Source organism: Lactuca saligna, chromosome 6 (assembly GCF_052625555.1).
Source record: "Lactuca saligna cultivar CGN05327 chromosome 6, ASM5262555v1, whole genome shotgun sequence".
NCBI classification, from domain to species: Eukaryota; Viridiplantae; Streptophyta; class Magnoliopsida; order Asterales; family Asteraceae; genus Lactuca; species Lactuca saligna.
Window position 1 is genome coordinate 114,914,418 of NC_136422.1, and position 72,089 is coordinate 114,986,506.

At 35.9% G+C, this 72,089-nt stretch overlaps 1 protein-coding gene across 2 annotated transcripts; it reads left to right on the forward strand.

The window, feature by feature from the left end:
• Window positions 1-22,576: 22,576 nt before the first annotated feature.
• On the forward strand, window positions 22,577-26,836 carry LOC145003323 (S-adenosyl-L-methionine-dependent methyltransferases superfamily protein). 2 transcript variants are annotated; one of them, XM_078962455.1, is made up of 9 exons: window positions 22,577-22,849; window positions 23,632-23,745; window positions 23,844-23,915; window positions 24,112-24,131; window positions 24,490-24,542; window positions 24,663-24,693; window positions 24,787-24,865; window positions 26,023-26,162; window positions 26,636-26,836. In XM_078962455.1, the coding sequence occupies exons 1-9, from the start codon at window positions 22,678-22,680 to the stop codon at window positions 26,639-26,641; spliced, it is 687 nt and encodes a 228-aa protein (XP_078818581.1). In that variant the 5' UTR covers window positions 22,577-22,677; the 3' UTR covers window positions 26,642-26,836. The 2 variants fall into 2 exon arrangements, with proteins under 2 accessions (XP_078818581.1, XP_078818582.1); XM_078962456.1 differs by having other exon boundaries at window positions 22,578-22,849; window positions 23,847-23,915.
• The last annotated feature ends 45,253 nt before the right edge of the window (window positions 26,837-72,089 follow it).

Genomic DNA, 72,089 nt, shown 5'->3' on the forward strand with positions numbered 1-72,089 from the left:
ACAACACCCCCGTAGGCTTTATTGTCAGCCAGCAGACTGTCAAGTTTGGTGTGAATTTCCTGAATCTGCTGACTTGAAACAGGGGTATCGGCATCTGTGTCTGTAGGGATCCGGTAGGGGCTATAATAGATAGAGTCGAACTCTTCATCATCGCCCCCCAAGGTAGCACCGGAGTTGGAGGATGGAGACGGAGATGGGGGAAGGTTGATGATCGGGGTTTCAACCACAGTAGCAGCCCCTGTATCAGATACATTGACCGTTACTGGTGGTTGGGAAGAGGTGATGGTAACAGATTCGGTGATAATGGGCGTGGAGATAGAGGATGAAGGTTGAGAAACAGATAAGGGAATGTTAGGTTCTGTTGTGGTTAGGGGGATTGATATAGGAACAGAAAGTGTGACCTTCTGTGTGGGTGATTGGGGTGGGGTTGGAATTTTTGGGGAAGTAGGAGGAGTGGGTGATTTGGTAAGTTGGGGAGATGTAGGTGGAGAGGGTGATTTGGGAATCTGAGGAGATACTGGTGAAGATGGTTGTTGAGGAGACTGAACGGGTGTTGTTTCGGTTTGAGGAGCAGCAGCTTCTGTTTCTGATGGTGCATTCGGTTCTGATTCAGAAGAAGGAGACCCTTTGGCTCTTTTAGCCATCTTCTTTACCTTTTTCGATTTTGACTGAGAAGGTGCCTCTGCCTCAAATTTGCGTTTGGAGGACCTTCTCTTTCTCTCCTTCTTTGGTGCGGTTTCTTTCTTCTCCGCTTTCTCCTTTTTGCTCGCCCTCTTGCCACGGTTGGCAGGTTGATCGAGGGCATCAAGAGCAGCACGTTGTTCCTCAGACAGAACCCTAGGAGGCAAGGGTGTTCTGGTGCTGTAGTCAGCCATGATTTTGCTGTGTGGCGTGACGCACCTATACATGGACTCAGGGATTAGTCCATAGTGAAGAAACTTACTTGGATCGGAGACTATGATCTTCTTGGTGTGGTAAGTGGCAATTGAAGCCTTAAGAGCATCCTTCATTACCGGGATGTCAAGGGAATCCATGGCCCTTCTGGTAATAAGCGTCCAAAACCTGCCGCACGATATCTCGGAGTACCTGGCAGTTGTGTTGAGACTCTGAACGACTTGAGCCCAGATTATGGACCCATAATCGAGATTAATGCCTTTGTAAAGACCATACATGATGGTCAGAAACCCTTTGCTTGTGGTGTCAGAACCACCACATCTCTCCGCTAAACCCTTAATTAGAAGGGTAAGCAATCCGTTCCATTGAGACGGAAGACAGGATTTCTTGACTTTGGTAATGGAGGTAAGAACATCCGTATACCCCATCTCATACATCATTGAAAAAAGTTGCGGCGTGGAGATGAAGTCCGGTGAGATGACGGAGGAGTCGACGGCAAGCCCTAGAAGAGAGCAAAACCGTGTTTTGGACACCGAGGTTTTCTTGTCGTGAATGGTGAAGAAGATGCGGTCTTTATGTTTGTCGTAGTTGGCTGTGGTGTAGACTTGGGAGAGCAGGGACATGGGAACGGCCTCCACTTGCGTAAGTGCCAACAACAATGGGGAATATTTGAGGCATTCCACCACGTGTAGCATGTATGCGTCATATAGGAATGGGGTCATCTCTATGATCAAATTCTGATTAGGTTTGATTGAGAGCAGAGAAGAGGATGCAGTTTGATCTTGTGCGGAAGAACAAGTCGCCATTGTTGAGTTGTGGAAGAAGATGAACAGTGGTAACTTTTTGAGAGAGAAAATTCTTGAGAGGTAACTGCCAAGGAACACGATCACGCCTTATTTATACCGTTCACAGGAGAGAGAAAATCATGATGATGAAGAAACCAAAACGTCGCCGTTTGACATTCCTTGTGCCCTTGTTTGGTTACAACTGAAACTTAAAACCACATACCAAACAGCAATCAGAATGTTGGAAAAAAGTAATATTCGTGCATAAGAGTGTGAAAGAAAAAGAAATAAATCAAAGGTGTTTGGGATGTGAGTGTTGTCTAGTAAGAAGACAGAAAGCGGAAGATTCCGGGCAAGAATCGCTTCCTTCAAAGCCAAGAGTGACCTGAAGTGTTTGTGTGGTTTCCCGAGAAATACGATCAGTTGTCTTTTAACAAACAATGAAAGGCATCTTTTGATAATGGCTGAAGGGTGGCTGAACTCAAACCAAGCATCAAGTCTTAACATAAAACTGAGTGTTGGTAGAGTTACCTGTGAGACCGATGAGATCTATTGAACAGGTAGGTGGGAAGTATTTCGTGACGTGAATGGTATAGACAGAAATCTTAAGGAAAAATTAAACTGGACCTCTTTGGGAAGAAATGTCTTAGGTGGAGACAATTTCATAAAAGATCACACAAAAAGAAAACGAGATTTCCAAGTAATAGCTTGAGTTTATCACTCACCATCAATTCATTTCAGGTGTTGGATTTTGGGTTTCACTTAGAACGTGGTAAACGAATCTAAGATCATAAACATAGATGTTGTGCAACCATAAGCCTCAGTGGTAAATACCGAAAGCATCAAGGGTTACTTTGGGGAATCGAAGGTAAATGAAGAAGATGAGGAGAGGGTTAAGAGACCGAACGTACCTTCTGCTACAGAAATGGGACAAAGCAGAGCAACTCATGTTTCAGATGAGTAGAGGAAGGTAGCTCTAGACCGAGTGTGAGAGAATAGCCTGATTGGGAAGAAACGATAGGTGTTGATCGAATCATTAAGGCATGCTCGAGATCATAGAGGCTTGCGACAACATACAGCAGCATGCTTCTAGGGACGTCTAACTAGTCTGATAAAGATAAAACATACCTGGGTAAACACTATAGAAGGAGATGCTTGTATTCACCTGTGCAAAACGTACACCGACTAGAAAGATAAAATGTTTTTGTAATTTTGGAATTTTCTGAAAACTAAATAAAAACAGAAAGATAAAATGTTTTTGGAATTTTGGAATTTTCTGAAAAATAAATAAAAACAGAAAGATAAAATGTTTTTGTAATTTTGGAATTTTCTGAAAAATAAATAAAAACAAAAAGATAAAATGTTTTTGTAATTTTGGAATTTTCTGAAAAATAAATAAAAACAGAAAGATAAAATTTGTACAAAAAAAAAAAATTGGAAGCAGAGATAGACCGATCGATCTGTGTATTTCGGTGATAGTTTCAGAATCGAGAAGAACCGAGTGGTCTATCTTGGTCGGTTCCGAAAATCTTTTAGAGCAGAGAGAGACCGAGCGTGTTGTTTGCTTGAGCGCCTTTAAATTACTGGGACAGAGAGGGACCGAGCGGTCTGGTTGTTTCGGTTCCTTTATTTTACCAGAGCAGAGAGTGACCGAGCGGTCTGGTTGTTTCGGTTCCTTTATTTTACCAGAGCAGAGAGAGACCGAGCGGTCTGGTTGCTTCGGTTCCGTTAAAGCGCCAGAGCAGAGAGCAACAGAGCGGTCTGTTTGCTTCGGTTCCTTTAAAGCGCCAGAGCAGAGAGCAACAGAGCGGTCTGTTTCGTTCGGTTCTTGATTCTTAAATAGAGATTTGAGGATTTGGGACCGACTCTGCAACCATCATACCTAAGCCTTGTAGAATTTTATTAAAGGTCGTTTCAGGATGAGCTTTGGTGAAGACATCGACCAGTTGATCAGTGGTTCTTACGAAGTGAACTTCGACGTTTCCATCTTCCATGTGATCTTTGATGAAGTGATACCTCAGTGCTATGTGTTTGGTTTTGGAGTGTTGCACTGGGTTATGACAGATCCTAATTGCACTTTCAGAGTCACAATATAGTGGGATCTTCTTCATATTGAGTCCATAGTCTCGAAGTTGACTTTGGATCCAAATCACTTGTGATGTGCAGGATGCAGCTGCAATGTATTCCGCTTTGGCAGTAGACAACGACACGCACGTTTGTTTCTTGGATTGCCAGCTGACTAACTTCCCGTCAAGAAATTGACAACCACCAGTTGTGCTTTTACGGTCGAGTCCACATCCTCCAAGGTCAGCATCAGAATAGGCTTGAACAAAGAATCCTGAGTTGGATGGATACCATAGACCTAAGGAGGTGGTTCGCTTGAGATAGCGTAAGATGTTCTTTACTGCAAGCATGTGAGGTTCGCGTGGGTTTGCCTGAAATCGAGCACAATAACACACAGAAAACATGATATCAGGTCTGCTAGCAGTTAGATACATCAGTGAGCCAATCATTTGACGATAGAGCGTGATATCGACAGCCGGTTTGTCTAGGGATGGGGTAAGCTTGGTGCCGAATGCCATTGGGACTTTGACTCTTGTGTCTCCCATCATACCAAACTTTGCTAGGAGAGTCTTCGTGTAAGCTTCCTGATTAATAAAGATGCCTTCGGGTCCCTGTCTTATGTTTAAACCAAGGAAAAAGTTAATAGGACCCATTGAGCTCATTTCAAACTTAGTCTCCATCAACTTTCTGAATTCAGCTGTTAAGCTGGGATTCGTGGAGCCAAAGATGATGTCATCGACATAAATTTGAACTATCATAAGGTGGTTACCTTCCTTTTTGTGAAAGAAGGTTGGGTCAACCGAACCTTGTTTAAATTTAGACATCTTTAAAAATTTTGTAAGCATTTCATACCAGGCTCTCGGAGCTTGTTTGAGGCCGTACACAGCTTTATCCAGAATATAGCAATGATTTGGATGCTTTTCGTTCACGAACCCAAGGGGTTGCTCCACATACACAGTTTCTTCGAGTTCACCATTGAGAAATGCACACTTGACGTCCATTTGGAAAACCTCAAAGTTCTTGTGAGCAGCATAAGCCAGAAATATTCTAACAGATTCTAGCCTAGCAACTGGAGCGAAAGTCTCTTCATAGTCTATCCCTTCCTCCTGACAGTATCCCTTTACCACTAGACGAGCCTTGTTCCTTATAACATTACCTTCCTTGTCCATTTTGTTCCTAAAAACCCATTTGAGACCAACAACCGAAGCATCTGGAGGAGTTGGAATGAGGCGCCAGACTTTGTTCCTTTCAAATTCGTTCAGTTCGTCTTGCATTGCTTGAACCCAATCAGAGTGATCTAGGGCAGAGTTAACTGTCTTTGGTTCAACTTTTGATATGAATGAGTTAAACATACAAAACTCAACTTTTGAAAATAAGGATGTCTGTTTTGCCTTCAGTTGTGATCGGGTCAGAACCTTTTCAGATACATCACCAACTATTTGAGAAATAGAATGATCTCTGGTCCATTTGATAAGAGGAGGGTAATTCGGATCAAAGGTTGGGTCTAGTTCAGCATTAATTATTTCTTCTGGCTCAGATTGGCTATCGTAACCGAGCGTCATATCATTATGTTCCCCCTCAATTGATGAGCTTTGAAAAACATGAGGTTCAGGTGTTTCTTGTGGTACTGAGCTTCCTGGTGTTGAGGCCTCTTCGGTTGATGAAGGAACTTCGGTTGAAGTTGTAGAATTTGGTTCCCCCTGGACTTGTGAGCTTGGCTCCCCCTCGACTTGTGAGCTTGGCTCCCCCTCGACTTGAGCGTTGTTGGAAGGCGAGTAATTAGTGGTTGATCCTTCTTCATGCATTCTTCTTGCAGCATCTTCGACAATCTGCTTCATATGATCAACTTTGTTGTCTGCTGCACCTGCTTCAGAGAGTGAAGCTTTCTCTGGTTCGTCAAAGAGTTCCAGAAATGTCTCGTATAAGTTGGCGATCGAGACTGTGACCTGGCCAGTTAAAGGAAAGATTTCCCCAGCGGTGTCATCTTTAGCATGTAGCTTCTTGACATAGCTATCGTCAAAGGTCACATAGTATGTCTCTTCAATCTTTCTCGAACGCTTTTTTAGGACCCTGTATGCCTTGGATGTGAGCGAGTAACCCAGAAAAATTCCCTCGTCGGCTTTGACATCAAACTTGTTGCGGTGTTCTTTAGAATTAAAGATGAAACACCTTGAGCCGAACACATGGAAAAATTTCACATTTGGCTTTCTGTTGTTTAGTATCTCATATGGAGTGAGCGCGAACCTCTTGTTGAGATAGGACCTGTTCTGTGTAAAACAAGCAGCCGAAATAGCGTCAGCCCAAAAATAAAGAGGTAGGGAAGCGAAACTTAGCATGGTTCGGGCAGCTTCACACAAAGATCGGTTTCGTCTTTCGACTATTCCATTCTGTTGCGATGTGTAGGGAGCTGAGAAATTGTGACTTATTCCCTTTTCTGCAAGAAACTCTTCAAACTCCCTGTTCTTGAATTCGAGACCATTGTCGCTTCTGATGTTGCGAACAACCTTCTTGAGCTGTACTTCAATTTTCTTGATAAATACTTTCAGCTTTTGAGTCGCTTCAGATTTGAGCTTTAGAAAGAACACCCATGTAAATCGTGAAAAGTCATCAACAATAACTAGAATATACTTGCTACCACCGATGCTTTTAATAGATGAAGGACCACACAAATCGATATGAAGTAATTCAAGTGGTTCAACAACTTTTGTGTTGATTATAGATGGGTGACTTTGACGACTCTGCTTCCCCATTTCGCATGCAGCACACAAATGATCTCTGTCGTACTTGAGCAATGGAAGGCCCCTAACATGACCTCCAGTGACAAGTCGGTTGATATCTTTAAAATTGAGATGAGATAATCTTCGGTGCCACAACCAGCTTTCGTCGGATTGAGCTTTTGACAACAAGCATATAGCTGGGTTTCCTTTGATGGGTTTAAGGTTTAAGGGAAACATTTCACCCTTTCGCTCTGACTTGAGAATCACTTTCTTTGTCTTTTTCTCTATGATTTCAGAACCTTCATCATCGAACGAGACTTTGAGACCTGTACCTCCAACAAGCTGAGATACACTAATGAGGTTGTGTTGGAGTCCTTCCACATAAGCCACCTTCCTTATAGTAAAATCCCCATTTGTTATCATCCCGTATCCCTTTATGGTGCCGAAAGAATTATTTCCAAACTTGACGTTGCCACCATTTGCAAGAGATCTGTATTCCCTAAGCTCCTCTTTCCTCCCTGTCATGTGACGTGAGCATCCACTATCGATGTACCATTCTTCGTCGAACTGCTCGTCACTTATAACCTGCAAAAATTAGGCAGATTTAGGAACCCAAAGTTTCTTGGGTCCACGTGAGCTTTGCATGGGAACGGGAATAGTAAGTGAGACGTCAACTAGATATGTTCGTTTTATAAGAGTTGTTTCATCTTTCCTTTTAATGGTAAAAACTTTTATTTTGTTAGGATTGGGTGTGTTCGGTTTAGACTCTGGTTTGGATTCATTGACCTTCTGCTTTCCCTTTTGTTCAGCTGATGAATGAGATTTTTGAGAACAAGAGGAATCAGTTTTAGAATAAGATGGAGATAAATCGATGGAAGTAGAAGAATTAGAAGAACGAGAAGAATTAGAATGAGAGGGTTTGTATTGAGAGGATTTCCTGGCTGGAGACTCTAGGTGACCCTTTTGCTTTTGATCGTTGGAGGGACTGACCTTAGAGTTTTGTTCTCTTTTAACTTCGAAACCGAACCTTTGCGTTCGGTTGGAGCTGTCTTTGGAACCGAACCTTTGGTTTCGGTTGAAGTCTTTTTCATAACCGAACCTTTGCCTCCGGTTGATATTTTCTCGTGACCCGAACCTTGGCTTTCGGTTGTTGTGACTTTCAGGCTTTCCTACAGGATTGTTTTCATACTTCAGATTCTTGTCTTGGTGTGAGAAATATGCATTCTGGGAATGCCAGAATTGTTTCCTTTCAGAAAGGTTCTTCCTGTATCTTTGGTTCCTTTCTCTCTTCCTATTCCTTATCTGCTTAGGTTGATGATGAACATTCGCTTTCGTTTTCGGTGTCTCCTTGGCTGGTTTCTTTTGAACTGCAGGAGTTTTATTTTGAGCTGAAGGAGCAGAGGGAATGTCTTCCTTTGCCGAACAATCATCCTTCCTCGGAATATCCTTTGTACCACTGGTATTTGGCTCATCGAAATTGTCCGGCTTATTCAAGGGTTCAGGTATGTATCTTCCTTTGCTCTTCCAGGAGGTTCTTTCAGATAAACCAATAGTTTCATTTGCATTATCTATTGGAGCTTCCCAGAAGTACTCATCGCAGCCATCAGCATTGTCTTCATTTACAATAGATGTGAGTTCAGCTGTTTGATGTTCGGTAACTCCTGTCACCTTGTATACTTGATTCGGAGTGGTCCTGACCTTTTGATACACAACCGCTTTCTCAACTAATAATGGGGACTTTTGATGGGACAACCGAGCGAACTCCACTGAATTTTCAGAAATAAGATTCTTGTGGTTTTCAGGTTCGGTTTTAATAAATTCTGAGCAGTCAACCGTGTCCTCTACAGAAATTTCACTCATGTTTTCATCCTCGTTAAGCTCAGATGCATTTTCAACATCAATTTTGTTTTCTGAGCTTACGTTGGCGTTTAAAGAGTCAAATTTTTGCTTGGTTTCAGTTCTCAGTTTAAGTCTGTCATTTTCATCCAAAAGATTTTTAAGCATGTCCTTTGTGGTCTTTGGATTTAATGAAGGACTCAATTTTGTCCAGTCCATACATGTAGGTCGGATTGACATCATCAGACGATATCACACTCTCACAATTGTAGGCTTCGGCATCGATTTCATCCTCCTTAAACTCTAGGAAGGGCAAAATCATGCGATGGATCTTTTGGCCTATTTCACAATCCAAGTGAAGCTGAGTAATATTAGAGTACAAACGTTTAGCAATTAAACAAAAAACATTCCGATGTTTTAACAATTTTAAATTGTCTCTTTGCAAATAAATGTTTTCGTCTTTAACTTTAACTAATTCAGACTCCTTTAACTCGATCCACATTCTCCGCTCCTCACTTTTCGACGTCACCCTGCTCAATTGATCAGTTAGGTTAGAATTGGTGACTCGAGTTTGAGTTAAGCTACTATCTAGATGAGAAATTCTTGTATTAACGTTTTTTAGTTCTTTCTCATATGAGGATGATGGTACTTTGGATGAAATAAAAACATATTGTACCTTCTTCATCAGTTCATCGAGCTCATTGAATTGCTGGCTGAGAGGTTTGGCCGTAAAGCACATGTCCTCCTTTACCTTCGGTCCATCGCTTCCTCCATCGGTGTTGTATCCCCGCATTTGAGATACATTAGTTACCATGAAGCATCTTCCTCCACTTCTTTCCTCCTTAGCCACATAAGCCTGTCCATGGGTAGGCTTCCTCACTTCCTCGTCTTCTGAGTCGGTAGACCAAACTTCCGTGCTACCGAACTCGTCATCATTAACAGAACCCTGCACAATGAGAGCATTAATAGAAGGGTTAGCGGTAGACTTCTTCTTTCTCAACTCGTCCAATCTTTTCTGCAACACAGCTTCCTCATCATTTCCATCATCCTTTTCAGCCATCTTCTTAAGAATACAGTCCTTAGCATAGTGGTTTTTCCCACCACAGTAGAAACAGCTTACTCCGGAATCGCCATCCACCTTTGGTTCCTTCTTGTGCTCCTCAGCCTTCGGTTTATTGTTCACCTTTTCAGAGCTGTAACTCCCCTGCCAGTTTCGGTTTTTGTTGCTGGGGAATCTATTCTTTATGAACCTCTTGGGATCGGACACCATCATGGCATAATCCTCAGACGTGAGATCATATTCCTCCAAGTTGAGATCTTCATCTTCCATCACAACTTTACGTTTAGATAGGAGGGCCATCGAACCAAGACTAGAGACGACGTTCTTTTCTTGCAGCACAATCTTCTCTTGGGACTTGAGAATACCCACCAGTTTCACCAAAGAGTATGATTTAAACTGCTCATGGGCTTTGACTGTGGAAACCACTGCTCTCCATTCAGACCTCAGACCATTCAAGAAAGTAACCTTCTGTTCGATAAGCTTCCTTTCAATATCGTGTTTGATCATCTTGCTGAGTAGATGATTAAAGCGATCAAACGTCTGGGTCATGGTTTCTTCGACCCCTTGCCTGAATTCTCCAAACTCAGATAAAAGCAAAGTTTGAATAGAATGTTCAAGATCCTCGTCTGTAGAATACAGTTCACGAAGTCTATCCCAAACTTCCTTTGCCGTTGTGCATGAGTTGACCAATCTGAATGTGTCGGACTGAAGGGCGAATCTGATCAACCTTAACGCCTTAATATTGCACTGGAATTTGTCCTTTTCATCTTGTGCAATATTCTTCACGTCCTTTAGCAGATCATTGTACTCCTTTTGTGTCTTAATGATTCTGGACGATGCAGAATGAGAGAATGGTCCATTTGATGATAGCTTCCCATATGAGGTACCCATTATCCTCCGATCCAATCACGTAGTCTTCAAAGTGATGTGCCCATACTTCATAGTCATGGGTGTATAAGATTGGAATCTTTGTCGTCGAACCGATGCTGTTGGAAATATTAATAGGATTTGATTGCGTCGCGTCCATTATGATTGTAACAACCTGTTCAAAGATCAGACTTGTAATAAAGCAGATTAGGGCAAAACAATAAATATCAAGATACGTCAATAAAGAGATGACGGCTCAATAAATATTGATAATTGCGGAAAAACCCTAATGGAAATCTTTTTCACAGAAAAGATGTGTATCGATTACACAGCCTCCTGCTCTGATACCAATTGATGAGATTAAACTTACCTTTAATCTATAAAGATCGATTAGATCTTGAACAAGTATATAAACATAAACAATATGAATGCAGTAAAAAGAATAAGTCAAGATGGAATCAAACGTGTTGAATGATTAAACAAAATCCTCAGAAGAGCTCTATTAAGAACATCAACTGTAGAGGATTGGAAGGTTACAAGAACGATTAAAGAAACCTTTTATCGTCTAGATGAATCGCTATCCTTGTTTAGATCTCTAAAAACTTTTACCTAATATGCATGCAAACGTAAACTTATATACAAAACATAAAAGGTTCACGGTTGGACAGGCCCAAACCGGAATGCAAAGAAACTTATACTATCGAGCCCAAAAAGACGCAATCTTCAAAATAATTTTCAGCCCAACAATACTATACTTCCAACTACTCACAAGCAACAAATCCTTAGCGAACCTCAGATCGTCCTTTAACAGTTGTTTAATTATTTTATTCAAACTTGGTTCTAGTCCTTTTCCCTCTTAATGCCCCAGGCACTTAGAAAATTAGAACGGTCGAATATTATGGCATATGCAATCGATCCTATACCCAAAGCGTATAAAACACGATTGATAATGTCTGACATGAAGACGTGATACTTTACAGTCTTCTGCTATAATATTTGTAATTGCCATGTTCTCACAGTTTTGATTATGAAAAGGGATGCCGTAATCATAACCAAATTTTGAGAATGCAATTATCCTTTCCATATATAGAATTTCCTCATGTTGAACCATTCCAACACAACATTCATATATATTTGACTAAATTTGATTAAAATTCCACAATCTAAGCCTTTATATTTGAAATGAAGTATAATATTCTCTCCCTTAATTATAGCAAAACAACTTTTCAACCCCTGCAACTTTGCAAAGTGAATATTTGTTTTCTATAATTAATATTGTTAACTTGCAATACTTAAAATAATAATCATGCTCCCACTAACACGATGATTATTTCCATACAAGAATAACACTTATGCTCCCACTAGCTTTGACATGTATTCATAAAACACTTGAACTTCTAGAAAACAATACTTATTGAATTCCAAAGTCCATATTTCTAATACTAGATGCTTCGATAATCCTTTATCTATGCTTCTTAAACTCATACACCTTTTCTTAGATAGCTTATATGCGTGTCTAAACAATTTTAGAACTCATGTTACTAAGTCTCAAAATGTTCAGTCTAATTGCCAAATCTCACAATTCGATCTATGAAGAGGGATGCTGTAATCATAATCGAATTTGAGAATACAATTTTCACAAATTCTATCTCCTTAAAATCTCTCTTAGCGAAAGCATTTCCTCACAATCATTTTCATTAAGGAGAGAAACCTTATGACACTTAGATTTATCTGGTGTATGTGTTCCTATCCATATGAATTTGTCATAACCACAATCATAGGATAATGTTTGTGACAAATCCAACTCTTCTGGATTGAACTTGTTCAATCTTTATTTCTTGCCTTATGGCAGCATGAATGCCCATCATTGCTTCCAGGTTGTTAAGCAGCTCACCCTTACCTATCAACGTACTTTCCACTGATTAGGGTGACTTACCTCTATGTAATCAATTTAGAACTCGTAGAACTCATATGCATAATTGACTTAAACTGGAATGGCACATAAACAAAATTATGTCAATACGATAGGTCGCCAACCTCAAGTCGTGTGCTAGTGATTAATTATTGGTTTATTCTTGATTAGCTCTTGAAATCTTCAAAACAATTGAGACTCCCAATGACTTCTTGACATATGTGATTCTCTTATCAAGGAACTTTCCTTGACAAAACAAATATTCAAGAGTTAGTGCAGTTCTTTTCAAGACAAAAACACTGCACATAATTGGTCCTACTTGGTCTTTGTCTTATCCAAGACAGCACAACTTACCAATTTCAAATGTGCAAGAATAAGAAAAAATTTCCAAGTTCTAGATTTATGAGTGTTATAAACCTTCTTAAGACTTGTCACTCAAGTCAGAATTTTGGAGTATGACTCTAAGACTTGATTTTGGAACAAAATATGATTGATTTCTTGATTTAACCATTTCCACAATTCTCGATTCCTCTTCTTAGACATACAAATGTACTAAGACTCACTTAGAGGATCAATTGAGATATGGTTCTTAATCATTAAGACTTATCATAAAACACAATAAAATGTACTCTCCCTTCTTCTTAGAATAGAGAAACTTTTATCTTTCTGCCTTCTTGATTCTTCTTATTCATTCTTCCATTTATTGAAACATTTTTAATCAACTCAGCATTACACTTAATATTATAAGTATAATCATATTTACTAAACTTTAGTAAATCATGACGAATATCTTTATCACTCTTGTGGTGGACTTGATCGACTCACAACCTAGTGTACTCGATCTCTTAGTCCTTCACTTGACACTTTGTCAAAGAATTAGTCTAATTTCCAAATATGAAGTTTCTCATTCATCACGCAACCAAGTTGCATGATTCCAAGTTTCTGTCCAATTGAAACTTGGGCGATGAGAAACATTCCCTATTTGGTAAATTCTCGACATTTCCACAAATAACCTAATTAAGAATCAAATCCATTATTGCTAATAGTAGAAACATTCAAACATCAATTTTTCATACATGCCATTGCAAGGATAAATAAATAAGACAAAATCAAATTTTATTTTATTGTGGAAAAACTTTGTCCTTACAATGCAATTCAACTGAAAAACTATGCTATTACATATTCCTAAGCAATCTATTCTAACTCCAAGTAGTAGCTCAAAAACCCAATCTTCAAATAATGCGATCGAAATCCATTTTTCTTCACGATTAGATTAAGCTCACTTCTTCCCTTAAGCTTCCTCTCTTTTCTTCGATCCTACAAAACATCAAAATGTAATTTTATCACATCATGTATTAAGAATCTAGAATAGGAACTCAAAAGAGTTGGATATTGGATTTTACTTGAAGTAGAGTCATACGTCTTGACTCTCCCATCTCTTAAATCTCTCAGGTAAACAGGGCAGCTTCGTCTCCAATGCCCCTTTTGTTGACAATAAAAGAAAATGGACTCCTTTGGCAAAGCACATGGGACAATCTCATACTTAGTCCTTTCTGGACTTCCAATGTTGCCAGTGTCCATTGAAGTTTGGGAGTTTGATTCACCAGACAAATTTGTTTGATCAGCACGCCAAATCATTGCGGATTCAGCAACTATAACTAAATAGGTAAAATTAATGAGGGTCACGTCGTGGTCCATCATATAGTACTCTCTAACAAACTCACTATATGATTCATGAAGTGACTGAAGAACCCACTCAACAGCCAACTCACCTGAAATCTCGATACCCAACATCCTTAACCTGTCAATGTGTGACTTCATCTCTAAGAAGTGTGCACACATAGGTTTCCCATCTTCATGTTTACTTGCCAAAAGGGATTGAGTGAGCTTGAACTTTTCAGGCCTTCGATCACGTGGGTTAGGGAGAACAATAGAAGGAGGTAGTGAAGCATGACTCTCATTTCCTTGATCGTATCGTGGAATGTCATCTTCATTTGGAAAACTTGTTCCATGGAATTTGGAAAGACCATTGTAAGATTCATACATCTACAAAATGGGAGAAAATTCAAGTTAGTTGAAAAGAATCCATGACGTAACACCCAAATGAAACATCAAGGCTAGGATCCAACATAATACTCTACAACCTAGAAGAGGGATGTCGTAATCTAGTTGCAGAATATTTGAAGGTAGGTGAATGACGATTCACCAGTTCCCACCATGAAAAACAAAAATGGGGTTTAAGTTTTAAATGAATTGAAACTCCTAGATCTTTTGAGATTCATTGAACTTTTCAATGGCATGTTTAATATCAATTATTCCCTTCAAGTTTGCGACTGGGATGCCGAGGATCACAAACAAGGTGTGAATAACCATACGAATCTATGTGGTGCACTCAATGCTACTATCACCTAATCAATGTGTCGGTTAGCCACACACGCTCCATTGATCTATGATAAACATCGAGCCACCCACCAATGGCAATCCCAAATTAGTGTGTCGGTTAACAACACACGCTCCACTAAGTTTGACAAGGGTATGAAGTGTAATTCCATGGATTAGCATACAATTTCACATTTTGCCTAAAGTAACTAGAATTTGGTAATTTGTAAAAGTATGTTGTTACTTTGTACTTCATTATACTTATAATGGAAGGTTTCGTTCTATCCTACCTGTTCGGCTAACGACCCTCCACTAGTCAAGAGTGCGGTGGGTAAGAGTGGATACCCATTCAATCGCCATTTTATAGGCAATTTCCTTAAACACCCCTTATAGATCAGCTTCGTGAATGAGGCCTACTAACGGTAAGACAGACTGTTTACTTATACATATATAATATTAGACTTTTAATGTCATATATAAATAGTATAGGGTGTATTTTAAACTTTTAAAATACTAGGTGGTTTAATTTTAATTAATTAATACTTTTAATTTAATTAAATGTAAATCAAAACTTTATGGATTTATTAACTTTCTTTTAATTATACACTTTAATTAATTAACAAAACCATAAGGGTGTAAGTTGAACTTTTCAAAATACTAGGGTTTTAGAATTTAACATTTCAAAATTAAACTTTTAATCAACTTTTAAATCCCAAAACTTGAGGGCAAGTTTTGAAACTATTCAAAACACACAAGATCAAATTGCAAATAATTTAAAATTAAACAATTAATTTATGATTATCTAATTTGACCTTTAATTTTATTTTCACAAGATAATTCAAATCTAAATTACAAATAATCAATCTTTATCTAATAAAACAAATGATTATCTAAATTTTGACAATTATCTTCTATTTTGGCAAGGATAATCTGCAAATATTGATAAAATTTGGATTTTATTAATAAAAAACGTTTTAGGTAACTATCCAAAGCCAAAACATGTCAAAATCCCGCAAAATTAGCCTTTTGCGCCTTAGACTCGTCGAGTTCCCAGTGGACTCGGCAAGTTCAGTCATGGACTTAACGAGTCCAACCCCCAGAAAGCATAATTTTTCGATTTTAAGGTTGAATGATCAAATATAGCATCAAATACATCAAACAAACAACCCTTGACTCTGATAGCACTATTGGGTTTTAAGCACTACATCATTCCTATGGTGTACATGCAAACCCTAATAGCTTTTGGATTTAGTTTGTCTAATGAACATGAAATTCAATATCCAAAGCTATAAACCCTAGATCTATCATAATATGAACTGAAATAAGGGTTTAGAAATTACCTTTGATTGTTATGTAGCAATAACTATCTATTCCTTCCTTCGATTGGCTTCAGAAAGCTTAGTGCCACAAGTATTGCACCTCTAATGGAGTCACAAACACCATGAGCAACAAGGATAAATAGGAGAAGAGGGGAGGCAACCAAAAACGTCTAGAAACCCTAAAGGAAGTCTTAGCTCCGTTTTTGGGGCCATAGGGGTCCTTTAAATAGGTAGGCTATTAGGGTTTTGAACTTAGGAAACCCTAATCTGACTGCTTAGGCTCTAAGCAGCCCATGGACTCCTTTACTTAGATCCATGGACAAAATCTTATGGGCTTCCCCATAAATTTCGTCCACTCCACTCTATGGAGTCCATTAACCCATTCTTGCAACTATCTTATAATTACAACATCAGTCCCCTAAGTTTAAATAATCTCTTTTAGCCACAAAATTAATTCTTAATTAATTCTTGACTAATATTAATTAGATAATATGATTTCTCCTTTAATATATTATTCTTATAATATATTAATAAATCATAATTAATCCTTTCTCTCCTTAATTGTTCCTACAAGTTGCTATGGTGAAGGCAACCCAAAAGGACCATGCTCATAATCGGGTCAAGTACATACCAAAATATTTATGGACTTAGACACTAATCAAACACTTTTGAAGCTAGCTCAAAATGGTACCATATGACAATGTCAAGAATTCTCCAAAAGAATCTTGTGTATTGATCCCTTTCAAGATATTTCCAATATATGTATAAGGACATGAAACTTTTAACATTCATTTTATCTATACCTTATAGATTTCACATTCCAAGAATGTATCTTGTCCTTCCTAACTCTTTCATTTTAGAAACCCTTTCCGAGTCAAGATGAAAACGACCTTGCTTTGTCATAATGTGATTTTAAAATGATTAAGTATGTCTCATTCATACAAGATTAGGAATTTAACTATGCTTCAACTAGTTCTTAGTAAACACACATGTTCTATTCATTTTGATATAGAAATACACCTTGTGGTTTTACATAAAATGATGATTATAACATTCAGATGTTTGCTTTATATCCACAAGTGGATCTCAAGCTCTACACATTTTCTTAGGATAACTTGGATTAAGAAAACCTCCAGGCTAATCTATATAGATATCATCCAGTAGATGTCTATTAAGAAAAGCGGTATTTCTTGAAATCTATTTACTATATCTCATATTAAGAATATGAATTTATAGCAAATAATATCCTTGTTGATCTTATCATAGCTACATGTGAAAAGGTTTTATCACAGTCGGTTTCATGAGTATGATGAGGACCATACTCTATGATATGAGTATGATAAAATCCTTTTACTAAAAGTCTTGCTTTAAATGTGTATGGTTATCCATGTAATTTATTCTTTCTAGATGAATCATTTACTCCTTCTAGCCTTGCTATAGGGATAAATTCTAATCAAGCTCGTACTTGATTCTCATACATGGATTACATCTCATGTTCATGACTCTAAGTCATTTATCAAATTCAAGATCTGAGATAGCGTCTTGGTACTTGATGGATTTTCCAAAACCATTAATAAAAGCTCATAAATGAGAGATTCCATATTTCTTAAGTCATAGATGATTTCTACCATTAATGCAAACAAATTGTGTTTGTGAATAACTATTATTCAAGTTTAACAATCCTTGTTAAAACTAGTGCCAACCATTACTACATAAGGTTATGGTTCTTGAGTTGCTTCAAGTTCCATGTACCTCCCACTTGGTTTGTTATTAGAAGCTTGTTATCTACTAACTTAGCTTTCACAAGAATAAGACAACTTATTCTTGGTAGGTTTGCATATGATAACCTAAGCCATATTTATAGTATTATACAAATATGTATTTAGTAGATTTTGGGATTAGAAGCTTTAGTCCAACATCGGCTTCAAATCCACAAAACATTAAGTAAGATAAGGATGGAGCCTTTCCATACTAAATCTTATAAAATGTTTAATCTACTTATTAGTTGGTATTTTTACTCAAGGTACAATTAATAGTGTTATATGTGTTATACCAAGGAAATAAAAGGATGATATTTCTACCGACTAGAAAATAAATCATACCAAATAAGATTTAATTCATCCTTTATTATCATTAAGGCTTTAGATGGTTCTTACCGGTTTGCATTTCAACTTTTGAAACCTTCTACAAAGATTTCACAATTATGCTTTACCATGTAAAATATAATTAAAACTACTATAGTTGTTAATAAAGTTGATGTGGTATCTTGTGCTTAATCTCAGACATTCATTAGAAAGGAAGTCATACACCAAAGTGTGTAGTTCCTTAATTATTTTCTCTATAGTTTAGTGAAAATATCACCAGGAATAATTTTTAATATAAATAAGGCTTACATATGTCAAATAAACTACATTATTTGCCTTCAAACATCCATTTCTTGAAGTTGGAATATGTGAATGCCACTTATATAATAAAGATAACAATGTCAAAGATGAATTTGATTTAAAACAACTTTAAGTCAAAAGTTTTTGTATATAGAACTTGATTTTATAAAATGTTAACATTTACTTTACAATTATATTAAGAGATCTAGTCTCCTAAATAGAAGTTAATCATTTAAGAATATGAACATTATCGTTATGAAAAAAATGAGTAAATTATCAAACATTTGAATATAACTGAGAAATAAATTTAGACATTATAAATTAAAACATACATTGTTCCAAAACAAATATTGTTTTACATTACAAATAATTTATGTTCTAAGCATAAATAATAAACTAAACTCCGAGAGTGTAGTTCCTACTTGACTGTGCTCAGCTGGTTACTCTTCAATAAATATCTACAAGGCATTTACAAATATTAGATTAACATTTAAGTACCAAGTACCTAAGTGTTATATGAAAAGTATGAGTTCTATCTAGTAGATATAAGAAGTACTTGTCTCTTCCAGACTTTGTTTCCAAATAAGAGGAGTAAATCCTCTTCCAGTGTCCAGTCTTTTCACAAAAGAAACAAGATCCATCTATTTGTACTTTAGTAGATTTCTTGGGCCTAAAGGCGTTCTGTCCATAAAACATGGGTCTTCTGGATCACACAAGGTGATTCTTTTAGCCTTGCATTATTCCAATGCTTAAACTAGCTTTAAATAAATATCAATGTATTTACTAGAATATTGTTTAACCTGTTATATCATCATATATATGTTTAAATTATCCAAAACCTCCTAGAAGTCATGAATAACTATTCCTAGCTTGATGTTAGAAGCATCTTTAGCATCATAGTGATGCCTTTACTAGGTATTATTTTCAGGTTTATTGTTCAAAGAAAATAGTTTAGGACTAGGACCTTTAAGTGTATACAATTTCATATCTCTCACGAGATTCTCTCTTAAGGCATGAACCCATTCATTGAAGTTGTATCTATTAAATGTTATTGTTTCATTAAGTTATTAAAGAAAATGACAATTCATGATAATGAGAACGGATTATTTAACTACAAAATTTTAACAAAATTCATTTATTATTTTCAATATTTAATCTTCAATAGTTAATACCCTTTTAGTTTCCAAAAACATTGATTATCAAAGTCTATGATCCAAGTTGCAAAACAAATAAATGGTTAGGTATCCTTTATGTCATCCATTTGAATCCAACCCGGTAGATATTAATTATCAATTATATCTTTCTATATAATTCATAGATTTATAGGATCTCTAATAGCAAATCTAATTAGACATGTTTGATCCTATCTATGCCTCAGAACTCTCTTGCTTAGGTATCTTTTATTACAAAAGATTTTCGATCAAATCATCCAATTTTAAAAACATGTGTAATCGGCCTATAACTTAGTTACAAAAATCGTGAAGACACCCCGGTCATCAAAATATAACACTAAGTTATTAAGTATCCTTTATCCCACTAGTGCATACAGGAGACGTGTGAGTGTTCTTCAAAAGGATTGCATAGATTTGAGGTTTGTAAAAAGCAGGGTCTTTATATGCTTTGTAATTATAGTTTAAAAACATATGATATCATGTTTATTACATACATATAATAAACCATGTATCAATTTTCAAAAGAAAATCACTTTTAAATGTTCTATATAAAAAGCTAGTTTTTATATAATTTGACATAATTCAATTTTAATAATTGGTATTAAGTTTGAGTGCATTTGAACCTTTTAAATATCTAATAAAACTTCATTTTATTACTTATATATTTGGAGTTTGTATAAGTTACAAAAATCACCATTTTAAAACTTATAATAGAGTATTTCAAAATCTGTCGTTATTAACGATTTTATAAAACCGGGTTTTATTTTTAAAATAATAACTTGTTACATCTTATGTCCAATTTTGGAAACCAAACTCCATGTGATTTTTATTTTGTCCAAAATTATTTTAGCATGTGAAAAACTAATTTATCAACCACACATAATAATTGCATAAAATATACAACACAAACATGCATAAAAAGATATGTGTATAAACATAACCAACTAATGAGATTTTTGTGAGCCAACACAAAAGATGTCATGTCCATTCCTAAAGGGACATTTAAGGGGACCAAAAAACTTCTTGTTATGTTGTTGTAGAAGCTCCCACTTGAGTAAACACTCATTGCTTGCAAAAGATTGGAAAAACTTCTTGAAAGCTAAAATTCAGCAACTATCGCTAAAGTCCAACAGCCCTTTGTAAACAACATTAGTGACATGTTTCAGAAAATGTCACTGAAAATCCCGCACACCTTTTAGACTCGAAAATTGCTCTTTTGTCTTCAAAAAATGGTTTCAACTTCATTTCTTGGTACATTTTTGTACAAATAAATTATTTCTAAGAACTACTCTATTACTTTACAAAAATAAATAAGAAAACTAATCTATTTAATTTATTACATACCATATGAATAAATAAATTATTACAACCATTTTCATAAAACAACCAACACAACAACACAATAAACACAATGGTCATTGGCTAGTTTATGCACATCATATACATCAACATACAAATAAAAAAACCTTTGTTTTTCTAAGACAACTTTTAAATGATAAAAGATGCATGAAAACTTTTGTCACATAAAATAATAAAAATAAGTTGTCATAGGAATATGTATGAGCTTATTTTTTATACAAAAACAAGTTATCCATATTCTCTAAAAACTAAGATTTCCAAAAATAAAAAAATCTAACCAAACTTGCAAGGTGGCTCTGATACCAATTGTTGGGTTTTAGTTTAAAAATAGTTTCATAAATTAGAAAAATATGGCAAACGGAACACTTTAATTTTTCAAATAACGTAAACATTTTATACCCACCAAGGATCTTCTTGCAAGTTATAAAAAGATTAAACATCAACCATAGAATTAGAAAGGATGAAGAAATAACAATCTTTGTTGTTCTTTGGGTCCTCTTGGGAGACTTGGAAGTTGATGAAGAATGTAGAACCTTTGAGACACCAATAATGATTCAACTTGATGTAGATGTTAGTCCATAAACTCTTAAACCCTTAAGCTTTTAGTTCATAACCAATATGAACTTAAAAAGGGCATGTAAATGCAAGTAATCTTCAAGAATTCTAACCAAAACTAGAGAAAGTGAAAGAGAGGATGCAAGTTTCATCCACTTCTCCAAAGGAAGAAAGATGATCACTAGCCCAAGTACAAGCCTCAAACTTATATGCATAAAGTGAAAGTATTAACCATTAGGTCTTAACACTTTAAGCACATACGTCCCCATGTCATAAACATGTCCAAGCATGCATTCTCCCATGCTTCATTTCTTTTGAATAAACAAATGGAAATCCCATAACTCTTTTCCTTTATCTAATTTTCGGAAAACCGTATATAAGAAAAAGAGTTTGTTTAAATTTTATAAACTCAAGTTTTATAAAATATAAACTTTATCTTTTGAGTAAAAGACAAAAGGGTTTCAACTAATCCAAAAGGTTGTGCATGACTTATTAATTTATACCATATGAAATAATATAATGTTACTTGCTAATGAAAATTATTATTTCCATGAAATAAATAATTTTCAATTTAATTTTAAGAGTTTTATTGAATATTTATTAAAATCAATTTCTAATAAAATAATCAATTATATCAAGTTGTTGTTAGTGTGACCCATTAGTATCATATGTTAATTAACAATACACTACGAATCTTTAAGGTTTTTAGAAATTTAGTCATGAAATCCACATTGATATGACCTCACTTGCAAATTAGGATCTTCACATAACTTCAAAATCAAAACTATGTACACTTATTAGCATCAAATTTCATTTGCGACCATCACTAATTCAACTTTAAATCATGGTACATCTTCATGCTCTTGGAATGGATATAGTATTCAAACTTATGGTCATCATCTAATAAGAAACCACATCTAATAACAAACCACATATGTTAGTTGCTTATCTTACATAATCTTCATGTCATGTTTTGTAATCCTAGAAACTACATGCTAATCCAAACATCTTACGACACCTTTTTCCCTAGGCATACTATGAAAACATCATTGTTCGGACCCCACAACATCTACGTGTCGTATTTTGGTATTTCGGACTTCTATTTCATCCAAAGAAGAAAACTTTGAACTAAATATTAATGACATTCCATGTAATTAATTTTGTTTATGGGAACTGTTGAGATTTTCAAGATTTAATATCTTATTCATGGGAAATATCGACATTTCCAAGGAAATGACAAATATACCCAGTCTTCGGATAGTGTTACTAATAACAAGAAAGGGGAAAAGTACGGACTACAATTAATTTAAAGGGATCTTACATTCTTACTCCTCTTCAATTTCGATCACCGGAGTACTTCATCGACGAAGACAAATGACTCAAGCTTATGGAGAGGCATGGTATTGGGACAAACGATACGCAAAGGAATCAACAGGAACTTTCGATTGGTACCAAAAGTATGAATCTCTGGCGCCGCTTCTACATCTCTACGTCCCTCCAACGACTATTCACCGGCGAATCCTCGTCGTCGGTTGCGGAAATTCTTGTAATTTACACCGCATCTCTCTCTCTCTCTCTCTCTCTCTCTCTCTCTCTCTCTCTCTCTTCATTTTACTGATTTTTGTTCTCATCTTATTGGATCAACGATATAATTAATCCGATACCTATATGATATATCCACTGTTACTTTTATTCATTTTTTCATCGGTTAATTATGTATCAGCCAAAATTGAGTTTTAGTTGTGCGTAATTGTATACCGACGATTTGATTTTTGTCTAGGAAAAAGTTTTGTATGAAATTCTTCTTTTTAATCCATTTATATTGTAGAGTTGTACTGTATGTAACACATAATATTTGTTTGAACGTCAAAATTCATTAGAACACTGGTTGTAATTAGGAATTGTGAACAAAATACCATGAGCTTTATGTAATTGATTGCACATGGAGATTTGATGATGAGATTGAATGTGAGTTTGACACTATATTTTGGTATTAGTTCCATTTAGCCTCATAATTGGCATCTTCATCGATTTAAGCATGATATTTCTTGCTTTTATGTTAAGGGCTATCAAAAACGTAGAGGACGCACTTTCCATGGACCTTGTTGGGTCAAAAATGTCAGATTCTAAGGTGACAAGAAATTCGACATCTTTGTTTTTGTCACACCATATAAATGGTATATACAAAATACATGCAAATCACTTTATTGCAGTAAAAAACAAACATACTTTACTGTTTTACTAATATAGGAAATGCGCTTTACTGTTTTGGGTTTTGTTTGCAATTATGGGTAACAATTACTTATATTGATATATACTTGTTTGCAGCATTTAGTGAAGGCATGAGCAACGATGGTTATACAAATATTGTGAATATTGATATATCATCAGTGGTTATTGAAGCAATGCAAAAGAAATACTCTGATTCCCCTCATCTTAAATGTACATTCTTCTCATAAATCATAATATAGCCTCTAATATGCAAAACAAATGATTTTTTCTTCCCATTTAGCTTCTTTTTTTGGATTCATTGGCTTTAGCAGATTTTGAAATGGATGTTACACATATGAAAGCTTTTGAAGATGGTTCTTTTGATGCAGTTATTGACAAAGGTGAATCTTTCTTCTCCAATGTTTTATGGAATTGTAATGTTCCAAATTTTTTATTTAATTATTAAGATATGGTACTTTGAAAAAATCTACCTAAATGCCATTACAACTGCCTTAAGTGGTTTTTTTCTTCTTTATTTTTAGCATAAAATCATCATATTTGACATCTAATGTCTTCTTTTTCATATGCTGTTTCCAGGAACCTTGGATTCTCTTCTGGTGAGTTTTTTTTTTTTTTTTTTTTTTTTTGTGTGTGTGTTTGTGTTGCAGACACTATTTTCTAATTTAACCACTTCACTATTTTTTATAGTGATTAAATCAAGTTACCCCCTTTTTTTACCATGTAAAAACCCCATTTTTCCTGATTAAGCCTCAACTTTATTTTTTCCCTAAAAAAGACCTTGTTTTTTTTTTTTTTGGGAAAAAAAAAGGTACAAGATCTTTTTCAGGAAAAAAATAAATTTGAGAAAAACCACAAAATATAAGGTTTTGATGAGATCAACCCTTTTGAATTATGTCACTTAATTATTTTTTGCATTAATCACACTAATAATGGAAAGTCTCTTACAACATACAGTGTGGTCACAATTCAAAAACAAATGCAGCCAAGATGCTTGATGAGGTGGAAAGGTATATCGAAACAAGTTTTACGTATTTTTTATTACTTAAAAAAAAATTCTACTTTTGCAAATTTATTGGTTTTCCATTTTGATATGTTGATATATTGAAGCAGTTGATGACAAACTATAGGGTCTTGAAGAAGGGAGGAGTTTATATTCTGGTAAGCTAATAATTAATTGGTGCTGAGTATTAAAGATTTTCAAATGATTCCCATGAGTGATTAAAAAAAATAAAATAAAATAAAATATTGCAGATAACATATGGAATTCCGGCTTATCGACTACGTTTGTTAAGTGAATCACATTCATGGGCTATAAAGCTTCATGTCATAGGTAGTTTTATAATTTCTGTTTGTTGTCTAAGTTTTATAATTTATAGTTTATATATTTGCTTATTATAGAATCCTACTTTCATTTTTATTACAACATTTTACGTGGTTAGATCTTGGGTTAACTACTTAAAAGACCCTATATATTGTTTTTTTTTATTAAACCTTAAATTTATATTATTTTTCTATGGAAACCCTTGTGTTTTTTCATTTTTTTCAGGGTTGATCTCATAAAAGACCTTATGTTTTGTGTTTTTTTTCGGATTAAACCTTGAATTTATTTTTTCCATGAAAAAGACCTTGCATTTTTTTTCATTTTTTCCGACCTCGCCCTTTTAGTAATTTTTCTCCAAAAAAAGTTGTAAAATGTGAGGGTTTTTTCAGGAATAACTAAAAAAGTTGAGAAAATTTTTGGAAACGTTTAGAAGGTTGAGGGTTTATTCGGAAAGAAACGACAAAGTTTAGGGTTTATTCAGAAAAATGAAAAGATATAAGGTCTTTTTTCATGAAAAAAATAAAGATGAGGTTTAATCTGGAAAAACCACAATATATATGGTCTTTTATGAGATTTACCCTTTTTTTTATTCGGCACTTACATTTTTCCTTTTTTTTTTTTTTTTTAATTTGAACGTTACATATTTTCATTTTTTAGGGCCCCTTACATTTTTCTATTTTTTTGTGATTAAACCTCAACTTATTTCAAAAAAAAAAAATTCCTTACATCATTGTGTCAAACCAGGAGATTACCAGTAAACCTTGCTAAAAAGGCCAAACCGAAAAAAAAAATGTAAAGATGTAAGGGTTTTTTTAGAAAAAAAAAGTAAAGTGGAGGTTTAATCCAGGAAAAACCCAATATACAGGGTTCTTTATATAATTAACACTAAAAACTACCTTATTATAGCAAAGTCATACCCATCCAAAGCAATTTTCACTGATGCGATTTTCAATGTATAACGTGGTAATTAGAAAAAGAATTGAAAGTACAATGCTATAATTGGGTAGAGTATTTTTTTTAAAAAAGTAGAACTTCTAATAGAAAGATATTAAAGTAGTATGATATAATAAACAAATAAATGGAACTAATTTCCTAACCAAATAAAAAGGTAACAAGTTGTTTAGTTTTGGATTATAAATCCAAGTGAAACTCTGTGTTGGACACAGATAAACTTCTCCCTGGAGAATGTTCAAAGCACGAGACGTGGGAGCTAACTTGTCCTATTCCACTAAATAGTGATGGAAGCTTTAGGGAAAGTGGGCCCCTTGAGAACATGGATGTCCACTACATCTATGTTTGTACCAAGGTTAGTCTCATCACATCACATGACACAACACAACACAACAGGTTGTACTGTGTTAGACATGCATGAGACTGCGATTACGATGTTAATATAACAAAAATTGCAATTTTTTGTGCCAAACCAAAAAAGGGAGGGACATGAAATCGATCTCATGCTTTCGTATGTACAAAAAGACGTAAATACCCTCCGCATCCCCATCCTTGAAAATAGCCCTAGAAAGCTTGTCGTGTCATGTCTTCGCCGACTGCACAAGCTTTTGAGGGTTATTTTTATGATAAGGATAAGGAGGTCATTTATGTCTTTTGCACAAACAAAAGAAAAGACCATCTGAGAGCGAATCTTTGCTTCATCTTTTTGGGTGCAATTTTTGTCTAATTGACATCGGTATCATTCCTAGTCCATTGCATGTCAAATGCAGTATAAGTTTGTTTAATGTTTTTTTATAGCATGATGATGGTTATAATTTTTGAGTGTAGGTGTAAAGGGAGAAACAAATTTAAAGAGTTTGTTGAACACAAACAGAGTTCTTGTCTGTAATGAGGTTTGCTTAATTAATAAATACCGGATTCAACAACATATGTAAGTCGTGATATGTCCGTTTTGATATTTTCGTTATGGTGAATATAGATTATATCATTATTATTTTATTATATTATCTATAGTTGGTAATTTTGACTCGTTATGTTTTATTTCTAACGGGTTATATGAGTTAAAAAGATGGGTTAAATGGGGCCAAAAAAGCGTATTGAAATGCATAAAACCTCTACGATTATTTTATTAAGAATTGTTTAATTAGCATATAATAATAGGGATAATGTCATAAAAAGCCTTAAATTTGGCAAAAAATGTCAGTTTTACCCTTCGGTAGATTTTTGGCTCGTTTATACCGCAAATTTGTCATTTTTTTTGTTGGTTTTGCCCAGGTTATTATGAATTTTTTTTGCAAAAAAACCCTTAAGTTTACAAATTTTTTGCAAAAAAACCCTTAAGATTATAAATATATAAAATATAAATATATATTCAAAATTTGATAAAACTAAATGGTTTTCTACTGAAACATATTTTTAGTTTTACATACGGTAACTTTTATATTTGTTTGATGTAAACTTTTTATATTTAAATTTTAAAAAACTTACCTAGTTTTAACAAAATTTGAATATATTTCTTAATTAATACTTCAACTTTTCAAAACAAAGTTAAAAAACATTTGTTAGTTAATAAATAATTATGCTAAAATAGTTAATATGAATAATATGGTATCATGTACATTCAATTAATTTTTTTAAAAGGTAAATAAAATATTTTATATGTTTAAAAGGTTTGTATTTCAGAAATACTAACATATCGTATTTTTTATATGTTTAAATACATAATAATATAATCATATTTTTTTATAAAAATATCATAATCATTTTAAACATCAAAAATAAATATAAACATTTTAAACATATAAAATATAAATATATATATATGTCTAATTTATGGTATAAATATATTTATTTTTATATAAAATATGATAGTTTATTATTTATGAAATTCAAACCTTTTAAACATATAAAATATTTTTATTTTTGTTTAAAAAAAATAATTGAATGTCACTAATGTCATATTATTATTAGCTAATAGATGTTTTTTAATGTTACTTTGAAAAGTTTAAGTATTAATTAATAAATATTTAAATTTTGATAAAATTGGTAACTTTTTAAAAATTTAAATATACAAACTTCATATCGAACAAATATAAAATTTACCGTATATAAAGCTAAAAATATGTTTCAGTAGAAAACTATTTAGTTTTATAAAATTTTGAATATATATTTATATTTTATATGTTTATAATCTTAAGGGTTTTTTTGCAAAATATTTGTAAACTTAAGGGTTTTTTCGCAAAAAATAATTCACAGTAACCTGGAAACCTGCTATTGCAGGTAACAAGGGCAAAACCAACAAAAAAAATATCAAGTTTGCGGTATAAATGAACCAAAAATCTGCCGAAGGGTAAAACCGACACTTTCTGTCAAACTTAAGATTTTTTATGACATTATCCCTATAATAATATAACATATATGCACATTAAGATTCATGTAAGAATATGAATGAAAAGGTATTTATTAGTAAGAGGTGACATTTTAACTCCCCTAAAATTAATTACTTGATATCATAATAAATGTTTCCTTAATAAAGATCGAACACTTTTCCATTAAAGATTTGATTTGAATAGGTGCAATGTATGAGTTCTGAATTGTGCGAAGCAAATATGCAAATAGGAATGCAGCAAGAAAGTATTGGTTGCAATTTGGATAAAAATAACTCAATTTAACCAGTTAAATACATCAAAAGATGTTAAGTATTAGTTAAGTATTAGGTTGGTTTATAAACGGGTACTATAATTTTATATCCGATCTAACTTGTGTAACCAAATGGGTTGAAAATTCACAAACCATCCCAACATTTTTAGTAAATTGATGGAAATTGGATTGATTTGTTTTTTTTTTTTTTTTTCTCCATCCCAATATGTTTAGTAAATAGGTTAAAGTCAGGTTGACACATAATATTTCAGAAAAAAAACCCCTTAAAAACTATAATCCTTCAAATAAAATTACATTAAACATAAAAACTTCAATAATTGTTCAACTTTGAAAATAGAGTAAATTACATGAATGGTCCCTATGGTTTGGGATAATTTGCGCGTTTGGTCCCTAACTTATTTTTTTAACTCGGAAGGTCCCTACTATTCGTTTTTGTTACGCGCTTGGTCCCTACTGTTTGTTTTTGTTACGCACTTGGTCCCTGTCTTACCTAAAAATATCATTATTTAAATAGGGAAAAATGGTGGGGTGCGTAAGGTAATGTGTGAGGAGTGGGGCTAAGGGTGTTTTTGTTTAAATAAATTAAAAAATCAATGAAAAAATAGTCTTTTTAGGTAAGACAGGGACCAAGTGCATAACAAAAACAAACAGTAGCGACCTTCCAAGTTAAAAAAATAAATTAGGGATCAAACGCGCAAATTACCCTAAACCATAGGGACCATTCGCGTAATTTACTCTTGAAAATAATACAATTATAAGTCTGTCTGTAAGTTCATAACACAGACATAAATCAAGTGTTTTATAAATGTTTAATTATTCTATTTTTATTTTCACAAACTAGGCTTTCAATAACAATTACTAACCCACATTCTTTGAGAAATTAAAACTAATCAAAATATAATAATCCATTAAATAATAATACTAAATAAATAAAAATATAAATTAAAAATTATTTAAAAATAATAAACGGGTTTGCGGGCTGTAAATAAGTTCAAAATTTCAACTCTAACTCAACCCATTTAATGAAACATGTTAGACTAGTTGACCACTTTAATTAAATGAGTGGATAATTTTAACCCAGTCCTAGTATATACATGGTGGAAAGGTGTTGAGAATTCCATTAGACCTTTTCCTTAAAAAAAAAAAAAAAACTAAATTTTTACCTATTATTTGTTATTTCAGCTCCAACAAGTAACTTGTTTTTTTTCTTCATAAAAGACCCTATTTTATGATTTTCCCTCTTTTTAGATCTATTTTTTTTAATCAAAATAAACCTAACTTTAACCTATTCATTGTTATTTCATTAATAAAGGTGACTTGGTAACCATATATCCCTCTAACTCACATGCCCCTAAGCATCGATCACCTAAAAAACAACTTATTTTAGTAAAAAATGTTGAAATAGAATTTTGCTATCTTGAGGATGAAACTCATCTACTTACCTCTGTTCCAAGTTTGTTTTCACAAAATTGAGTCTACTTATAAATGTTGTCCCAAGACTATTTTTATAATGTCTGATAGTATTTTATTTTAAAAGTGTATTGGAATAGTTTTTTTAAATAAATTGTTTTTTTTTTATTACCTTTAAGTCCACTTTATCTCAAATATTTATCATTGTTTTACAATGGTACTATATTTATTTGAAATTGCATATAAGGAGGGTCTATACAAAACCATTTTTTTAAACTGGTGTTTAAAAACCAAAACCACTGGGACATGAAATAAACAAACGAGCTTCATCCTCATAGTAAGAAGATAATTTCATTTTAATATTTCTTATTAAGTTTATATTCCTAACTTTAAGAAAAAATTATTTTAAGAGACCCAATATCATGTATGAGAAAAAGATATAAAAACGTGACCTAGAGTTTTAGAATAAATTATTCTTTTAGATGATCAATATTTAGGGCGCATATAAGTTAAAAATATAAGGTTATCCATTGGTAAGTGGTTTCATCAATGAAATAATAAAGAATATATTAAAATTAAGTTTATTTTGAAAAAAAAAATAGGTTTAAAACCGAAAGAAATGCAAAATGTAGTTTTTATGGGAAAATAAGTATGTTGCAAACCTGATGGAGGATGAAATAACAAATACTGTATTAGATATAAATAAATTGGTGCATTTAAAAAAAATTAAATGTTAAAGGAAAAAAATCTTTTATGGAAAATCTCTTAATATTAACTAGGTGTGAAACCCGTGTATTATACTGGTTGATAAAAAAAATATATCAAAGTTTAAATATAAATAATTTTTTAAAATAAAATTTCAAAATAAATAGAGATATTCAACTAATGAATAAATAAAATCACTATTGAGAAGATCATCCATAATATCAATGATTGTTGTGTCATATTCATTAAATTTATTATCATATTCGATGTATTTTAATATATCTTATATATATATTTTAAGATTCGTTGCATTTATTATCACATTAAATATATTTAATACCTTACATATATAAATTTAGTATTATGTGGCATATTAATGGATTTAATTCAAAAAACTACAAAATAACGTATGAATTTAAATTTAATCAAAAATTTTACAAAATTATATGTATCAAATTTAATAAGAAGATGACATTTGACAAAATGATCTTCATTTATTAAGATAGATTATTGTTAACAAATATGAACGTAGATTGCAAGTGAATGATAGTTAAAAAAATTGACTACTTTGTCTAAATCTATAAAAAAGAATAGATTATGTTATTATTTATTATAACTAGTTTATAACCCGTGAGAACTAAGGTTAAAAAATTAATTAAACTTTTATAATAAAAATTCAAAATTATTAATCAATTGATTTAAATAAATTATTAATTAAGAGATTTTTTTTAGTTATATAAAATTATATCATTGATTTAAATAAATGTGTGAAATTATATCATTTTATAATTTGTATTAATTTAATTTTAATTTTTATTCTAATGTTATTAGTTTAATATAATTAAAGTGAAAAATTTAAAATTTAAAATTTAAAATGAAGAATCAATAGGTTGACAAGTGGTATTTATTAATTAGGAAACATAATAAGGTGACATATGACAAAAGAAAAATAAAATATACATTAATTAGGAGAGCTAATAGGGTGACAAGTGTTAAAATAAAAATAAAACTATTCTTTTATTATAATAGGAAGATTTTTCCTAAATTACAACATAGAAATAACAAAATCGATCGATTTATAAAGTTGATGAAAGCTTGGTTGCATATAAGGGATGACAAAAAAATTATGATTTGCAAATGAAAAATCGAGAAACGACCTATACCTAAAATGTGATGAAGAATCCTCTAGAAAAAATATTATTGATTTTCTTTAATTTTTTAATCCCAAAAATACCTTTCATTTGGTTTGTCACGTGTTTTGATCAAAGTGCAAATTTTAGATATACGTGGAATACAAGTGGTATTTATTAATTAGGAGACATAATAAGGAGGTGACATATGACAAAAAAATATATATATACATTAATTAGGAGAGCTAATAGGGTGACAAGTGTTAAAATAAAAATAAAACTATTCTTTTATTATAATAGGAAGATTTTTCCTAAATTACAACATAGAAATAACAAAATCGATCAATTTATAAAGTTGATGAAAGCTTGGTTGCATATAAGGGATGACAAAAAAATTATGATTTGCAAATGAAAAATCGAAAAACGACCTATACCAAAAATGTGATGAAGAATCCTCTGGAAAAAATATTATTGATTTTCTTTAATTTTTTAATCCCAAAAATACCTTTCATATATATATATATATATATATATATATATATATATATATATATATATATATATATATATATATATATATATATATATATATATAGAGAGAGAGAGAGAGAGAGAGAGAGAGAGAGAAAGAGATATGATATCTATGGAAAATGAATAACTAAGACAACATACGCCCAATAAATAAATGATGCGTGTCCATTTCTTTATTCACAAGTAATGTATTGTAGAAGTTATTTATGTAGCTATTTTAAAGTGATGTGTGTCATGTTTTCATTGGTTCAATTATGTTGTCCTAATCATTCATTTTCCATATAACCCTTCCATATATATATATATATATATATATATATATATATATATATATATATATGTATGTATGTATGTATATATATATATATATATATATATATATATATATATATATATATATATATATATATATATATATATATATAAGAACATTTCTTAAATTGAGAACAATTGAGAACAAATATAAGCCACTAGTTTTAAACTTTGAATGTATTATCATAATTAATCGAAAAATAAGCCTCCTTTCACTACACCCCTCCCACCCCTATTGTAATAATATTAAATAAGACGTCTCTCAGCCTAATTAGAAGCTTGACCATTGTTGGAGTTGCCGGACCATCAGTGGAGTCACCAGAGAAATGTCGGTGGCGCCGGAAGCATCCAACCATTTCCTTTTCTCTTTCTCCCGATCCAGTAGTCATTCACAAAAAAAAAGGTTTATGGTGTATCCTTCTTTTCTTGCCTGACTGCAATGCTTCATGGTAATACTTTTGATGTTTTTGATTGTATAATTGGAATAATAGAGGAAATCAATGTTATCATAGGAACTAATATTCCTGGATTGCCCCCTGACAGACAAGTGGAGTTTAGAATAGGCTTGTTACCAGGAGCAACATTAATAGCAAAAGTCCCATATCGATTAGCACTGACAGAGATGAAGGAGCTTATGACACAACTTCAGGAGTTGTTGGACAACGGTTTCATTAGACCTAGTTCATCAGCCTGGGGAGCACTGGTGTTATTCGTAAAGAAGAAAGATAGGAGTATGAGAATGTGCATAGATTATAGAGAGCTGAACAAGGAAACAGTAAAGAACAAGTATCTGTTGCCAACGATTGATGACATGTTTGATCAGTTGCAAGGTTCGAGTTATTTCTTAAAGATCGATCTTAGGTCAGGATATCATCAGCTAAAGGTAAGAGAACATGATATTGAGAAGATTGCATTCAGAACAAGATATGGATACTACGAGTTCTTGGTTATGTCATTTGGACTAACCAATGCTCCAACAGCCTTCATGGATTTGATGAATAAAGTTTGCAAACCATTCTAATTTACTTGAAAAGCCAGGAGGAGCATGGCAGACACTTGCAAGAAGTGTTAGAAGTTCTAAAGAAGGAGAAGTTTTATGCAAAGTTCTCCAAATGTGATTTTTTGATTCAAGAAGTCCACTTTTTGGGTCATGTGGTTAACCAAGAAGGGATTATGGTTGACCCAACTATGATTGAAGCCATAACAAAGTGGGAACAACCAAATAGTCCTATAGGGATCCGAAGCTTTCTACGATTAGCCGGATAATACCGAAGATTTATCCAAGGCTTTTCTTCAATAGCTGCTCCATTGATAGCTTTGACCCACAAAGGAGCTACTTATACTTGGAGTGAAAAGCATAAAGAAGCCTTTGAGATGTTAAAGAAGAAATTATGTGAAACATTGATTCTTTCTTTACCTGAAGGAGTTGAAGACTTCGCAGTTTATAGCGATGCATCTGGAGTTGGGTTAGGTTGTGTTCTGGCCCAAAAGGATAAGGTGATATTATATGCATCGAGGCAATTAAAAGAATATGAAAAGAACTACCCCACTTATGATCTGGAGTTGGCAACGGTAGTATTTTACCTAAAGATATGGAGGCATTATCTTTATGGTAGAAAGTGAAAACATTTCACTGATCATAAGAGTCTTCAGTATCTCTTTAATCAGATGGAATTGAACATAAGACAACGATGCTGTCTAGAGTTGCATAAGGATTACGACTGTGAAATACTTTACCATCCTGGTAAAGAGAATGTTCTAGTTGATGCTTTAAGCAGAAAAGTGAGCCTTAAAAGGAAAAGGCTGAGAGCCTTAAGAATCGAAGTTGTCTCAACGATTGTAGAAAACATCAAGAAGGATCAGATAGAAGCTTTAGAGAAGTATGACCGAAAAGAAGAACGTTTGGGCAAAACGTTAGTGTTCGATACAAATGATCAAGGAATGAAGGTATTCTAAGATAGGATTTGGGTACCTAAAACGGGAGGAATAAGAGATCTTCTTGTGGAGGAAGCTCACAAGACCATGTACTCAATTCTTCCTGGCAACACATCAATATATAGGGATCTGAAACCCTACTATTGGTGGCGGACGATGAAGCTCGATGTTGCAAAGTATGTGGCCGAGTGTGTGACATGTGCGAGGGTTAAGGGAAAACATCAGAAACCCTATGGGAGTTTAGAACCTTTACCTGTCCCATGGGTAAATAGGAAGACATCACCATGGATTTTGTGACTAAATTGCCCAGAACGAAGAGCGGTCACAACATGATTTTGGTGGTCATTGATCGATTTAATAAAAGTGCACACTTCATAGCAGCCAATGAAAAATGGTCTATGTATAAACTTGCTAATGCTTACGTGAAGGAGATAGTAAGACTTCACAGTGTTCCTTTAACGATTGTATCAGATCGTGATAGTCATTTCACGTCAAGGTTTTGGAGAAGTCTACAAGAGGAATTGGGTACGAAATTGCGTTTAAGTAAAGCTTACCATCCGCAAAACGATGGTCATAGCGAACGAACGATTCAAACATTGGAGAATATGCTGAGAGCATGTACCCTGGAATTCCAAGGTAATTGGGATGAACATTTATTGAAAGATCCTGAAAATACAAGCCAAAAAAAAAAATTCGTTTTCAAAATCATTTATCAAACATAAATCTCATTGCCATAGAATAAAACCGTAAAACAAGTATCTCAAAACTCATAATATCTGATAACAAATAATAGTCTCATAATGAAATCAGAGTAAACTCTCAGGTTGATCAACGGTGGTGTATGTAATGCCATCAGCGTGAACCCTTCCCTTTACTAGCTGAAGTACCTGAAACCAAAACTGAAAATGTAAGCACGAAGCTTAGTGAGCTCCCCCAAACTACCACATACCATACAAAACACATATAACAAACAACATAACTCTAGGACTACTCCCACTGCATTAGGATGAATCCCTGCATCGGACTCCTTTCCGGAATCAGGCTCACCCCGGCATCCGACCGCATCGGGCATCGGCCTCACCCCGACATCGGGCCTACCCCGACACATACACAACATAACATATATCATAACACATAACATAATCACATAATCTGCATTGGGCTTGCCCCGACATCGGACCAAAGCCCGAAACAACAACATATAACACATAAACTAGCATACATCGGGCTTGCCCTGAACTACCTAATACATAACATAATGACTAGCTTACATCAGGATTACCCCGGAACACCTAACACATAAAACATGCATGAATCACAAAGACATCAAGCAAACATAACTACTTCTCGGGACTGCCCCGACATCGGATCGAAGTCCAGAAACATATAAACTGCGTCGGGCTAACCCCGACATCGGGCTTGCCCCGACATACTCTACTACTTAAACGGGCCGACATTGATGCCTTAGACCTATTCTTACTGGAGGAAAACTCACCTCACAAGCCGGCTGCTGAAAACTCGAGTGAGGTAATCTCCGCTTGATGCTCCCACGTCTCCCGGGCCGACTCTATACAATAATACATAGTGAGAACACTGAGGATACTACTAAGGGTAAATTAACCAAATTATCCCTGCTCTAACTTTGGACTCTCTCTTCAAGGCTCAAATCCAACTAATCCTCCTAAGTCCACCAATGGCCCACTAAAGGCACACTAATGGCCTAATTTTCTAAATTGGGTGTAACTCCTCATATGGGCCCTACATAAGCCCAAACATGCCCTTGGTCCAAAATATGAGTTTTGATGGACTTACTGTGACCCAATAGTTGACAAGTCCAACAATTGGCCCAAAATGCAAAGACCCAATTCTGATGAATACGTGGGGCGTACTTATCTGTACGCAGCGCGTACCTACTGTATGGCTTGTACGCTGCAGGTACTGGCTGGTACACCCAACGTACTACCTTGTTTAGCTCCTTTCCACATTAAATACTTAATACTCAGTCCTAGAAGCTACAACTTCAGATCCAAGTCCCTTTCATCATTCTAATCCATAAAGTCAATCACTTAGTGGCTTGCAACCCACCAAATGAGCCCAAACAAGGAGTAATGATAACTAACTCTATAGAAGTGGCTTTATCTCATGCATGGCCTCATAATGGCCTCAAAGCTTGCAACTTTACAGATAAAGGAACTCATTGAGCCTCAAGGGTGGCAACCCTAAGCTCAAATTCGAAGTTTCATGATCAAGACCCAAACTTTGGACCTAAATAGGTCCAAAACTTCCAAAACCTTAGATCTAGACTTTGAGGAAGAAAGTTAAGTGATTTATACCTCCTCTAGATGCCAAATGATGAGTTTAATCCAGATCTTTGAGCTCAAGGCACTCAAAGGCTTTTCCTCCAACCTCTCCTTTTCTTCTTCAAACCTTTCCTTTACCAAAATGAGCTCACAAAGGTCAAACACACACAACAATGGAGAATGGGGCGCAATAAGGGTTTTTTGAGGATGAGGGGACTGGTAAGAAGCCAGCGGTGAGGCTATAATGGGGTATTTATATGACTTAAACCCTAAAAATTAAGGTTTTCTATCTGCTCACATACGTTGTGCATACTCCTAGTACATTGCGCGTACGTTGGTACGTTGCACGTACGTATGTGCGTCCCCCGAATCCGATGCAGAACACTACACCCCGCGTACACCCAGGCTACGCCCAACGTACATCTTATGGGCAGCCCAAATCTTTGGCCCAAATGCTTAACTCCAATCAAATAGTTCTTTTTATCTATACTAAGCCCAACCATAAATTAAGAAGAATTAATTAATCAATACCTTGAAATTCGATCGTTACATTTACCTTTGGTAGAATTTTCCTACAATAATAGTTTCCACTCGAGCATTAAGATGACACCTTATCAAGCTTTGTATGGACAAAAGTGTCGAACATCATCATGTTGGCTTGAAGTTGGAAGAAAGCAGTTGATAGGACCTGAGATAGTTTATTAGACTGCTGAAAAGCTGAAAGTGATTAGGGAAAGGATGTTAGTAGCTCAGGATCATCAAAAGAGCTATGCTGACTAGAAAAGACAACCGATAACATTCGAAGTTGGAGATTTGGTTTTACTTAAAGTCTCGCCGTGGAAGGGACTTATAAGATTTGGTAAAAAAGGAAAGTTGAGTCCAAGGTTTATTGGACCTTTTAAAATTCTTTAGAGGATTGGGAACCAAGCTTACAAGCTAGAACTACCAGAAGAACTAGATGATATTCATAACACTTTCCATGTGTGTTATTTGACGAAATTCATGGGAGAAGTTCCCGGCATAATTCAAATTTATGAATTAAGGTTCCATGAAAGCAAGAGGTTAATTGAAGAACCTGAGGCAATTGTTGACCGTAAGACTAAGAATTTACAACCCAAGATGACCGATTTAGTGCTTGTGAGATGGAAACATACGAATGGGCCAAATCTCACCTGGGAAACAGAGAGTGATATGATAATGAGTTGCTACCTGCATTTGTTTGCTGATGTATGATTCTTGGGACAAAATCATCCTAAGAGGGAGAGAATTGTAATGCCCATGTTTCTAGGCTAGACATTATTGATGATGTAATAATCTAGGTCAACCTTTGTAACTTATTTTGAAATAATAAAGATGTATTATTTGAGTATTATGTGCTTATACTTAATTATTATGATTTAATAAATTAAGGATAAAAATAAGCATCGAAAATAAATATTAGATAGACCTGATATCTATGAAGGAAGTTGTAGTTGTTGAAACAAGGATTCTGGAGTTATAAAGAATACCGAAATACGAGTTAAAACGAAGAAATTATGACCTTTCGAAGTTTCGCGATAGAACCGACACGACGCTGTATGACGTAAAAAGTAAATTTACGATAAAGTGTTTATTAGCCTTAGCGATCTAAATAAAAGTTGTAGTATACATTAAATCGAGAGCGTGTATAAAAAGAATGTCCAAATCTGACTTCGTATGAGGAAGTTAAGAATTTTCTAAGATTTGGCATAGCAGTATGCAGCCCGAAACTCGAATTTTAGATCGGGTTGTTTTTTATCTGACACAACCTAAATGAGAATCGAAGATCTTGTCGATTGTAGTTTAATGGTAAAAAGAAAAACGAAAACAGACGTCGGATGAAGACGTTATGAAATTTTAAAGGACTTTTCATGTCTCGGCCTGTTAAAATATAACTTTAAAAATAAAATCAGAATTACCCGATGGAGTCTAAACAAAAGTTGTAGTGCATAATTTCACCTATGCGTGGATATAAAGAACATAAAAAATGGAGCACATATGCGAAAGATATGAATTTTTGAAATTCAGGCACATACTTTGAGGCTGGAAGGACGCCCAGTGTACCAAGTGGTACGCTTAGCGTATAAATATGTACGCCCAACGTACTTTTATGTTCACGGTCCATAATTGGCCACATATTTTACTCCATTGCAGGGTAGAAACGTGTTCGTAGCCTTGACGCATCCGAGATAATCCTTTAGGACGCCTCGCGTACCATGACGTACACTGGTTGAAGAAGCAGTACACCCCACATACCATAAAGTTACGCCACTATAAATAGTGATCGAAGTATTTAGCCACTATAAATAGTGATCGAAGCCATCCAAATTTTTTTTACAATTTTCACTCCTCCCACCTTATACTTTCTTGAATGTTGCACTAAATACCCCTAAATCTAAAATACTATCCTAGCATCATAAGAAAGTATCGAAGCACCCGAAGATCCTCAGAAAAAGAGTTTTCGAGTCAAAACTCTGCCCACGTGAAGCCCGGTTTTTGAGAAAACATCACAGTTTTATTGAAAACAATCATTCTAAGAGACGAAGTGTTACCCGATTATCGTTAAATCATGTGAGTGCGTGGTCACTTTCATCTTACACATAAATATGAAGTATTTTCTATAAAATGCATGCTATATGTAAAAAACATTGTTTGTTTATTTGAGATGGATGTTGAATGAAGTTTTTATACATGTTTAGAATGATTTAAACTGTATATGTATTTTGTCTACAAATATGTTGGCTATAACATGGGTAGATGAAATAGTTGATGTGTGTTAAAATGATGAGAGGCATCGATGTTATTGTTGTTCCATTCATCTAGCAGAGTATAGATGACGACCACAGACTATTCTAGACAGTCCCATGGAACGCTAGTAGGCTCGCAACCTGTAGGTGTTTTTGAACTTAGTGGTCACCACGTTTACTCCATCCCCCCATGGTTGCCTTATCTGACATGTATTGCTAAGGAATCCCCTAAGCAGTGTTGTCTCCCCGATGATCATCCTTAGACTAGGTTCCTTGTGATAGGCTTTTAGGGACGTAAAATGAGGATAACGGGAATGGGTAATCAGGGATATTGTTGATTGATGAAATTAATAAATTTATTGTTGGTTGATGAAATTAATAAATTTATTTATTGTGGGTTGAAAACCCTATATGCTCACTAGGCTCCCAAGCTTGACCCAATCAACTTTTTATATTACATGTAGTAGACCCAAAGCATAATTGGATGATTAAGAAGGATTTTAGGATTATAGGCCACTAGATGTAAATATCTATTTTAAGGTCTATAATATACTGTTTATGCTTTTGGTCTGTATCAATGTAGATATCCCAAGTTTTGTAATGAAATGAAAAATACATTTCTTTAATAAATGCTTTGATAAATTTTTATCAGATTTTGTTTTGGGACAAATTCCACATATTTTTATAAGAGAGATTAATTGGATTTTATTTTCAATGCATAAACTAAATCGGTCTTTTCTGGCCGAGAAATTAGGGATGTCACAGTTAGTATCAGAGCATTAGTTTAAGCGAACTAGGAATTTGTAGGATTTATACACTTAAACTTAGAATGCTAAGTGATGATCATGAGATGAGTGTGTAGCATATTTCAGACACGAGCACTGGTATATTTTAGGAAAGATTCCTAAAATGCTTTTATGTGCTAAATGATATATGTTTTCCATATATGCCATTAATTTTTTGGATCTATGGTCTGTTGCCGACCGAATCTGGAAACCTTATGTGTTCAGGATTCTAAGCGTACGACTACGATATTAGAACTAGCATGTAATGTTTCGAAGAGATAAAGAGAATTTAAATATTTGTCGTGAATGAAGATCTAAATTCGCCTAATGTACTGTATAGATCATAATGGTGAAAACCCAAAGTGGAGCTGGAAATGCAAACCGAAATCAGCAACCTTAACCCCAAGTGATGGAACAGGTGCCTATAGCGGAAGTTGCACTAGAACCAATCACAATGGCTGGAGTACAAGCCATGATGGCTGAACAAAGGGAGGAAATGAGACAATTGTTGCTGAAAACTATGTGATTATAGGGATATCAGGCACAAATCACATCGTACAATTTTATTCCAAGTGGTGGTAAAAATTTCATGGTGATTGTTTACTTGTATTAAGTAGACTTCCACTGTAAATCGCTTGATAGAACACTATAATTGTTAGGATAAGATATACCCTATTCAATATCACCTAACTCATTACCACTATATAGGACTTATCATCATTTTTCTCTTAAATTATTTTAGAGAAAGATGCCTCCAAAGAAGTTTAACAGGAAGAACAACAACCCTCCAACGAAGCCACCACCACCACCACCTCCCCAGTACAATCCTGCTGTATTCCAAGCAGCAGTAACCGCTGCAGTGGCGGCAATTATGACGCAAATAAATGCGAGTGGAACTAGCGGGGCCAGTAGTGGCGCCAACCCATCTAACCAAGGAGATAGTTGTGGACACCTGAGTTAGTGTTCTTACAAAGACTTCTCCAACGCAAAACCTTGGTCTTTCGATGGCACTGGAGGAGTCATTGCCTTGACTCATTAATTCTAGAAGACCAAATCAATCTTTGAGATCTGTGCATGCACAAGTCAAGCGAAGTAAAATTTGCTGCATGCACCTTCACTGATAGAGCACTAACTTGGTGGAACAACCAAGTCAAATCCTTAACTCTCCCGGTGGCTAATGTTATGGGTTGGGATGATTTGAATGAATTGATGCTGGTTGAACACTGCCCGCAGGGCGAGATGCGAAAACTAGAGTAGGAGCTCTGGAATCTGAAGATGAAGGGTTCTGATGTCGCTGCTTACACTGCTAGGTTTAGTGACCTGGCTCTTCTATGTACCGGGATGGTTACCTCGGAACGTAAGAAAGTTGAAAGATACATATAGGGATTGACACCCCAACTCAAGGGAATGTGTTAGATGCTAAACCACTCCCGTTCGATAGTGCCAAACATCTAACATAGACCTTAGTTGATCATAGGGATAGCCACGACCCTGTAGCAGCCACACCCGAACCACCGAAAGAAGGCAATGGGAAGAAAAAGTTCTGGAACAATCGCAAGGTTTAATCTTTGCAGGAACCCTCCAAGAAACAGCAAACAGTGGTAGTCCATACTGCTATTATTCCTGCTGCTGTTCCCACTACTCAAGCACCTCCTAGCAGATACACTAGAACTTTCCCTAGGTGTGAAAAATGTAACTTTCATCATCATGGGCCTTGTCGGGAGTTGCAATGAACTTGCTGTAACAAGAAGGTGCATACAACCCGCTTCTACAAGACACTTGCACAACCAAATTCCCAGACCTACGGAGCTGGAGTTGACCAATCCTATTATGGGTGCGGTGAAACTGGGCACTACAAGAGAAATTTCCCCAAGGCAAGAGATACCGGAAATACGGGGAGAGTACTAGCCATGGGTCATAAAGAGGCAGTTGGAGACCCCACCGTAGACACGGGTAGGTTCCTACTTGACAACTCTTATGCATGAATTCTCTTTGATAGTGGTGTGGAGAGGGGTTTTGTCAGTCATAAATTCAAACATTTACTCAAACACAAATCCCAACCAATAAACAAAACGTTTACGGTCAAGATGGCTAACGGAAAGAAAGACAGCACTAACGATGTATTCCTAGGATGCACCCTCACTCTAAACGACTATTCCATTTCAATCGATCTTATGCCGGTCACCATAAAGAGCTTTGATGTAATCATCAACATAGATTGGCTAAGTTCTAATCGTGTCGATATCCTTTGGTACAAAAAATGCATCCGCCTCAATCTGCGAAATGGCGTAGCTCTCATTATGTGACATCCCCAATTTCACAGCCAGAGAAGACCGATTTTTTTTGTTTATGCTTTATAAAAATAAGAGTACCTCTTTTAATTAAAATGTTGCGGAATTTGTTCCTAGTAAAACATGATAAATACGTTATCAAGGCATTTCCGAAGAAAAAGTATTTTTATTCAATTTAAAACATTTGGGATGTCATCGTCAATACAGAAACATAAGCATAAACAAAAGTTACATTCATTATCACTAGTGATTTATATCTCCTTAATCTCTCAGTGTAATGTGACTTCATATCAACACCTGTGATATAAATAAACTGAGCGGGCCAGGTTGGGAAACCTGGTAAGTACATAGGGTTTTCAACCCACAATAAAATAATTATTATGTTTAAACATCAAACAATCAACCCAATTACCCATCCCCATTATCTTCCTTACTCTTAAGGGTCTACCCAAAGAGTCATATATCCAACATACGTTCATTTTGAAGTCCCTTGCTTCCAGGGTGAATAAGACAGTCACTAATTCCATAGCTATCAATGCACTAAATCCGTAGCTGCTAAAGTTCATTGAGCTGGTACTAAATCCATAGCTACCAGTGTAGGTAGTAAGTCCATAGCTACCAACGTTTATCTAACAGGCACTAAGTCCATAGCTACCATCACCTCACAGGTACTAAGTCCATAGCCATCCGTGTTTACCTAATAGGTACTAATTCCATAGCTACCAGTGTTTGTCCAATAGGCACTAAGTCCGTAGGTGTCGATGTTATTTATTAGGCAATAAGTCTATAGATGTCAATGCTTACTCACATCATCTTTTATCTCTCATTATTTATCTACCAATGTCATACCCAACATATTTGTAGATATAAAATACATATACAATTTAAATCATTTTAAAACATGTATAAAATGATTCATCCAACATCGACAACAAGTATTCAGATAGTATGCACACATAGCACGTAATTTATATAAAAGACTTCATATGTATGTGTAAGATTAAAGTAACTATGCACTCACGTGGTAAGATGGTGAGTCAGCACTTGGACAACACTTCGTTACTCTTAAAACAATTATGCATTGACGAAACCTAGTATCATTACCACCAGAGTTTAGTCTAAGGTTTGACGAGACTAATTAATATTCTAACTATTATTACTATTATATAAGTGTTAAAAAATACTTATATAACACATAATAATAGCCCAAATACTCCTTATAAGGTCCTAATAACATTACTATATTGAAACATAAGATATACTAAAGATACGGTAGGCATAACTCACTTACAGCGGGTTTTCTCGAAAACCGGGCTCTGCTGGAGTAGCGTTCCCGAGCCGAAAGGCTCTTCTCCTCGGAGCCGTCGGGCACTCCGGGGCTTCCGCCTCGTGCTAGGGAGGTTCCCTAGGATTTTTGAGGGGTTTCGGGGCTAGAGAGAAGTTCTAGATAGAGAAAGGGAAGTTATGGGAGGTGTGAGGAATGAAGAGGGCTTCATTTCTTATTTATAGGGGGATGGAGGGTCACTCACATTGTGAGTTTTGTGATTCTCACTTCGTGAGCCAGCTGGAGACACCCAAGCACAGCCTAGTGCTGGACGTGGCATTGCACAGAGGGTGGAAATCAACTGATTTTCAAAAGATCATAACTTTCACATACGAACTCCGTTAGCTAATTCTCTACCGATCTTAAATTTAACAGTAGGAGGAGATTAAGCTGTTAAATGACTGCGAAAAATTTGCAACTCCTTCATACAGACTCCGTTTTTGTTTGTCCTTTTATTGTTGAGTTCCTATTAATGAGATATTCAACTCTCATTTAGGTCTCATAGGCCAAAAACCGCTCGAACTAAAATTCGAGTTTCGAGTCGTGCATTGCTATGCCAAATCTTAGAAAGTTCATAACTTCCTCATACGAAGTCAGATTTGGGCGTTCTTTTTTTTCTATGTTATCGATTTAACGTATACTACAACTTTTGTTTAGATCACTAACACTAAAATGTCCTTTATAAAAAATTCATTATTTACGTCTCCCGGTGCCATGCCGGTTTTGCCGTAAAACTTCTACCGGCCATAACTTCTTCGTTATAACTTGGATTTCGGCGTTCTTTATATGTACGGAACCCTTGAGACATATTCTACAACTTGGTTAAGATTATTTATTCTAAATAATATTTTGTCAAAAATTCATTTTCAACCCCTATTATCTCTAAATTGACTAGCCCGGATCTACGGGGGTTACAATTATCTCCTCCTCAAGATGATTACAACCCAGAATCATCAACGAAAAAAGGATCACATGATGACTCCATACATTATATATTGATACTAAGTAATAACCGTAACTTTGATGTTTCTTCGAACGAGTATCTAACTCTAAGACTTCCTAACTATAGGCGGTGCCTGATCTTGGATCTGCTCTCTATCTCATGTTAGACTTCTAATCAGGATCTTCATTTCACGATCTTGATCTTTATTGGAGACTCATTGTTTAACAAACTTGAGATAAGTTTCTTCCTTCGATTATGATAATAGACCGATGGGTCATGTTCTAATGACCTCTCATCGTATGATGCATTGCTTGGACTCAGGTCTTTTAGAGTTAAATTCCAGAACATACTATACCTTCCTTCATGTTCTAATCACATCTTAAAAGTGTAACATCCATAAATTTTACGCCAAATTTAAACTTTTTAATCTTAATTTAAAACCCAAAAATGCATTATTTACAAAATGTTTTCAAATCATTATCCATCAGAGTGTCCCTCAATCATAACATAAGGATGAGGAGCGGTATGGTCACACCTTCACCTTTCCATGGTTTCATTGGATCTATCTCGAGCCTTCGGCATGACTGGTCCACCACGTGGGCCTACAGTCTCCCCGGACAGCTCATAGGGTGTGGTGACCTACATCACAAAGCAGGTCTGACTCAACCCAACCAACAAGCAAATACTATGTGTGCATAACGATCATGTATTGTCATATATAAACATCAAGCATATTTATCACTGGTCATCAATCACAGAATTCTCTCGTAGCTAGAGCACCGACCTAGCAGGTCAGTAATATACCAACCCCTACGGATCATAAGAGCATAGCATACTGTCTACCCTGATTTCGATCTAAAAGATCATAACCACATATAGCATACCATAACAATAACAACTAAAGGTCCGGCCTTGGTGCTGTAGACCCTATCGATATAGTGAGGATAACTCACCTCGTAGATGTCGACTCGAAAGGTAAACTCCAACTCTTGGATCACTTGACACAGGATCCACCACCTATTATAATAGCACAACATATTCATAAGTCCTTAACCTTATAAGGTACTCCATAACCCACTAGTCAACCCCTGGTCAAAGTCAAAGTCCTCAGTTAAGGTCAACAATCCATGTTGACCTTAACTCACTGAGTACCCTCGGCTACTCACCGAGTTCCTTGAAACACTTTCTAACTCGCCGAGTTCCTTCGACTCTCGATCAAACTTTAGGGCCACCCGTCAAGTTTCCTCCTTGCAAATCGATGGATACACATGCATACATATCCTGGAGAAAACTCATCTGACTCGCCGAGTTGTTCTTCAACTCGTCGAGTCTATGGCAATCATCATCGGAATCGTCGAGTTGTTCCTCCAACTCGTCGAGTTCACGACCATCTTGATGTGACTCACCGAGTCCATTCAATCCTTTTTTCATATAGACCAATTGTGAGCCATTCGGCGACTCCAAATCACACATCCAAGCTTCTAAGGCATGCTTTTCACGTAACGTTGCAAACTTTACGTGCATGCATAGCTACAAAGGCTCTAAATGCCAAATCTAAGTTCTTAATGGGGTCTCATGCCCAAGGAGGGCCTTATTCACGACCAATACAACCATTTTATGATTCTATAACTTAAGGAGGGTCGAAATCTGAAGTTACAACTTCAGATCTAGCCCATAGCCCACCTTATCAACCTCAAAATCCATAAAAACCTCCAAAAACTCAACAAAAGGAAAAAGGGAAGTAAGGATGGCAACTTGATACCTCCGAGGGATGCTAGCCGAGGTAAATTTTGCTTCCCACACCTTCCTTGCTTCAATTCCTTTGCACTTATAGCTTTTCTCTTCTAGCCAACCTTCTTTCCAAGCTTAAGACACACCAAAATGGAATACCACACGAATTAGGGTTTTAAGGAGCTCTCAAAGACTACAAAGAGGCCAAAGGAGGTTGAGGCTCCTTTAAATAGGGGTGCAAACCCTGGGATTTAGGATTTCATCTGCCAGCACCTACTCGCCAAGTCCCAAAATGGACTCGTCGAGTAGGTTACTTACACGCGATCCCACCCCGCTGCTACTCGACGAGTAGGGCAACCAACTCGTAAAGTAGAGCTTAACCCAATAAATATTATTTAAAAAATACCTGAGAATCAGAGCATTACAACTGTCCCCCACTTGAACTAGACTTCACCCTCGAAGTCCGTTGGAATAAACAAGGCCGGGTAATGCTCTCGCATCTCCGCCTCCGGCTCCCATGTCCACTCGGATCCCCTTCGATGTTCCCACCGTACCTTTACCAAAGGTATTTCCGTGTTCCGCATAATCTTCTTCTTCATTTCCAAAATAGCCACAAGCCTCTTGAAAGACCTCAACTTTTGTATTTTTTTTGAAAGACCCAAACTTTCATACTTCACAATATAATTACTCCAAAACATGCTACTTGCATATTCATAAAAGCAATATTTTACATTGATAAAGGGGATTACAAACTATTGGATGCAAACCGACTATTACAAAGTGTTATATATTACATAACTACCAGGATATTGTAATTTATACAAACATAAACTGAAGTACAAAAGTACTATTACAAACTATTCTATATCTTTCAACAGTATGTGAACATACTAGGTACTTATCACCTACAATTATTAAAAATTGATAGGGTAAGCGGTGACACTTAGTGAGTTCAATAATAGATACAATATAACGTTATGTCATATATATACTTCAATGTGGCAAAAGCAAAGAGGAACAACAATACATATGCGAGATCATGTGACAAGAGTTCATATCAATCAAAGACTTTATTCAAAGATATACTTTTCAATGCTTGATATACATCAATAAAACTTTGGCCCAAATGGCATAGCAGACATGCAATTTCTGATTAACATCTTGTTAGATTTCAGGCTTATAGTCCTGTCTAGCCATTTGCCAATGCCATAGAATAGAATTCATTCTCTTACGGAGACATGCTCTACATGGCCAGAGGCTACGTACCAATACCAATGTGAATCTAAGTCCTTTCACTGATCACATGGTCAAAGGTATTACAATTGCTATAAACATAGCGAATAAAATAACACGGGAAAATAACTCAGAATAATAACACTGAAAAGCACATAGCACATATAACACATAACATACAACTGTTCCTATATATTGAACTCACCTTAAGTTAACCGGGGGTTAAAATAGTAATTTGGACAGCACTTCGGCTTTAAATATGACTTTCTATGTTGAAAACCGGGAGCTTAATTGAAAACTGGGCTCTGCTAAGGCAGGGCTTCAAAACCGAAAAGATAAAATTTTCGGGCTTCTCGGGAGCTTCGGGATGTGTTTCGGGTGCTAAAATTGATACCGGGGCTTCGGGGAAAGTGAAAATATGGAAAAAGGGGCCAAAAATGGCAGTTTTCTAAAATTACCCGGGAAGGCTTGCAGGCCTGCTATTTATAGGCGAGGGGCTCGGATCCGGAGCTAGGAGAAGCGAGCATGTGGCAGCGAGGGAGAGAGACATGCGAGGGGAAAAAGGCAAGTCAGCAACGAAGGGCTCGGTGGCAGCAGTATCGAAGGGAACGCAGCTCGGATGCAAAGCTGGTAGGCGAGACGTGGCTCGCATCGGACTGGCCACCGATGCGAGACGTGTCTCATTCTTGCTGGAACTCGTCCTCGGCGAATCAGAACGGAACACGTTCTAGTCTCGGACTTAGGCCACGTCTCCGGTGATGCTGCTGCTTCGTGCGAGGTGACGTGGCTGAGACTGTTCATGCGAGATTTCTCAAATTTTGAGCCTCGAACTTCTAAAATCCATAACTTTCGCATACGAGCTCCGTTTTTGACATTCTTTATATGCACACGTAGCTAAAATTACGCTCTACAACTCTCGTTTAGACTTTGTTGGCTAATTTTGAATTTATTTTTGATATTATTATTTTTAACAGACCGGGACAGGAAAATCCATTAAAATTTCGTAACTTCTTCATCCGACATCCGTTTTTTTCAGACTTCTTACCGTTGTACTACCAATGACGAGACCTTTGATTCTCATTTAGGATGTATCGGTCAAATATCACTCGATCTAAAATTCAAGTTTTTTTTAGCTGTCTACTACTAAGTTGAAACTTCAAAAAATCATAACTTCCTCATACGAAGTCAGATTTTGGCGTTCTTTTTATCGAATTTCTCGGTTTAATGAATACTACGACTTTCATTTAGATTACTAAGGATAAAAAGTAGTTTATTAAAAACTCACTTTTTACTTCATTCGACGTCGTGCCGGTTTTGTCGCGGATCTTCGGTTGGTCATAACTTCTTTGTTATAACTCGGATTTCGACTAGGTTTTCGCCTACAAGTTTCTAACGAGATTCTCTACAACATCAAATAATAAAATTTTACTTATTTAAAATTTTATATTTTCGCTAAATTTCACTATTTGACTTTTAATTGGAATCTCATAAGACTTCCAATATTTTCTGAGTGATTCTAAACATAGTTTTACTTTATTTCTAGTAAAAACCATCTGTTAGAACTCAACACTCAATTTCACATAGTATTTCACAATTTTATTCATTACAAAACAAGATTTCAAAACGTGTATGTTACAAATACCTCATCCTTTTGAGGATTTCGTCCCTGAAATTACATCGATTAAAATAAATGGGGATATTTTGCTTTTATCTCATTCTTATTCTCCCAAGTATAGTTTGGGCCTCGATGATGTTTCCACTTGACAAGCACCTATTCTACTTCTTTATTGCGTAGCTTAGTTGTTCTTTCATTTACGATTTCTTCAGGCTCTTCAACATATCTTAACTTATTATCCAATTTCACCTCGGATAGTGGAACTGTCTCATCGTAGATGCTCAAGCATTTGCGCAGATAACTTACATGAAACACATCATGAATATCTGCCAAATCTTCAGGCAATTCTAAGCGGTATGCTTGCTTTCCAATTCTTTGGATGATTTTGAAAGGACCAACAAATCTAGGACTCAACTTTCCTTTCTTCCCAAATCGCATAAGGCCTTTCCATGGGGATACCTTCAACATCATGAAATCACCCACTTGGAATTCTATAGGTCGTCTTCTCTTTTATGTATAGGACTTCTGTCTATCCTGGGCCTCTTTCATTCTTTCTCGTACGATTTGAATCTTGTCGGTGGTGTCTTGAATCATTTCAGGGCCTCCAAGGATCTTCTGTCCTACATCACGCCAACATAACGACGTACGACATTTGCGACCATATAATGCTTTATATGGTGGCATTTTGATTGAAGTGTGGTAACTGTTATTATAGGAAAATTCAACAAGTGGTAAGTATTTATCCCAGTTACCACCGAACTCAAGACACATGCACGAAGCATATCTTTTACTGTTTGGATTGTTCTCTTCGTCTGGCCATCTGTCTGGGGATGATAAGCAGTGCTGAGAGCAACTCGAGATCCCAATTCGCATTGCATACTCGCTCAAAAGTGAGAAGTGAAGCGAGTATCGTGATCGGAAATGATCTTTAGTGGCACACCATGTCTTGCAACAATTTCATCCAAGTATACTTGTGCGTATTTCTCCATTGGATCCGTTTCACGCATGGCGAGAAAATGTGCACTCTTAGTCAGGCGGTCGATAATTACCCAAATGCTATCATGCTGTCTTGCAATCTTTGGTAATTTGGTAATAAAATCCATGGACAGCTCTTCCTACTTCCATACAGGAACACTAAGACTTTCTGGGGTTCCATAAGGCTTTTGGTGCTCTGTTTTGACTTGTAAGCATACTAAGCATTCCTGTACATATCTTCCAATGTCTCTTTTTAATCCAGGCCACCAATAATCAACTCTTATATCATAGTACATTTTATTTGTACCAGGATGTATTGACAGTTTAGACTTATGAGCTTCATCTACAATCTTCTGTCTTAATCCACCAATCTTTGGAATCCACAGTCGATTCTTAAATACTTTTAATCCTCGTGGATCATCAAGTAAAACGTCAGCATAATGTACCATTCCTTCCTTCTTCACATTTTTCTGGCTTTAAGGCCTCAACTTGCCACTTATCTAGTTCATCAAGAATAGTGAACTTCACCGTAGTGTGAGTAATAGTATAACACATACTATTACGATAAACCTTCCTGCTAAATGCATCTGCAACTACATTAGCCTTTCCAGGATGGTACAGGATTTCACAATCTTAGTCTTTGATCAGCTCCATGGCTCGTTGTTGTCTCATATTCAGAGTTTGCTGACTGAATATATACCTGAGACTCTTGTGGTCAGTAAACAATTGGCATTTCGTACCAAAAAGGTAATGTCTCCAAAGTTTTAGGGCAAATACCAGTGCATTATCTTGAGGCATAGGCTATCACTTTACCACGCTGCATCAACACACAACCGAGTCCTAATTTTGAAGCATCTCTATACATGGAGAAATCATCATCACCTTCTGGGAGTGATAAGATGGGAGCATGAGTCAAATGATCTTTTAGAGTTGAAAAAGCTTTTTCTTGAGCTTCACCCCATTCGAACTTCACATCCTTCTGTGTAAGACTCGTGAGAGGTATGACTATACGAGAAAAGTATTTAATGAATCTCCGGTAATATCCTACGAGACCTAAGAAACTTCGAATTTCAGAAGCATTACGGGGCACTTCCCAATTTTGAATGGTTTCAATTTTTATAGGATCTACGGATACACCGTCACTAGAAATAACATGGCCGGGAAATTGAACTTGACGAAGCCAAAATTAACATTTCGAGAATTTAGCATAAAGTTTCTCCTTTCGAAGAAGTTCTAAGATTTCACAAATATGAACGTCATGATCAACTTCACACTTGGAATAGATTAGAATATTGTCAATGAATACGATGACAACCTTATCGAGCATTGGGTGGCATACTCGATTCATCATATCCATGAATGCAGCAGGAGCATTTGTCAAACCGAATGGCATGACAAGGAAATTGAAATGCCCATAACGTGTACGGAAAGCAGTCTTCAGTACATCTTGCTCTTGTACTTTCAACTGATGATATATAGATCTCAAATCAATCTTTGAGAAATAGCTAACACGTTGAAGTTGATCAAACAAATCGTCGATGTAAGGTAGCGGGTACTTGTTCTTGATGGTCTCTTTATTCAACTCACAATAATCAATGCATATTCGCATCGATCCGTCCTTCTTCTTGAAAAACAATACTGGAGCACCCCAGGGAGAGGTACTCGGTTGAATAAAGCCTTTGTCAAGTAATTCCTGTAGTTGGATCATCATTTCTTTCATCTCGGCTGGCGCAAGACGATAAGGAGTCTTTGCAATTGGAGCAGCACCAGGCACAAGGTCAATTCAAAATTCTACTTGTCTGTCCGGAGGAAGTCCAGGCAGATCATCGGGGAAAACATCAGGATATTCGTTAACAATGGGAATATCATTTACAGTTTTATTCTCCTTTCTTGAGATGTCAACTGTATAGGCTAGATAGATAGGACAACCTTTCGATATGAATTTACGAGCTTTGAGGAATGAGATTATTTTTAAGATCCTTTGTTCACCGTAGACATGAATAGGATCTTCCCCTTCAATAGGAATGCGTACCATCTTTTTGTAACACAAGAGTTCTGCATGGTTCTTTGACAACCAATCCATGCCGAGAATAATATCGAAATTGGGCAATGAGATAGGGATTAGGTTAGCAAGAAAATTATAGCCTTCAATTTCTATGACACAATCCCTGTAGATTTTATCAGCAAGTAATGATATATTTCCTGCAGTGTCTACGTGAAATGGTTGCACGAGTGCATAGCAAACAGTTTGAAAAGAATGCGCAAATTCATAAGATACGAAAGAATCCGTGGCACCAGAATCAAATAAGATGTGAGCAGGTCTAGAGTTGACAAAAAATGTACCCATCACAACATTTGGGTCCTCACGTGCTTCATCTGTGGTAATCTGGAATGCACGACACTTAGCTTTCGACACCTCCTCCTTTTTAGCTGGAGTACTCTTTGGTTGTTGGACAGGGACTTGACTTCTCGCCGGTTGTCGAACAGAAGCTTGACTTCCCGTCACTTGGCTGGTAAGAGTACGGCAAAAACGCTTCTTGTGGCCAGTAATACCACATACATAGGAAGTCACATCCTTCCTTGGGCAAGCTGGCTTTATATGACCCGTTTCTCCACACCCATAACAGACAATGGGTTCCTTGTCTATTTTGCATTGACCCAGATGATTCCTTCCACAAACGCGACCTCAAGGCGATTGAATAGAAAAAGATTGTGACCTACCGCGGCCACGAAAAGCACTTTGAGATTGCACTTGCTTGCTAGGATCAGTTCGAACAGATTGAGCTGGTGGAATAGTGGAAGCAGGAGTAGTTCTTTCAGTACGTGGATGCTTTGGAACAATAAGAGTGGCACCACGTATCTCTAAGTCATTCTCACACCTTCGAGCATACTCAACAGCTTTATTAAATGACAGAACATCCTGATTGACAACAAAATCATGGATTTCATGTCGTAGTCCCTCCATGAATAATTGAATTTTCTCGTCTTCAGTTGGAATATACTTCGTAGCAAACCTTGCTCTTTGATTAAACTGAGTTTCATACTCATTCACAGCCATTCCTCCTTGTTTAAGCTCGAGGAATTCCTTCTCCAATCTTCTCCTCACATCTAGAGGACAATACTTCTCTAGCACACGAGTCTTGAACAACTCCCACGATAAGTTCTCCTGGTCACATCCATCGAGAGCTTCATATGTTGCTTCCCACCAGACTAAGGCTTCTCCAATGCGCATTGCAGAAGCATAGATAGCCTTGTCTTCATCATCCACATGAGAGACACGAAATACTTTCTCGGTGTTCTTAATCCAAGTTAGAACAACTATTGGATTAAGGACACCAGAAAACTCCATAGCACCACTACTCTTGAAATATTTGAACGAGGGACGATTTACCTTTCCGCTTGAAGATTCTCCAGTGACTTTCTCTTTTCCTTTATCATCAATCTTTTTGTGTTCTTCGAGAGTCTGTCGAATAACATCGGTAAGTTTACCTAAGAGTCTCTCCTCACGAGGAGATATTGGAGTATTCACTTCCTCGAGTTGAGGATCTCCACCAACCTCAGGGGTATGGCTACTTACTTGTTCAGCCATCGATCTGAAATACAGAGTAAGATAGTAATTTAGAATATTAGGGTTTACTATTACCTAATACTTTTACTCATATGTTTCCTATGGTTTGTATCCCTATACTTACAATGATTAAGTTAATATATTGAACTTCCTATAGTTTAAGTCTAAATACCAATCCGTGGAATTTAGTTCGCTTAAACTACTGCTCTGATACCATGGTTGAAAGACTCCAACTTTCGTTTTTGTTTTTGAAAGACCCAAACTTTCATACTTCACAATATCATTACTCCAAAACATGCTATTTGCATATTCATAAAAGAAATATTTTACATTGATAAAGGGGATTACAAATTATTGGATACAAACCGACTATTACAAAGTGTTATATATTACATAACTACCCAAGATATTGTAATTTATACAAACATAAACTGAAGTACAAAAGTGCTATTACAAACTATTCTAAATCTTTCAACAGTATGTGAACATACTAGTTACTATCACCTGTAATTGTTAAACATTGATAGGGTAAGCGGTGACGGTTAGTGAGTTCAATAATAGATACAATATAACATTATGCCATATATATACTTCAATGTGGCAAAAGCAAACAGGAACAACAAGACATATGTGAGATCATGTGACAAACGTTCATATCAATCAAAGACTTTATTCAAAGATATACTTTTCAATGCTTGATATACATCAATAAAACTTTGGCCCAAATGGCATAGAAGACATGCAATTTCTGATTAACATCTTGTTAGATTTCAAGCTTATAGTCCTGTCTAACCATTTGCCAATGCCATAGAATAGAAGTCATTCTCTTATGGAGACATGCTCTACATGGTCAGAGGCTACGTACCAGTACCAATGTGAATCTAAGTCCTTTCACTGATCACATAGTCAAAGGTATTACAATTGCTATAAATATAGCGAATAAAATATCACGGGAAAATAACTCAGAATAATAACACTGAAAAGCACATAGCACAGATAACACATAACATACAATTGTTCCTATACATTGAACTCACCTTAAGTTAACCGGGGGTTAAAATAGTAATTTGGACAACACTTCGGCTTTAAATATGACTTTCTATGTTGAAAACTGGGAGCTTAATTGAAAACCGGGCTCTGCGAAGGTAGGGATTCAAAACCGAAAAGATAAAATTTTCGGGCTTCTCGGGATCTTCGGGACATGTTTCGGGTGCTAAAACTGATACCGGGGCTTCGGGGAAAGTCAAAATAGTGAAAATATGGAAAAAGGGGCCAAAAATGGCAATTTTCTAAAATTACCCAGGAAAGCTCGCAGGCCTCCTATTTATAGGCGAGGCGCTCGGATCCGGAGCTAGGAGAAGCGAGCACGTGGCAGCGAGGCAGAGAGACATGCGAGGGGAAAAAGGCGAGTCAGCAGCGAAGGGCTCGGCGGCAGCATCAGCGAAGGGCACGCGACTCAGATACGAGGTTGGTAGGCCAGACTTGGCTCGCGTCGTACTAGACACCGATGCGAGACATGTCTCGTTTTTGCTGGACCTCGGCCTCGGCGAATCAGAAGGGAACACGTGCTGGTCTCAGACTTAGGCCACGTCTCTGGTGACGCTGCTGCTTCGTGCGAGGTGATGTGGCTGGCACTGTTTATGCGAGATTTCTCGAATTTTGAGCCCCGAACTTCTAAAATCCAAAACTTTCGCATACGAGCTCCGTTTTTGACGTTCTTTATATGCACGCGTAGCTAAAGTTATGCTCTACAACTTTCTTTTAGACTTAGTTGGCTAATTTTGACTTTATTTTTAATATTATTATTTTTAACAAACCGGGACAGGAAATCCGTTAAAAATTCATAACTTCTTCATCCGACATCTGTTTTCGTCAGACTTTTTACTGTTGTACTATCAATGACGAGACCTTTGATTCTCGTTTAGGTTGTATCGGTCAAATATCACTCGATCTAAAATTCAAGTTTTTTTTAGGTGTCTACTGCTAAGTTGAAACTTCGAAAAATCATAACTTCCTCATACGAAGTCAGATTTTGGCGTTCTTTTTATCGCATTTCTCGGTTTAATGAATACTACGACTTTCATTTAGATTACTATGGATAAAAAGTAGTTTATAAAAAACTCACTTTTTATGTCTTTCGGCACCATGCTGGTTTTGTCGCGGATCTTCGGTTGGTCATAACTTCTTTGTTATAACTCGGATTTTGACGAGGTTTTTGCCTACAAGTTTCTAACGAGATTCTCTACAACATCAAATAATAAAATTGAACTTATTTAAAATTTTATATTTTTGCTAAATTTCACTATTTGGTTTTTAATTGGAATCTCATAAGACTTCCAATATTTTCTGAGTGATTCTAAACATAGTTTTACTTTATTTCTAGTAAAAACCATATGTTAGAACTCAACACTCAATTTCACATAGTATTTCACAATTTTATTCATTACAAAACAAGATTTCAAAACGTGTATGTTACATCTCTCCACATAGTTCAGGCGCTCATCGACCTGAATGTCATCCAACGATACCATTGCCTCCTGATCCATAATGCATTTTCGCAATTGTGAAACATGAAACGTTATGTGGATCTGGCTGAGCTCCTCCGGAAGCTCTAGCCTATAAGCCACCCTGCCAACCCTGGCAGCAATCCTAAACGACCCAATGTAACGAGGACCCAATTTTCCCCTCTTTATCAAATGGATCACACCATTCCAGGGGGAGATTTTCAGGAGGAACTTGTCACCCGCCTAAAATTCCAGCTTAGATCGACGTTGGTCGGCATAACTTTTCTGACGGCTCTGAGCAGTCTGCAGTCGCTGTCTAATTTTGGTAGATTTTAGAACTACCTCTGTCCGGCCCATTACCCTGTGCCCAACCTCGCCCCAACAGACTGGGGTCCTACACTTCCATCCATACAACAACTCGAAAAGGCGGGGCGCCAACACTGGAATGATAGTAGTTTTTGATGGGTTTTGAGCATTCTAACACTTCCTAAGTGTACATGCAACCCTAATAAACCTTGGATCTATGTTTGTCTAAGATACATGCAAATAATTAATTTTCCAAGGTTTATATCCTAGCTAGCATGGCATGGGGAACATGAATCAAATAAAGCTAGAACAAATACTTACCTTGAAGTTGTAGTTGATTGCTTGGAGTTTTTGAGCCTAGCACCAATAGTGTGGATGCCTCAAGTGGAAATCACAAATCACCACAAACTTGTAACTTTGAGAGAATAGTCACTACTAGCTTGAAATTTTCCCTCACCTGAACAAGTGTCAACTAGTGTCATTTCAAGAACCAAAGCCTCCTTTATATAGTGTGGAGGATGCCCTAAAACCCATGTCTCTTCATTTCCATGAGATCCATGGGTTAAAGCTCCATGGAGTATCCATGGACTTTTCCATGCAAGCCTACCCCATTCCAAATAAGCTTTAGCCCACACTATATACATATAGAAGCCCATATTTAATTAGTAATATGTTTGATCTCTAAATTAATCCTAGATTAATTATAGATCACTACTATTTAAATAATATGATCTTATATTATTATATTAGAACTTATAATATATTAATAAATCAAAACTTGTACTATTATCAAATATTATCCATAAATTGTTCGGGTGAAGTGCAACCCAAATGGACCAAGCCGGGTCGGGTCAAGTACATACCAAATATAGTTATGAACTTAGACACTATATCCAACAGTCTCCCACTTGGATAAGTCTAATAACTATAGTTGCAAGTATGACTTCAGGAACCGATCAGCAATCGTAGCTCTTTAAACTCTGTTGAACTAGAACGTGCCATTTAAGATAAGTGATCATATAATCCTCTGTTCTATATATCAGCCAGACAAATACATGGAACATGGTCTTGCTTATTGTCCAGCATTTGTTTCCCGATTTCCGATTTGTTTGACATAGAACTTAACTGAACACATCAATTTAGTTCTGATCGGGCCCGGTACATAGGTCAAAACAAAATCATCGAGGGGCCCAGATATCAGCTTCTAATCCAAGAAGGAACAGATAAACTTCGACTCATATGTTTGTTCTACCACTCATTGAATTACACACAAAAGCATGTTTTATAACATCGAGTTACCAATGTGTTTTCGTCCAATCAATGCGTAACCAACTTGTAAGTAACAAATCATATCTCTAGGTTTGAAGACTTATTTGATATTACCGTCTCACGATCACTCGAGATAGAATTCCATGAAGTGATTCCAGTGAGCGTGGGTTTAGTCCAATGCTCAGAACTTATGAGCACTCATGATTGTTGTAGCCATGTCCAACACCTTAGACCTCTGCAACCAATCATGACAGTCTTGATTCATACCTACTTCCGACATATGACCGACTGTGGAGGTTTGAATAATATGATATACCAAACATAATTATTCTGGAAGTCAATGTTGGATTAATGTCTAAGTCCATAACTATAATTGGTAAGACTTGACCCGACCCAACATGGTCCATTTGGGTTGCATACCATCATGCACTTGGATAGACTATAATGAGAGAAATAAGAAACTTATGGTTATTAATATATTATAAGTTCTAGTATATTAATAATAATAATAACGAGATTATTTAATTAGTATTGATCAAGAATTAATCTAGGATTAATTAAGTGATCAAAAGAAGACTAATTAAATATATGGGTTGATTGTGTAAATCATCCATACTTGTATAGTGGGCTAATGCTCCATGGATTATCTAGTTAGCCAAAACCCATATGATGCTCCATGGATGCTCCATGGTATATTTGATCCCATGGATCCAAGGAAATGGAAAGTCATGACAATTAGAGTTTACCCTAATTGTATAACTATATAAGCATCTTATTCTTGAGGAAAATCGGCCACTAGAGAGACTAGTATTATTCTTGAAGAGGGCTAGCCGATTTCATGAAGTGTAGAATTCTCTCTAAGTTATTCTAAGTGTTTTGATGATTGTGAACCATTTGAGGTGTCACACTTGGGGCACTAGGCACTCAAGCTTCATGAAGACAAGCACCATCAAAGAGGTATGTATTCTATCTTGTTATATTGATAGTTTTGTATGCTAGTTTAGGATAATACCTTGGATATTCATATTTGCATGTATAATAGAGAAAACATCGATCCAAGGTATTTAGGGTTGCATGTACACTTAGGAGTGTTAGAATGCTCATAACCCAACAGTGGTATCAGAGCCTAGGCTTGTTTTCTTGTTATACTGGCAATAGAAGCTGAAAAATCGAGTTTTGTTGCTGTCTACCCAGCAGACTCGCCGAGTCCATGAAGGGACTCGACGAGTCCAAGGCAAAATGCATCCAACTCGCCGAGTTATGTTCATGCACTCGACGAGTTGGACCCCATACAACATATTTTTGAGGTTTTTGGCTAGAAATGGACTAGGAACATTACCCTAAGTTGTTTTGAACTTATAAACTTGTTTTTTTAATGTGGTAATGTTCATGCTAATCCATTTTCAAAGATAATTGTCAATAGATTCATGTTTTGTATTAGTTTAAAGAATAATTACATGAAAAAGTTTGATTTGAATTATCTTGTTCTTATGAGTTGCTTAGATTAATAGAAAAGTTAATTGAAATAGTTGTTTTCAATCCATTTTAATCTAAGAGTTGAGTATAAAATGTGTTTGTGTAACTTGTCCTCAAGTTACATGAAGAGTCACATTAAAGACTCATAAAACTCATAAAATTGGCAAAGGTTACAAAAAATAAAGAGTCTAGTTCTAATTAATTGGAGTTATGACTCCATAATTTGTCCTCAAGTTATGGAGGACCAAGAGTCTCTTCATTAAATAAATAAAAAAAAATAAAAAAATGTAACCTTAATTAATTCCATAAGTTATAAAAATAAAGAAAAGTTAATTCTTTTATTAGTTTAAAGACTTCCATAAGTTATGGAACTTGAAGAGTTTTTGGATTAAAACTACTTTAAACACATAAGTTATGGAATTAATTAGTTTTGAATAGTTTCAAAACTTGCCCTCAAGTTTTGGAATTTGTAAAGTTTTCTCTTATGAATACTTTAATTCCAAGTTAGCCCTTAGAATTTTAAGAGTTAAAATTCAACCCTTATACTTTATAATATTATAAGTTAATAATAATATATATGTATAAGAGTAAAGTCAGTCTTACCGCTAGTACGCCTCATTCACGAAGCCGGTCTATAAGGTGGGTATAAGGTTGTTGCCTATAAAATGGCAGCTTAATGGGTGTCCACTCTCACCCACCGCTTGCTTGACCGGTGGAGGGTCGTTAGGCGAACGGGTTTGACAGGACTATAATTCTCCCTTCATTAAAAGTATTAATGATAAATACTAAGTAACTAAACTCTTAATAATTCCCAATCTTACTTACTTAGGAAAATGTGAATAAGGTGCTAATCCATGAAATTACACTTTACACTTTGTCTAAGTCGTTAGTGGAGCGTGTGTGGTTAACCGGCACACTAACTTGGATTTAACAAGGTAGGTAAAGGGTGACTTAATATTTATCATAGTATCGATGGAGCGTGTGTGGTTAATCGGCACATTGATTGAGGGGTAATTTATTAAGGGTACCAAGTAATTTGCATGGTTACTTCACACCTTGTTTTGTGATCCTCGGCATCCCAGTCACAAAACCTGAAGGGCACACTCAAGATTGAAACATGCCATTGAACAGTTCAATGAATCTCAAAAGATCTAGGAGTTTCAAAAACCAATTAAAACCCAATAATACCTTTCGTTTATCTTGGTGGAAATTGGTGAATCGTCATTCACCTACCTTCAAATTGTTTTATAGCTTGGATTACGGCATACCTCTTCTAAGTTATAAAATAGTCTGTTGGGTCCTAGCCTTAATATTTCATATTGGGTGTCATATTAAGGACTTTAAGATCAACTATCTTGAATATCTCCCAAAACATGTCTGGTTTAGACATTTATGATCTTCCCAAATCTCTTGAAACTAGCTTTCCTAAATGAAGATGATGTTCCAATGGAAATCATACTTCTGTCACCTCCTCCAATTATTCTCCCTACCCCACAAGTTCTTTAAAAGTTTAAAGTCACTCGAGCCCTATTGGCAAGTAAAGGTCTTGGTGTGATTACATCTTGGAGAGTTGGGTGTCAAGGTCTTGAGAAAGTTGGTGGTTCAATCACTTTCTAAGTCACATAGTGAGTTCCTTTGGGACACCTATGAAACAGACTATGACAAGACCCTTAATGATCTTATCTATTTGTTAAGATCAACTTCCTGAAACTTTATGGACATTGACAATGGTGACACTGGAAATACGGAAAAAACATTCTCTTCCCAAGGAAAGGGATTGACCATAGTCAACTAGGTTGACCAAATGGTAAAGAGAAAAGGTTAAGTCTGTAATAGTCCCGTGTACCATTATCAAAGGGTCCATATGTTTATATTGTCAAAGGAAGGGTCATTAGTTGCGAAGCTGCCAAATATACCTAAGGATGTTATAGTTAATAAGGTTGACTCTACTTCAGGTAAAGTCCTATAATCCAACTCTGTTAAGTTTCTATTCTGAGATTCCTGATACATGATGTGACTGGGTCATATGGTAATGTTTTAAGAATCAAAGAAAAGTGAAGGAACTTAAAGAAAGAATATGTTGAATCTGATCGCGTAGATGGATTTCTATCGCGTAGTTTGAAAATCGGATTCTTGAGCTACTTCTTAGGAGTTATGAGATATTGCTTAGGAATAGATAACAACAAGTTTTCATATGGATTGTAAGGATAATTTTTCCGCATAGTTTTAAAATAAAAGAAAATTTTTGATTTTAGTTATTTTAAAATATCCTTACAATGGCATTTGAGGAAAAATTGTTGCTTATATGATTCCATTAATAGCAAGAGTGGAAATATGAAATTGATTCTTTCATTTGTGGTAATGTCTAAATTTACCAAATAAGGAAAGATTCTCATCACCAAGTCTCAATTGGACCGAAACTTGGAATCATGCAAGTGTTGGATTAATGTCTAAGTCCATAACTATAATTGACAAGACTTGACCCGACCCGGCATGGTCCATTTGGGTTGCATGGTATCATGCACTTGGATAGATTATAATGAGAGAAATAAGACACTTATGGTTATTAATATATTATAAGTTCTAGTATATTAATAATAAGAATAATAAGATTATTTAATTAGTATTGATCAAGAATTAATCTAGGATTAATTAAGTGATCAAAAGAAGACTAATTAAATATATGGGTTGATTGTGTAAATCATCCATACTTATATAGTGGGCTAATGCTCCATGGATTATCTAGTTGGGCCAAAACACATATGATGCTCCATGGATGCTCCATGGTGTATTTGAACCCACGGATCCAAGGAAATGGAAAGTCATGACAATTAGAGTTTACCCTAATTGTATAACTATATAAGCATCCTATTCTTGACCAAAATCGGCTACTAGATTATTCTAGAGAGGGCTAGCCGATTTTATGAAGTGTAGAATCCTTTCAAGTTATTCCAAGTGTATTTGGTGTTGTGTGAACCATTTGAGGTGTCACACTTGGGGCACTAGGCACTCAAGCTTCATGAAGACATTCTACATCAAAGAGGTATGTATTCTATCTTGTTATATTGATAGTTTTGTATGCTAGATTAGGATAATACCTTGGATGTTCATATTTGCATGTATAATAGAGAAAACATAGATCAAAGGTATTTAGGGTTGCATGTACACTTAGGAGTGTTAGAATGCTCATAACCCAACAGTGGTATCAGAGCCTAGGCTTGTTTTCTTGTTATACCTGCAATAGAAGCTGAAAAATCGAGTTTTGATGCTGTCAGCCCAGCTGACTCGCTGAGTCCATGAAGGGACTCGACGAGTCCAAGGCAAAATGCATCCAACTCGCCGAGTTGTGTTCATGCACTCGACGAGTTGGACCCCAGACAGCATATCTTCGAGGTTTTTGGCTAGAAATGGACTAGGAACTTTACCCTAAGTTGTTTTGAACTTATAAACTTGTTTTTTAATGTGGTAATGTTCATGCTAATCCATTTTCAAAGATAATTGTCAATAGATTCATGTTTTGTATTAGTTTAAAGGTTAGACTAATTACATGAAAAAGTTTGATTTGAATTATCTTGTTCTTATGAGTTGCTTAGATTAATAGAAAAGTTGAGTGAAAAAGTTGTTTTCAATCCAAATTAATCTAAGAGTTGATTCTAAAATGTGTTTTTGTAACTTGTCCTCAAGTTATATGAAAAGTCACATTTAAGTTTCATAAAAACTCATAAAAGTTGGCAATCGTTACAAAAGATGAAGAGTCTTGTCCTTAAGTTATGGAGGTTCAAGAGTCACTTCATTAATAAATAAATAAATAAAATATGTAACCTTAATTAATTCCATAAGTTATAAAATAAAGAAAAGGTTAATTCTTTATTAGTTTAAAGTCTTGCATAATTTGTCCACAAGTTATGGAACTTGAAGAGTTTTTGGATTAAAACTACTTTAAATACATAAGTTATGGAATTAATTAGTTTTGAATAGTTTCAAAACTTTCCCTCAAGTTTTGGAATTTGTAAAGTTTTCTCTTATGAATACTTTAATTCCAAGTTAGCCCTTAGAATTTTAAAAGTTAAAATTCAACCTTTATACTTTATAATATTATAAGTTAATAATATATATATATATATATATATATATATATATATATATATATATATATATATATATATATATATATATATATATATATATATGTATAAGAGTAAAGTCGGTCTTACCGCTAGTACGCCTCATTCACGAAGCCGGTCTATAAGGTGGGTATAAGGTTGTTGCCTATAAAATGGCAACTTAATGGGTGTCCACTCTCACCCACCGCTTGCTTGACTGGTGGAGGGTCGTTAGCCGAACGGGTTTGACAGGACTATAATTCTCCCTTCATTAAAAGTATTAATGATAAATACTAAGTAACTAAACTCTTAATAATTCCCAATCTTAGTTACATAGGAAAATGTGAATAAGGTGCTAATCCATGAAATTACACTTTGCACTTTGTTTAAGTCGGTTAGTGGAGCGTGTGTGGTTAACCGGCACACTAACTCGTATTTAAAAAGGTAGGCAAAGGGTAACTTAATGTTTATCATAGTATCGATGGAGCGTGTGTGGTTAACCGGCACATCGATTGAGGGGTAAACACTTAAGGGTACCGAGTAATTTGCATGGTTACTTCACACCTTGTTTTGTGATCCTCGGCATCCCAGTCACAAAACCTGAAGGGCACACTCGAGATTGAAACATGCCATTGAACAGTTCAATGAATCTCAAAAGATCTAGGAGTTTCAAAACCAATTAAAACCTAATAATATATTTCGTTTATCTTGGTGGAAATTGGTGAATCGTCATTCACCTACCTTCAAATTGTTTTATAGCTTGGATTACGGCATACCTCTTCTAAGTTATAAAATAGTCTGTTGGGTCCTAGCCTTAATATTTCATATTGGGTGTCATATTAAGGACTTTAAGATCAACTATCTTGAATATCTCCCAAAACATGTATGTTTTAGACATTTATGATCTTCCCAAATATCTTGAAACAAGCTTTCCTAATGAAGATGATGTCCCATGGATATCATACTTCTTTCTCCTCCTCCAATTATTCTCCATAACCCACAAGTTCTTGAAAAGTTTAAGGTCACTCAAGCCCTATTGGCAAGGCAAGATCTAGGTGTGATCACATCTTGGAGATGTAGTCGCATATTGACAAGCCGGGAGAGTTGGGTGTCAATGTCTTGAGAAAGTTGGTGGTTCAATCACTTTCTAAGTCACATAGTGAGTTCCTTTGGGACACCTATGAAATAGACTATGAAAAGACCCTTAATGATCTTATCTATTGTTAAGATCAACTTCCTGAAACTTTATGGACATTGACAATGGTGACACTGGAAATACAGAAAAAGCATTCTTCCCAATGGAAAGGGATCGGCCATAGTCAACTCGGTTGAACAAATGGTAAAGAGAAAAGCTAAGTCTGTGATAGTCCCGTGTACCATTATCAAAGGGTCCATATGTTTATTTTGCCAAAGAAAGGGTCATTATTTGCGAAGCTGCCAAATTTACCTAAGGGTGTTAAAGTCAATAAGGTTGACTCTACTTCAGGTAAAGTCCACTACTCTAACTCTGCTAAGTTTCTATTCTATGATTCCTGATACATGATGTGATTGGGTCACATGGTAATGTTTTAAGAATCAAAGAAAGGTAAAGGAGCTTAAAGAAAGAATATGCTGAATCTGATCGCGTAGATGGATTTCTATCGCGTAGTTTGAAAATCGGATTCTTGAGCTACTTCTTAGGAGTTATGAGATATTGCTTAGGAATAGATAACAACAAGTTTTCATATGGATTGTAAGGATAAGTTTTCCGCAAAGTTTTAAAATAAAAGAAAATTTTGATTTTAGTTATTTTAAAATATCCTTACAATGGCATTTGAGGAAAAATTGTTGTTTATATGATTCCATTAATAGCAATAGTGGAAATATGAAATTGATTTCTTTATTTGAGGTAATGTCTAAATTTACCAAATAAGGAAAGATTCTCATCATCCAAAGTCTCAATTGGACCGGGACTTGGAATCATGCAAGTTGTATAGCATGACGAATGAGAACTTTTCAAGTATTGGAAAAATTAAGACTAATTACTTATTCACATGGATGTGTGAGTCAAGTAATGGACTAAGGGATCGAGTACATAGTCATTTGCACTGATTAAGTCCACCACAAAAGATCTGGGCTAGTCAATTTAGAGGCAATAGGGGTCAAAAATGACTTTTCGACAAAAGTTTGTTTAGAATGAATAGTCTTAACCAAGTTTTATAATATGTCACAAGGTTTCCGTACATATAAAGAACGCCGAAATCCGAGTTATAACGAAGAAGTTATGGCCCGCCAAAGTTTTACGGCAAAACCGGCACAGCACCGGAAGACGTAAATAGTGAATTTACGATAGAAGACTTTTTAGCCTTAGCAATCTAAACAAAAGTCGTAGAATATGTTAAACTAAGAGTGTCGATAAAAAGAACGCCCAAATCTGACTTCGTATGAGGAAGTTATGATTTTTCTAAGATTCGGCTTAACAGTGTACAACCCGAAACTCGAATTTTAGTTTGAGTGGTTTTTGGCTTACGTGAAATAAATGAGAGTTGAAGATCTCATTAATAGGAACTCAACGGTAAAAAGACAGACGAAAACGGAGTCCGTATGAAGGAGTTACGAATTCTTCGCGGTCATTTAACAGTCTAAACGCCTCGTACTGTTAAATTTAAGATCGGTCGAGAATTAGCCGACAGAGTCAAAATGAAAGTTGTAGATATTATTTGTACCTACGCGTGGATATAAAGAACGTCAAAAACGGAGGTCGTATGTGAAAGTTACGGATTTTAGAAGTCGAAAGTGTGTTGTGCGAAAATGGGTGATGTGGCACAATCTTGGCCATTGCTTTCTCCCCAAGTCTTGCCACTAGATGGTGACATGTGGCACCAAGTTCAGCCATTTTCACCCTATAAATACCACCTCTCCCACCCTCATTTTCTTCACACCTTTCCCATTCTTTCTTCTCTTTACTCTCTCTCTAGAACCTCTCTCTAGCCCCGAAATCCCCCGAAAAGCCTAGGGAACCTCCCTAGCACGAGGCGGAAGCCCCGGAGTGCTCGACGGCTCTGAGAAGAAGAGCTTTTCGGCTCGGAAACGCTGCTCCAAGCAAATCCTGGTTTTCTATAAAACCCGCTGTAAGTGAGCTACGTCTACGCTATTTTTAATATAGTTTTTATTTAATTATATGAACGTTATTAAGAACATATAATAAATACTTGGGCTATTATTATGGGTTATATAAGTATTTTTTTAACGCTTATATAATAGTAATAATAGCTAGACTATTAATTAGTCTCGGCGAATAATAGACTAAAATCTATTGGTGATAATACTAGGTTTCGTCGAAGGAAATTATTTTAAAGTAAACGAAGCGCTGTCCGAGTACCGAGTCACCACCTTCTCAGGTGAGTGCATAGTCCCTTTCATGAACATGATTTTAATACAAGTATTGATTGAAGTATTAATTATATGTTTATGTGCGAGTTAATTGATGTTGCTTGAAATTCGTGTTAAAGAACATACCTGATTATATTTGATAATTTAGGATAAAGAGTAGACCTAAATTAAATATGAGGAATATTGGGTAGTATATTCTTACGAGTACAAGTGAGTTAAACTCAGAGAATAGAAGTTAGTATATGTCACTTATCCGGGAGTATGGATTAGACATAGTCATTGTCCCTAGTCCGAGAATATGGATTAGGCATAATCATTCGTCGTTAATCCGAGAGTATGGATTAGCTATTGTCCCTAGTCCGAGAGTATGGATTAGGCATAATCATTCATATTTAATCCGAGAGTATGGATTAGTCATTCGTCCCTTGTCCGAGAGTATGGATTTGGTAAATTCGTTCATTTCTGATCCGAGAGTACGGAGTAGGTAAAACGACTAATCTTAGGTCCGAGAGTATGGATAGCCTCGTTGCGAGGATCGACGGGGTGGGATAAGAGTTGTTTATATATATGTATGGTGAAATTGTATATTTTGTGAATTTTAAACTATATATATGGTATAACATTGTGGGATTGAAATCCCTATGTGCTCACCAGGTTTCCCAACCTGACCCACTCAGTTTATTTATACCACAGGTGTTGATATGAAGTGACATTACACTGAGAGATTTAAAGAGATGTAGACCACTAGTGTGAATAATTGTAAGTTCTGTTTATGCTTATGTTCCTGTATTAACGATGACATCCCAAATGTTTTAAAATGAAATAAATACGTTTCTTCGAAAATGTTTTAATAACGTATTTACCATGTTTTTCTGGGAACAAATTCCGCAACCTTTTTATAAAATGAAGTACTATGATTTTTATAAAGCATAAACAAAATCGGTCTTTTCTGGCCGTGATTTTGGGGATGTCACAGTTGGTATCAGAGCATTAGTTTAAGCGAACTAGGAATATGGATTTATTTCTAGACTTAAACTTAGAATGCTAAGCGATGATTGTGAGGTGTGAGCACTAGCTTATTTTAGGAATTATGCCTAAAATGCTTTTATGTGCTAAATACTTGTGCCTGATATGCTGTTAGTTGTTCAGATCTATGGTCTGTTACCGACCGGATCTGGAAACCTTATGTGTTTAGGATTCTAAATGTACGACTACGATATTAGAACTAGCATATAAACGTTTCGGAGTGATAAGGATGATTTAACCGTCAATCCTAAGTAAAGATCTAGATTCACCTTATTCGGTGTATAGATCAAGATGGAAAGAACCCGTAGCGGAAACGTGAATGCAAATGGGAACAGAAACCAACCCCCAGTGATTGAGCAAATACCGGTGATGGAAGCCGCCCCTGAGTCGGTCACAATGGCCGGAGTGCAAGCGATGATCCAAGCGATGTTGGATCGTCAAATGGAGGAAACTAGACGTTTGCTCCAGCAAAATCGTGAGGAAGCCACTATTCAGATCGAACAGCCCGAGTTGAACGAAGGGCAGACTAAGGAAGGAAACTACAGTGGGACTGTTGGTCAAGTCAACCCACCAATAGTTCGACAAAACAACCAAGATGACGAGGTCGAGAGGAATGGATGCAAGTACAAGGATTTTCTGACTTGCAAGCCATCGACTTTCACTGGAAAGGAGGATCCGATCGGGGTCATGGATTGGATCTCGGAGATGGAGCTAGCCTTCATGACATGCGGTTGTAGAGGGAAGCTACAGACCACATTTGCAGTGCGTCAGTTTCGAGGAGGGGCTGTACGTTGGTGGAATATCTTGGGGAAGACTCTAAGCCCTAATGAGCCTCTGCAACTGACATGGGCAGAATTTCTGGTGCAATTCAAACGAAAGTACTGCTCAGCTCAAAACCTGCTTGAGCTAGAGAACCAGTTTCTAACCCTGAAGAAGGGAAGCATGTCAATCGATGAATACACCAACAACTTCACAGAGAAGATGGAGTTCGCCTTGCGTCTTGTTCCGGATGAGCTGACGAAAATCGACAAGTACGCAAAAAGACTTCCATGGGAGTACGCGGTGCCAGTGCGTCAAGCACCTACTCTAGAGGCAGCTATCTGGGCTGCCAAGTCTGTCGAAGATATGATCAAGGGAAGAGCCTCCAGCAAGATGGAGGTTGGCGAGAAGAGAAAGTTTGAAGGATCTTTAAGGTCCAGCGAGAAGAGAAAATTCTCGAAGTTTGAAGAAGGAACGCAATGGTGTGACAAGTGTAGAAAGAAGCACATTGGGAAATGCTCTAAATATACGACATGCTTTAAATGCGGGAAGATTGGTCATTACGCCAGCGAATGCACAACCAAGAGAGAAGTCTGCTTTAAGTGTGGAGAAGAAGGACACTTCAAACAAGACTGCCCAAAGAGAGAAGGGGCTACAAAGCCAAATGTACCACCAAAGCCAAAGGCGAGAGCATTTCAAATGATCCTTGACGAAGCAGATGACAATGCAAGGATTCAAGAGTGAAGGCTTGACATCCGAGGATCGAGTTATGGAGTAATCGTGTAGATAGTACCTCATGATGTAGCCCGTTAGAGGCATAGTCTAGGGTGAACTTGAACACCTATGTAACAGTTTCAAGAAATAATATAAAACCTTTGTTTTGTTATCTGATGTGTTAAGTTGTTGTATGGTTTTCTTGTATGGTGACTTGGAAAAACTGCGGGACAATACTTGGGACGAGTATGAGTAGGTGTGAATGGTAGTAGAGGCCTATACTACCGGAAGCACAGGACTCACACTTGGATCAGGGAAAGTCACAAGGTTACCAAGAAGCCAGTAATTGATTTCGTTTTATTCAAGTATGCTGTTACCATTGTTTCGGTAATGACTAAGATTGTTGTTATCCCGACCCTAGTGGTCATATCACCTTGAGTCCGACTACGATGAGTAGGTTACGTGGTTCAGAGAAACAAGTTTGATATAGCGTCCGACTTAAACCAAACGATTAATAATCAAAGCGGTCAATAGAAGTATCGCGCTCGTTGGTAGCTAGAAATGCTACATGTTAAAGTATGATTATATCACATTAGAACATGAAGGAAGGCTTAGTCTGTTTTAGAATTTAAGAGACCTAAGTCTAAACGTACATCACATGATGATAGGTCATAATTTGGAGTCTAATATGAGGTAGAGAGCAGGTGCACGATCAAGTATTGCTTACAGTCAATAAGTCTAAGAGATAGACTTGAAGGAATAAAGAAGTTATAATTATTACCTAGGATGAAGAGATGACGTATGGAGTCATTATACGATCCTTGTTTCATTGATGATTCCGGGACGTAATCATCCTAAGGGGGAGATAATTGTAACGCCCGCAGATCTGGGCTAGTCAATTTAGAGGCAATAGGGGTCAAAAATGACTTTTCGACAAAAGATTATTTAGAATGAATAGTCTTAACCAAGTTTTATAATATGTCACAAGGTTTCCGTACATATAAAGAACGCCGAAATCCGAGTTATAACGAAGAAGTTATGGCCCGCCAAAGTTTTACGGCAAAACCGGCACAGCACCGGAAGACGTAAATAGTGAATTTACGATAGAAGACTTTTTAGCCTTAGCAATCTAAACAAAAGTCGTAGAATATGTTAAACTAAGAGTGTCGATAAAAAGAACGCCCAAATCTGACTTCGTATGAGGAAGTTATGATTTTTCTAAGATTCGGCTTAGCAGTGTACAACCCGAAACTCGAATTTTAGTTCGAGTGGTTTTTGGCTTACGTGAAATAAATGAGAGTTGAAGATCTCATTAATAGGAACTCAACGGTAAAAAGACAGATGAAAACGGAGTCCGTATGAAGGAGTTACGAATTCTTCGCGGTCATTTAACAGTCTAAACGCCTCGTACTGTTAAATTTAAGATCGGTCGAGAATTAGCCGACAGAGTCAAAATGAAAGTTGTAGATATTATTTTTACCTACGCGTGGATATAAAGAACGTCAAAAACGGAGGTCGTATGTGAAAGTTACGGATTTTATAAGTCGGAAGTGTGTTGTGCGAAAATGGGTGATGTGGCACAATCTTGGCCATTGCTTTCTCCCCAAGTCTTGCCACTAGATGGTGACATGTGGCACCAAGTTCAGCCATTTTCACCCTATAAATACCACCTCTCCCACCCTCATTTTCTTCACACCTTTCCCATTCTTTCTTCTCTTTACTCTCTCTCTAGAACCTCTCTCTAGCCCCGAAATCCCCCGAAAAGCCTAGGGAACCTCCCTAGCACGAGGCAGAAGCCCCGGAGTGCTCGATGGCTCCGAGAAGAAGAGCTTTTCGGCTCGGAAACGCTGCTCCAAGCAAAGCCTATTTTTCTATAAAACCCGCTGTAAGTGAGCTACGTCTACGCTATTTTTAATATAGTTTTTATTTAATTATATGAACGTTATTAAGAACATATAATAAATACTTGGGCTATTATTATGGGTTATATAAGTATTTTTTTAACGCTTATATAATAGTAATAATAGCTAGACTATTAATTAGTCTCGGCGAATAATAGACTAAAATCTATTGGTGATAATACTAGGTTTCGTCGAAGGAAATTATTTTAAAGTAAACGAAGCGCTGTCCGAGTACCGAGTCACCACCTTCTCAGGTGAGTGCATAGTCACTTTCATGAACATGATTTTAATACAAGTATTGATTGAAGTATTAATTATATGTTTATGTGCGAGTTAATTGATGTTGCTTGAAATTCGTGTTAAAGAACATACCTGATTATATTTGATAATTTAGGATAAAGAGTAGACCTAAATTAAATATGAGGAATATTGGGTAGTATATTCTTACGAGTACAAGTGAGTTAAATTCAGAGAATAGAAGTTAGTATATGTCACTTATCCGGGAGTATGGATTAGACATAGTCATTGTCCCTAGTCCGAGAATATGGATTAGGCATAATCATTCGTCGTTAATCCGAGAGTATGGATTAGCTATTGTCCCTAGTCCGAGAGTATGGATTAGGCATAATCATTCATAT

Coding starts and splice junctions, on each gene's coding strand:
- LOC145003323 (XM_078962455.1), top strand. CDS start 22,678: ATGACTCAAGCTTATGGAGAGGCATGGTATTGGGACAAACGATACGCA. Junction 22,850..23,631: donor CGTCGGTTGCGGAAATTCTT/GTAATTTACACC, acceptor ACTTGTTTGCAG/CATTTAGTGAAGGCATGAGC. Junction 23,746..23,843: donor TGATTCCCCTCATCTTAAAT/GTACATTCTTCT, acceptor CATTGGCTTTAG/CAGATTTTGAAATGGATGTT.